General features: G+C 45.1%; 3 protein-coding genes and 1 long non-coding RNA gene across 10 annotated transcripts in view; 1 reads left to right on the forward strand and 3 right to left on the reverse strand.

Moving 5' to 3' along the window:
* Positions 1–490, reverse strand: part of LOC112850992 (vomeronasal type-1 receptor 1-like) — a 924-nt gene extending 434 nt beyond the window's left edge. The window contains exon 1 of the mRNA XM_025914500.1: positions 1–490. This exon is cut by the window's left edge and continues 434 nt beyond it. Within this exon, the coding sequence (XP_025770285.1) occupies positions 1–490 (490 nt within the window).
* An 11,183-nt stretch (positions 491–11,673) lies between these two features.
* On the forward strand, positions 11,674–15,012 carry LOC147573897 (uncharacterized). Of its 2 annotated transcripts, XR_015245112.1 has the most exons (3): positions 11,681–12,102; positions 14,201–14,353; positions 14,484–15,012. It is a non-coding gene; the product is annotated as an uncharacterized LOC147573897 (long non-coding RNA). The 2 variants fall into 2 exon arrangements; XR_015245111.1 differs by having other exon boundaries at positions 11,674–12,102; positions 14,201–15,012.
* A 1,348-nt stretch (positions 15,013–16,360) lies between these two features.
* Positions 16,361–25,535, reverse strand: ZNF550 (zinc finger protein 550). Of its 6 annotated transcripts, XM_086690851.1 has the most exons (6): positions 25,299–25,535; positions 24,253–24,330; positions 23,513–23,680; positions 23,013–23,139; positions 21,300–21,395; positions 16,361–17,722 (listed from the first exon to the last, which is right to left on the reverse strand). In XM_086690851.1, the coding sequence occupies exons 4-6, from the start codon at positions 23,044–23,046 to the stop codon at positions 16,710–16,712; spliced, it is 1,143 nt and encodes a 380-aa protein (XP_086546977.1). In that variant the 5' UTR covers positions 23,047–23,139; positions 23,513–23,680; positions 24,253–24,330; positions 25,299–25,535; the 3' UTR covers positions 16,361–16,709. The 6 variants fall into 6 exon arrangements, with proteins under 6 accessions (XP_086546977.1, XP_086546978.1, XP_086546974.1 ...); XM_086690852.1 differs by lacking the exon at positions 23,513–23,680; XM_086690848.1 differs by having other exon boundaries at positions 23,513–24,330.
* An 8,480-nt stretch (positions 25,536–34,015) lies between these two features.
* LOC112850675 (uncharacterized) lies at positions 34,016–45,231 on the reverse strand. Its single transcript, XM_025914198.2, has 3 exons — positions 44,976–45,231; positions 42,178–42,304; positions 34,016–37,570 (listed from the first exon to the last, which is right to left on the reverse strand). Exons 1-3 carry the CDS (start codon positions 45,006–45,008, stop codon positions 35,991–35,993), a joined length of 1,740 nt encoding a protein of 579 aa, XP_025769983.2. The 5' UTR covers positions 45,009–45,231; the 3' UTR covers positions 34,016–35,990.
* Positions 45,232–63,078: the final 17,847 nt, after the last annotated feature.

The following is a 63,078-nucleotide window of genomic DNA, read 5'->3' on the forward strand; positions in this document are numbered from 1 at the left end:
AGACAAATATATTTTTTAAAGTAAGGTTTTTGCTGTTCACTGGCCCAGTCATTTTCATTGGAGTGTAGATATTTAACAGGAGATGCAAGATCCAGCAGAGGAAACAGCAGAAGCCAATGCATTTTGGAGATGTTCTGAGCCCCATCACCCCAGAGATTTTAGGATGAAGCTTACTGGCCTGGTAGCCACTCAACAGGCAGGTGATGCTGAGGGCTCTGCTCACCCTGTGGACATAGAAGACAACTTTACATCCAGGGTCATCTAGGAAAGATTTCCATCCAAAAGCTGCCATGGTCTGAGGGATCCCTTTGGAGAAAAGCACCAAGTTGTTGGCTAAGACCAGTTGGTTGAGAATCAAGTCTTTGGGTTTCAACTTGTGTCCTGTGAGCAAAGTGAAGGTATAAACACCAAAGAGGAGGGAATTTCCCAGGATCCCCACTGCTGCCTGAATGAGGAAGATAATCCCCATTTCCAAGTTGGAAGAGCCCATCAATTTCAAGTGGAAATTGGTCTTAACTGGGGCAGAAGATCTGGAGGAAATCCAAAATATATGTATTACTGTCTTCATGTTTCCTGTAGGGCTTTCCATAAACCACATTTTTTCTGCATAGAGGACATTCAGAATATGTCCTTAAAAGCAACAAAAGGGACAGATAGTGGTTATTTAAAGGAGATTTTACTATGTCACTGTAGATAAGATGTTTCTCCAAGGATGCACACTAATTGACAGCAACCTTTAGGCCTTGGGTTATTGAAGGAGGAGGGAGTCGTGGCATATTTAGACATAAACATTCACATCAACTTTATAGGCAGATGGATTTGTTTAAAATGTTTAGATACAATTGTAATTTTTATAACAGCAATTAAAATTGAAGGGTAATTTTAAGAAAATGTAGTACAATATACATATGAACTTTATCAGAGAAGAATTTTAAACCAAGGGAAAGTTCCATAAATAACTTTGAAAAGAAAACATGTAATGAATTTAATTCTCCAACAAAGATGTCATTTTATGTGGAGTGAGAATTTACACAGTTTCTGTAAATCAGAGTCAACTTGGAGGAGTCTCTGACTACTTAACACCTGTGATCACCATGGGTCACTCCTATGTTTGAACTGTAGTCGTTCAAGGGCAAAAGAGACTCATTCTATTCCCTTAATCAAAAGGGAATGGACGCCATGGAGACATGGGTAGGGGCTAAATTATGTGCACTGTGCTCTCAGAGAAAGAATATTGAAATGTCCATCATTATGCTCCTTGAGTAGAACTTTATCTGCCGGAACAAACCATGCTGTTAAACGCTACACGTCTGTGAGGGGTGACCACATTAAAAATTCCTACTGATCAGGGGATCGTGAGGTCCTTGTTGGGTAGGAAGAGTTTCAGATTTGGAGGATCATTCGAATGTCACAGTAATTTTGAAATCTGGTTCCAGGTCAGGGTAACATTGAGATTCTGAGAATATTGAAGTCCCTGATGATCTCTGCTCTCTTAAATGTGGAATCTCTAGTTCTTTTTTCTTAAGAGTCCTATCTCCACATGGGAGTTGGAGGTTTATACTCTTCCACCAATCGTTAGATATTTTAGATAAATGTAATTACGAATTCCTTTTTTTTTTTTTAACAACTTTATTCATTTTTTGAAAGATAGACTGTGAGTAGGGGAGGGGCATAGAGAGAGGGAGACAGAATCTGAAGCAGGCTCCAGGCTCTGAGCTGTCAGCACAGAGCCCAACCCAGGGCTTGAACCCATGAAATGTGAGATCATGACCTGAGCCGAAGTGGGACGCTTAACCAACTGAGCCACCCAGACGCCCCAAGAATAACTCATTACTTTCAATCTCAAAGTGACTTTAAAACATGTTTGCATACCTATACAACCCTTATTATGTGAGAAGTTTATGACCAATCCATACAAATAATAACTTTTGAGAAACTAAAAAAAAATAATTGTGTCTGTTGATTTTTATCAGGGTGTATTCAAACAAAACACCAAAACTATCAGCCAAGATTGTGAACAGGTATCCAATATCGTATTTTTAGTAAAATCATCAATTTTTTTTAAATGACTGAATAAGAATATTAATGTGATCCATGTAATTGAAAGAAGTCAACATTAACCAATGTGTATTTGACTTGAAATGTATAGAGAGATAGATATAGTTTTTTTAACTGAACAGGTTCAGATATTGTGATCAACTCCCGAGCAACTACCACCTCTGTTCTCCAGATTGTGGCCTCTAAATGCAACTTCTCACAGGGGCACCTGGGTGGCTCAGTCCGTTGAGCATCCGACTTCGGCTCAGGTCGTGATCTCACAGCTCATGGGTTCGAGCCCCAAGTTGGGCTCTGTGCTGAGCTATAAAAAACTTATAAAAAGCTTATATAGGGGCGCCTGGGTGGCGCAGTCGGTTAAGCGTCCGACTTCAGCCAGGTCACGATCTCGCGGTCCGTGAGTTCGAGCCCCGCATCGGGCTCTGGGCTGATGGCTCAGAGCCTGGAGCCTGTTTCCGATTCTGTGTCTCCCTCTCTCTCTGCCCCTCCCCCGTTCATGCTCTGTCTCTCTCTGTCCCAAAAATAAAATAAACGTTGAAAAAAAAAAATTTAAAAAGCTTATATAAAAAGCTATAAAAAACTTCTTTGAATGGGAGGCGATAAGAAGGAACTGTACTACCTCTGAAGTGTTCTTCACAATAAACTGAACTAGAACTTGAGTAAGCCACTAGCAAAAATTATACCTTTAGTGTGACTGACTGGGACAGCATATGAAGCAGTATCAGTAGGATGTAATAAGTTGATAGAACATCTTAAATTATTCTAGATAAATGATCCATTTTTTTATAAGAATAAGAAAAAGAGGGGGACTTATTAATTGCCAAACTCTTAATAGAAAAACACAAATTATATGGGGGTGAGTAAGGGAAACATGAGCTCTTATTGTTATTTAATGATATTATTGAGTAGTTATTGTAGGTATTAGAAAGGTACTCAGGTCCTCCTTATGAAGGAATCCAATCTTTACATCCCATGTCATTGTGTAGGAGTACGTTCTTGATTATTTGAGAATATAATTATATATATGATTTTTTTTGTTAAATAATCTGGTGTGGATAACGTGGGTGACAGTATAGATGAAATGAAATGACTGCGTGCTGGTAATTTAACTGTTTAAGGTGGTGATAAGTCTGTGGGCCTTATGCTGTTATCTTTCACATATATTTGAAATATTCCATTATACCAGTTTTCAAAGACATTTTCTTCTGTTAATAATATTTTCTAAGTTTTGTGTCTTTAAGGCAATATTTTTCAACCTAGACAATACACATTTTATTCTTAGCATTTCATTGTTAAATTACTTTATTCTTACCGTACTTAATTTTTTTTTCTGTCTTTAGACAGGACTCTTAAAACCAAGTGACATCTGTATCCAGAGGGAACAGATAAATGAGCAGTTTGGAAACTAAAGAAGGTAAAACCCGCCTAAAATACAGATGCTTATAAGCTTGTCAGTTAATGAAATGTATCAGATTTTCCCATAATTCTAAATGTAAGGGATCTAGCTTAGTATATAAATCACCATGATACTCAAAAGAAAGGAATCACATTAGGGAAACTCTTTGGGGCAGGTATCCAAACCAGGTCTATTTTGTATGAACCTTTGTGGAAAGTCAGTGCTTTCACTGAGATAAAAAACCTTGGGGCGCCTGGGTGGCGCAGTCGGTTAAGCGTCCGACTTCAGCCAGGTCACGATCTTGCGGTCCGTGAGTTCGAGCCCCGCGTCGGGCTCTGGGCTGATGGCTCAGAGCTTGGAGCCTGTTTCCGATTCTGTGTCTCCCTCTCTCTCTGCCCCTCCCCCGTTCATGCTCTGTCTCTCTCTGTCCCAAAAATAAATAAACGTTGAAAAAAAAAATAAAAAAAAATAAATAAATAAACCTTATCAGTGATGGAAAAAGAGGCAGAGATCTGAAGTAAATTAATAGAAAATTAAATTCAACAAGATTTTAAAGGGAGACTTCCATAAGAAGAATGCTCTGTCTTTAAGAAATACTCTGTTTGGGAGCACCTGGGCGGCTCAATAGGCTAAGCATCAAACTCTTGATCTCGGCTCAGGTCATGATGTCATAGTTCTTGAGATTGAGCCCCACGTGGGGTTCTGCACTGACAGCATGGAGTCTGCTTGGGATTCTGTCTCTCCATCTCTCTTGGCCCCACCCCCCTCTCTGTGTGTCTCTCAAAATAAATAAATAAACTTAAAAGAAGAAGAAGGAGGAAGGGGAGGAGGAGAAGGAAGAGGAGAAGAAGGAGTAGGAGGAGAAGGAGGATAGGAAGGAGAAGGAGAAATAATGCTCTGTTTGGAGTGTCTGGGTGGCTCAGTCGGTTAAACATCTGTCTCTTGATTTCGGCTCAGGTCACGATCTCGTTGTGAGATCCAGCCCCAAGTCGGGCTTCATATTGAGCATGGAGCCTGCTTGGGATTCTCTCTCTCTCTCTCTCTCAAAATAAATAAATAAACTTAAAAAAAAAAGCTTAAAATCAGTAGTAAACAAATAGCAGAGATAGACTTATTTCCAAGACAGAAAGTCTAATATTGTAAATGATTTAATTAACACAGTGTCTTTTTCATGTAATTCAAGTGAAAATTTATAAATTTTTCTTTTTAACTATTATTTTAAGTAGTCTCCATGCCTAATATAGAGCTTGAACTCACAACCCTGAAATCAAGAGTCAAATGCTGTACCAAGTGAGGCAGCCAGGCACCCCTACGTTTTTCTAATACTACAAAACAAAAAATGTAAACATACCCAATTATATACTATATATTATATACATTCCATATTACATAATGTATTATATACCCTCTATAAATTTACACTTAAGTTCAATGAAGAGAACTTGCTGTGTTAGATACAAAGACCATTAACCACAACTTGTCATTGCTGAAGACGTACACAGATCAATAGCACAGATCAGAGTCAGTAAGCTAAAAACTGTGTTGGATGAAAGTAAATCATCAAATATTTGGGAAAATTATTTATTTAATACATGGTTAAACTACTTGGAGATTTATTTGAAATAGTAGAGGTAAATTTATTTTTTTAAGAGGTATATTTCTTGCTCTCATCTTAGAATTAAATTATACCCTATATCTTAACATAAAGATGTCAAATCTGCCATGTAAAAATATTAGAGTATATTTTTATAAATCTGTTTTGACACATCATTACCATGCGTAGCCCAAATCAGAGGCCATTTTTTTCATTAACATGAAAGTCGAGATAAGTAAAGATGTACCAGCAATGAATTAAACTTAAATACAAAGAAATTATTTAACTGTGTAGATTATAAAGGAGGACAAATAGCATGATCTCACTATAGATATTAATCGTTTAGATAATCTATTTTAAAAATGCTGGCACTGTGTATGAACAGGTGATACTCGGAAGTAAAAACATTGTAAAATTATGAAATGCTTGTTTCTAAAATAATAAAGTGAACTCAATTGAAAATGACATTCCATTATTTTCAGGTGTAATCGTTTTTAAGTTTATTTATTCATTTTGAGAGAGAGAGCACATGAGGAGACAGAGAACATGAGGAGGGAGGGAGAGAGAGAAAGGATCCCAAACAGGTTCCACACCGTCCGCAGATGCAGGGCTCAAACTCCTGAACCTCCAGACCATGACCGGAGCCGAAACCAAGAGCCAGGTGCTTAACCCACTGAACCATCCAGGTGCCCCCCAAAGCTGGTGTCTTTGACACAGGGTCCTTCACGGTGTCCCTCAGCTTCATATTTGTCCCACCATGAAGCTTCTCCAGAACCCTAACCTCTCCTTTTATCTTTTTTCTTCACTGGCTTGAGAATTTTTACAACCACTGCCTCGCTGTTGGTGATGTTAATGGCCTCAAATACTTCACTATGCTTTCCCGGACCACGTTTTCCAACCAGTTGGTAATCATCTTGGTGACCTAAGCTCCGGAGGCATGCCTCCTAGTCACGGTAACCGTGGCTCCTCCGGCTTTGCACTTGGCCTGGACCCGGCCCTGCTTTTCTCATCGGGTGGGGCGTGGTGGACGGGACTGGGGGCGCCGCTGGGCCCAGAGGGCAGCATCTCACGGTGGCGCAGGGCAGGAGGCCACGCCAGGCCGCGCCTACAGGGCCAGGACGGGGTGAGAGCGAGGGGTGGGCTCCCCCAGGGGCAGCGGCAGCCGGGAAAGGGGCAGAGCCAGGGAGCAAAGAAGGACTATTTTTTTCTTTTATTATAATTATTATTAAAAAAAATTTTTTAAATGTTTTGAGACAGGCAGAGCATGAGCAGGGGAGGGGCAGAGAGAGAGGGAGGGAGACACAGAATCCGAAGCAGGCTTCAGGCTCCGAGCTGTCAGCACAGAGCCCACACGGGGCTCCAACTCACAAACCACGAGATCATGACCTGAGCCGAAGTTGGACGCTTAACCGACTGAGGCACCCAGGCGCCCCGATATTTTTTCTTTTTACTAAGAGCTCTAGGGGTGCCTACATGGCTCAGTTGGTTAAGCGTCCGACTTCAGTTCAGGTCATGATCTCAGGGTTGTGGGTTCAAGTCCCGCGTGGGGCTCCGTGTTGACAGCTCAGCCTGGAGCCTGTTTCAGATTCTGTGTCTCCCTCTCTCTCTGCTCCTTCCCTGTTCGTGCTCTCTCTCTCTCTCTCTCTCTCTCAAAAATAAATAAACATAAAAGAACGAGAACAGAAACACACGAATCTTCAGATCAGTGTGATTATTAACCACTCCAGCCCGATAAAATTGTAGCAATGCACAGGGCAATAATGGCTCACAACGTCCACCTGATCATAGTGGCTTTGTGAGTCACAGGGAGAATCTCAGTTTAGTGCCCTTGCTCTCAGAGAGGGGACGGCGAGCCAGCCTGTCACTAAAGAGTCTCTGGCCAGAATTATTTTCTCTTTGAAAATAACAGCGTATAAAATGAGGTAGGTGGGTAAGTGGATGGGGTGGCCACACACTATGTATGTATTTAGATAGAAAGATAGATGATAGATGGATAAGAAAGGATCCAAAGAACAGCTGAGGTCCCTAAAGGGTAGAGAGAACGTCAGATTTGTACAAGGACAAGACTATTGAAGCACCTTTAAAATCTGGTTACCTATTGGAGTAACATTTGTGTTTTGAGACTACTACAGTCCTGAGTATTCCTCTTGTCTGTCCCCCACAAACTCTTTTTTAACGTTTATTTATTTTGAGGGAGAGAGAATGCAGGGGAGGGGCAGAGAGAGAGAGTCCCAAGCAGCCATTCTCATCACGGAGCCGGACACGGGGCTTGAACCCACAAACTGTGAGATCACCACATGAGCTGAAATCAAGAGTCCGAGGCTTAACCGACCACCCAGGCGCTCCTGTCCCCCACAAACTTGTGGCCACATTTTTCTTACCATAAGATGTTTGTTTCTATCATGAAAACAAATGAGACCTTATTTTCTGTAAATGAGATGTGAATTTTTACAAACGAGAGAAATTTGGACACGGATCATTGGGCTTTAGTCAGCACCACATGCCTTTCCCCTTTGCAAAGCAGAGCAGCACCCCCAGAAGCATTGGGGCATCCCAGCAATGGCTGCTCAGACACTCACCGTATGGGAACTCATCGTCTCTCACTGCCGATCACATGCCCCTGCTGTGACGGCTCCAGGGTGCAGCCTGTGAGTCAGGGCTGCAGACAGGTGAGAGCCCGTTTCACAGGGGGCTGGAACTGGCGGCTGGAGGGAGCACCCGGGGTGGCCCTGAAGCAGGTGCACGAGGGTGGCAAGGGCCTCTCCTTTCCTCAGCTGGTTCCGGAGCAGATGTCTCCCCACGGCTGGGTTTTGTATGTTTCTGCTTGAGAAAACCTACTGCTTCTGGGAGAACGGTTATCCCTGGCTTTCCTGAGATAAACTCCTTATAATAATGAAGAAGTTAATTGGGAAAAAAAAATAGCTACCAACCCAGTTGGAGTTTGCTGTGAGGACAGTGCTGCAGTGATGGAACCTGTGCAGGTGCGGAAAGGGGGATTTTGAACCCTGAGATAAAGGTTTTGAGGTTCTGTGATCTCATCTGCTTGCTGGGAAGTGATTATCATTTCACCTGTAATTGCACTGACAGTGTCTACTGGGGATTGAAGATTATTTGTGGAAAACATTTGTGAACTGTGCACACCCCCAAATGCTATTAAAAGTGATTAATTGAGATATGTAACAGGAGTGTCAGGACAGGATGGGGAGGGCAAAAATCCTCATGCAAATTGAACAGAAGGCACTGAAATCTAGTGAGAGAACTAAGCTGAGCACATCATATCCACTTGGTCAATCCAAAATACCATTTCTTTCCTTTCCTGAGAGATCTGAGGGTACTGAAATTGAAGGGAGAGACTGTACTGGGTGGGTAGAGTTGGAAACAACACACAATGTTGCAAATGAACAGGAATTCTGTGCAGGATATTTGTTTAGTGCTTCAGCAGACATGTACCTTATGTGGGTCAGGCACATTTCTAGGTATGTGATGTATGAGTGCACAGAACATAAACAAGGAATGTTTCCTTATGGAAACTGCATTCTCATTAAGGGACACAGACAATAAGCAATGAGTCTAAGGTGTTGAGTTACATGGTATCTTAGAAGGTAATAGGTCTGTCTTTTGGAAGTAGAAAAGAACCAGAAGGAGTGAAGAAAATTACAGGGGGTAGGGAAGCATTGCAATAGTGGATTGGATCTCCAAAGAAGGACCCAGTGCAGATGTTATTTAGGGAAAAAATTTAAGGTGGCTAGTGATAAATTCCTTATTTATTCCTTTCCAAATGTTATATATTCATTTTCTTGTTTTATTGCACTAGACAAAAACACCAATATTAATATGGAATAAAAGTGCAGAGAGTAGGCATTGTGTTTTGTTCACAATCTCAGGGGAATACTTTTTTAAATGGACAAAGAGGCATGGCATTTGCAATAGCACTTTTATAGAAGCTCTTTAGGAAGAGCCCTTCTATGTTTGATGACTCTTTTTGTCACATACACACACCAAAATAAATTTTTAAAAATTGCTCTAAAATTATTTTGAATGGAATGGGGAAAAAAAATCCCTCAATGTAAGACAATTTGTGGAAGCCTTCTAAAGCAGCTCTTCAAGGAAAGTTGATCACATTAAACACTTATAGAAAAAAAAGGTCTCAAATCAAGGACCCCAGCTTTCACCTTTAGAAACTAGAAGAGAAATGAAATCCAGAGAAAGCAGAAGAAATAATAAAGATCAAAACAAAAATGAGTGCAATAGAAAATGAGAAATTGTAGAGAAAATTAGTGAAATCCAAAGCCTTAATATCAGGATAATTGATGAACCTCTACCCAAACTGATCATAAAGAAAAGATGGGAATACATGAATTTCCAATGTCAGAAATGTTAGAAGTGACATCACTACAGATTCTATAGGCATTAAAAGGATAATGAGGGAATATTATGAGTCCCTTTATGCCAATAAATTCATACATATATTTCATACTGTTATGAATATTGACTGATATTTTCATTGACAACAACAAAAAAAGGTTTTTGTCAAACATTTGTTGGAATGTAACTCCTTCATCAGACGACATGACTCATTTGCTAAATATGGTAATCGTTTTTAAATACTGAAAGAGTATGTCCTCATTTTTTGTGCTATTTACAACATAAAGCTACAGACACATGTTTAATTCTGCATTGTTACTGTTCTTTTTCATTAAGTCTGCACAGTCAACAAAACAATAAGGCAAACCTTGAATTGTATTTAGAAATTTCGCTAATGTAAATACTCCCACCATTGCCAACTTCATGGTGAATGTTTGGACCAAGTGGAGGAAGCCAAATATACACCCCTAATAAGTCACATAAGACACCCAAATTCTATCTGGCCCTTCTCCACTTTTCCTGTGCTAACAGGCTCCAGTCCTGGGACATCTGAAGCCTTCCCATATTTTCCAGCATGAGCTTTTCCACTCCTTTGCTGCCTTGGAGTCACTCCCCAAAACAATTGATAATGAGTAACTCCCTTGCTTTACAAGGTCAGAATAAGTATCCTTCCCTTGTTCCCATCTGAGTGGTCTTTACTTCCATAGTTATCATGGAGGTTCCAATGAGATAGTCTGCATTTTTCTTGACCAGCTTTTCTGTCTGTGGAGATTGGTCAGTGGCCAGACTACCAGTGTATAACCCTGAGTTTTCTGTGGCTTTGAAGAAGTCCTACAGGAACCAAACAATGATGGCAAGTCCTGAACCAGGCTCCCCTAGACAGCCGGACCAGCCATGATGCCTGCAAAGGAATGCAATGTGGCCTTTAAAAGAAGGTGGGTAGCTTTAGGAATACAGGGTTCTTAATAAGGAAGTATGAGGTATACAATGAGGAGGTGGCTTTAGAATGTCCAAGATAAGTGAGAAAAGCAAACTGCAGGTCGGTGTACAAAAAGTAACTTTATATGAAGAAAAATGATTTGTATAGAAACATTTGAACACACACACACACACACAGTGACCCACACAATCGCGCTGCCACAATTCTAAAAGGACAATACTATATTGCAAACATTTTCTCCAGGACGTTGAATTTTTAGAGACTTTTTTTTTTTTTAATTTTTTTTTTCAACGTTTATTTATTTTTGGGACAGAGAGAGACAGAGCATGAACGGGGGAGGGGCAGAGAGAGAGAGGGAGACACAGAATCGGAAACAGGCTCCAGGCTCTGAGCCATCAGCCCAGAGCCTGACGCGGGGCTCGAACTCACAGACCGCGAGATCGTGACCTGGCTGAAGTCGGACGCTCAACCGACTGCGCCACCCAGGCGCCCCGAGACTTTTTACTTTATATTTTATGATGCATAGTGTAGTACTCCTTAAATAGGAAATTGGACATCCATTAGATTTTAAGAATTAGGAAAATGAAGGTACACAGCTTTTTTCAATTTCACTGTGAAACTGCCTCGGTTTTAGATGAGATTCCTACTACTCACAAGAGACATGTGAACCCCATGCCCAGGAATCACGGCACAAAGTCGTAATTTCTTTGCACGTGCATCGAAGTCACTCGGAAAGCTTGTTAATACACAAATTCTCGGGCTCAACTCCTGAGTGTGTAATTCAATAGGTATCTGGACTGAGAATTCGCATTTCTAACGAGTTCCCGGGTGATTCTGACGGTGCAGGGTTCAAACCCAAGAGCCAGTGTGGTAGAAAAGGCGAGTCCATGGGATGGAGATCTGTGACTCGGCCGAGCCCAGAGAGGTCTCCCCGGCATCTCTGCAGCGAGCCTTCTAGGCTGATGGGAGGCCGACTAGGTTGGGGCCCCAGGCCTCCCAGGCACCGCTGGGCGCGGGAGAAAGCCCTCAACCCACGTCCAGCAAGTGGCTACGCCGGCCGCTTCCCAGGTGGAGGAGGCCGGACCCGAAGCCCTCCGGGGTGAAGACCGCACTTGCAGCGCAGAAACGACCCCCCCCCACCCCAGGTCGAGAGGCGAACCACCCTCCCCACTCCCAGAAACACCCGTTCCTCCGCCTAATGCCCTACATCTCACCTGGCACCGCCCCTTCCTGCGGACCTTACCTCTTATTCCCGCCCCTTCCTGCCTCTGAGCCAATCGCTCTCTGCCTCTCGCACAGGCTCTGTTTCCTCCTCTACTACTGGGCACTTTCTTCCCTCAGGTCTCAGAAACTCCAACCAACGGGAGCCAGTCAGGAGCTCCGCACTCAGCCAATGGGGACTGAGCGGGAAGTAAGCAGAGCCCCGCGCTGCATTGAGGGCACTCTTCCTGGCTGGCTCCGGATTCTTGGGCCGTCAGATGAGGCAGCGGCTGGACTCCCACCCCGAACCCCCACTCCCGAGGTACCTCCCGGTGAGGTGCCGGCCCACTCCCTGCCCCAGGGCCTCCGTGGGAACAGAAAAGAGTTATGAGACCTGGAGCCTGACTGCCCCTTCCCTTCCTCCCGCCTCATTATTTCCAAGATGAGCTTGGCCCAAACACCGGTTTCCGTGGGTTCAAGACATGAGTCGTCGTCTCTTGTTATGAGCCACCTCGGGGCTGTCATGGATTCGGTCAGTGATAAAGCGCACAGGTGCGTGAGACAGATAAGGATAAGGGCAATGAGAAGTGTCAGGAAAGGGCTGTAGTCCGGGAACTGGGGGACCGGGCGAGGGGCACCAGGAGCTGTTTTATCCAGCAGCCCAACCAATGAGTACGGCTCTGGCTTCGTTATCTGAAAACAGAAATGCAGGGGGAGGCGTCCAGATGGAGGGGAGTGTCGATTCGTGACGTCAGGAGCCACCTGACTGAAGCCCCAGGCTGGGACTTGAGAAGGGAAAGATCTGCGAGAGGCCGACACTGCAGCTCACCCAGGGAGACCTCCAAAAGCTCAGGGTCCTCAGGGTGGCGCGGGCACCGCTGCGGCTTTCATGAGTTGCCGTTTAGGGATGGCTTCTGGGCCTGAGTGGTCTGAGGAAAGACGGAAGCAGCCTTATCAAGTCCAGCACAGCCTCCTATATGAACTCAAGGAGCGGGGAGAGCACTGAGCAAAGAAATCACGCTTATTTTCTCTTCCTCTGACTGCATGAGGGCACGGGAGTTTCCCCACCGATGCACTGACTCTCTTCAGTGTCTGTGTTTGGACGGCATTCTGCAGAGAGACTCCAAAGCAGATCTCCCTCCACCAGCCCCACCCAATCCAGTGGGAAATGTGTTTGGTTCTTTTTTCACGATGTAGCACGAATCAGAACACTATCACCCCCCACAGTTACCTTCCCTTTCACCTGGATTACTGCGCCGGCCTCCACAGTTAGTTCTCAACCCAGCAACTGGCTTGGGAACAATTTACTGGGGTCCTGTCTCCCTCCTGTTCAGTTATCTGTCACGGGATACACCTCATATAAGATGGAAAATCCTCACCATTGCCCTGTCTCATGCGGCCTGGGCCACATGCTGCCCTGACCTCCCTGCCCCCTCTTCCTCCCTTTCCTGCTTCCACCCTGTGAGACTCCTTGCTTTGCAAAGGCTATTTCTTGTGCCTGGAAATTATTCTCAAAAATACCCACAAGGCTCAGTATCTCACCTCCTTTGTTTGCTTAATTGCTCTTATTTAGGAAGACTATTATCGCACTTGTAACGTTACATCCCTTCCCCCGTCTTTCCAGTACCCTCATCTTTCCTTCTTTCCGTTGTGCCTGACATTATAACATTTTATGTAATTTAGGGGCACCTGGATGGCTGGCTCCGTTGGTTGAGTGTCTGACTCTTGATTTTGGCTCAGGTCATGATCCCAGGGTCGTGGGATCAAGCCTAAGTTGGGCTCTGCGTCGAGCGTAGAGCCGGCTTGACTCTCCCTCTCCCTCTTTTTCCCTCTGCCCCTCTCCCCTGCTGGTGCTCTCCCTCTCTAAAATGAAATCAAAACTTTGACATACTATATAATTTATAAATTTATGTTTTCTGTCTTCCTTGATTAAAGAATAAGGTCTATGAGGGCATAGGTCTCTGTCTCTCTCTCTTTTTAATGTTTATTCATTTTGGGGAGACAAAGAGAGACAGTGTGAGCAGGGGAGGGGCAGGGAGAGAGAGGGAGACAGAATCTGAAGCAGGCTCCAGGCTCTGAGCTGTCAGCACGGAGCCCAATGTGGGGCTTGAATCCACGAACCAAGAGATCATGACCTGAGCCAAAGTTGGATGCTTAACCAACTGAGCCACCCAGGTGCCCCGTAGGTCTTTGTCTCTTGTTTCCTGATGTCTCCTATGTACCTATGATAGTGCCTGAAATCCACTAGTTGTTCACTGAACATTTGTTGGGTTTGCAAATAAACAGGATTGCCCCAACGTTTTTCTTTTTTTAATTTTATTTCTTCCCTCCCTCCCTCCACTGTTCTGACAACTCTTTCTAAATAGCCTCTATACCAATTTCTTGGCATGGGTATTCCTTGTTGGTTTCAGAATTAAAAGGAATCACATTTTTGAGACAAAAACCTGAGGGTTGCCCAGGCCCCATCATGGCCATGTGCTCAGCTTCATTCACTGCCCAGGCTTCAGAGTTCCCAATGACCTTTGTCATAGATGTGTTTTCCCTGAGGTATCTCCATTAACTTCTCATAGTGACATAATCCTTAGTAATAGCATTCGGTAATTTCCACATTTAACAAATGGTTTTCTGACAATCTGCACTCCCCTTGCAGACACTGTCGGTGCAATTACAAGTGAAATGGTAATCACTTCTGAACACAAAGAGATCATGGAAACCCAAACCTTGTCTCGAGTTCAGATGCCTGCCTTCTGCACCTGCATAGGCTGCCCCCACACCTACTGTCCTGACAGCAGATGCCCCCTGGGTAAGTAGTTTTATTTATGTCAGAGAAGTTTAAATTACTCAAAGAAAAATACCTGAGTAAATCCAGTCATAAATGTTCTCTGTAATTTCTTTCTGGTTTTGAACACAAAAAAATATTTTTGTATATACAGGACAGGAGTTTGCTCAGAACCATAGGCATATTGCCACCCTTGTCTCCCTGTATTGGGACAGCTTAACGTCTTCCTTTCTGCTGCCCTGTCATGGCAGAGAGAGAGAGACAGAGACAGAGAGACAGACACAGAGACAGGAAAATACATCGCTCCTGCTTTGGGACAAAGTGGGGTCGGTGTCCCAGGCACGCAAAGACTGCTTTGATGAAAACCAAGATGTTTCTAGAGGACTTTCTCCAACTCTCTAAAACCCAATGCTCAGCCACAAGTACAGTCACAGCTACAGTACATACCACCCTCCAGAGAGAGGGCAGAGGAGGGTGGGGTGTTCAAAAGTCAGCTCTCCTTTCCAAAGAACAGAAAACTGTGCACGCTATCCTGAAAACAAACAAAAACTAGACGTCTTATGAAGTCATCACGAAGTGCAGTTGTACTATGCACGACAGATATGTGTGTGCTCACTGTGAAAATGTGACCTGTGTGTAGCCTTATAAAGGTGCGGAGGAAGCTCCGAGTGAGGAAATGATCATTTTATATTCTCCTGTACGTTTTTTAGCCTGTTAACATTATCGTGTGTGCCTTGAAAACTTTCGAAGTCCACAGGAAGAATTGCAAATGACCAAATCCGTTGCCAGCACCAAGGAAGTCCAAGGTGGCAACCACAAAGCCCACACAAACCCGACACCCGTATGTACACAACCAGACTGTCCTTTTAAAGTCCCTGGCCCTTTATTTTGTAGCACAACTTCACACAACCCTTTGTAAGATCAGACAGTGAGGATACTCGGGTGTTTGTTTCCTGGGCTCATCGTGAATCTGCCCCAGCAGTGTGTTTTAGGTCACTGGTTCTAACTATAATTCAAGCCCGGGACAACTGGAGGGGATGTGGGAGGGAGGGCCCAGTCCCTCGAACCACCAGGCAAGGTGGGAATTAGGACCCCCCCCCCCCCCCCGGAGAAGGCCACACCGTACTGTCAGGGGAAAAGCAAGAAAACAAAGGAGCAGAATGGAGTCAAGAAAAAGTGAGGGAGAGAGAACGTCGAGAATTTAAAAACCACACGAACAGAAGCTTTACTTCGAAGTATCAAAGCCATAAATGGTCTTGAGGGGGCATGTTTCAATGTGACACCGTGCATGGCTTCCTTCTCTCAGACAGTGTGGGTGTAAGTGGCCACGGTGTTATTTTCAGAGTTCTAACTTGAAATCCAAGTGTCTTGTGACTCAGCCTTCACATTTCTCACAAAGGACTACGTTCCTCATGGGTGGGGATGATTGTAACACAGGCTTCCAGCAAACTTCTGTAGAGTTGCCTTCACTGTCCCAACTTTCCTGACACAGGGTGGCAGTGAACACACAGAAAAACAAAGGGCGGGGGCGGGTCGGTGGGTTAAGCCTCCAGCTCTTGATTTCGGCTTAGGTCATGATCTCATGGTTCTTGAGTTCAAGCCCTGAGTAGGGCTCTGGGCTAACAGCTTGGAACCTGGAGCCTGCATGGGATTCTCTCTCTCCGTCCCTCCCTCACTCTCTCTCTAAAAATAAATACAAATAAACTTAAAAAAGGGGGGGGGGGCTAAGACCCTTCCTCTCAAATATACCCCCCCACCAAAACATTAAAACTGTTGAAAAACTGTAGTAGGTTCGGCACAGAAACGTGAAAGAGTTTGTAAAGACATCCGTTCCTTCCATTTGAAGTCTATGTTTCCACCCCTTCTTTTTATTCTTTTAAAAGTAATGCCGAGGTGGCTAAATGGCAGACCTGTGGCCGACGTCCGTGTAAGTGCACAGTACCCCCTGTCCTCTCCCTCAGCCGTTTCACGGGCACCGGAGGGCCCCCGCAGTGTCCGCTCCGCGTGACTCCACCTGACCGTAAGCGCCCACGTGTCATGGGTTTTCTCACAGCAACAACATTGACGTCTCTCGTTCGTTCTGAATTCTCCAATGGCAGGGAAGGCGCCCCTTCTGGCTAGAGGCCCCTAGGTTGTGCCAGGAACATCCTTCCGCGGTGCGTCCCCAACAGAGGCGGCCCGAGTGCCCTGCCCCCCACAGTTCGCCGCTCGAGTCCTATGGTGGGGGGCCGCCCGTACGCGGCCCATGCCCGGTGGGGCCGCTCACGCGTCTGAGGGCCAAGCAAATCTCCCCGCCGTTCTGCACGGCGAGCGGCGCTTCCCGCCGGGGACCCCTCTGGAGGGCCGGCAGAGGCGCAGGGGGAGGGCGCGAGGTGCCCCCTCAGGGGTGCACCCGCCGGTGCTGCAGCAGGTGTGAGCGGCGCTTGAAGGCCTTGCCGCACTGGGGGCAGCGGTGGGGCGCCTCCGCGGCGTGGACGACCGAGTGCTGCAGGAGGTAGGTGCTGCGGTGGAAGGCCTTCCCGCACTGGGCGCACGCGAAAGGCCTCTCCCCGGTGTGCACGCGCCGGTGCTGCAGGAGCTCTGCGCCGCAGCGGAAGGCCTTGCCGCACTCGGCGCACTCGTACGGCTTCTGCCCCGTGTGCACCACGTAGTGCTGGATCAGGTGCGCTCGGTTGCCGAACGACCGCTCGCAGGCCCTGCACTCGAAGGGCTTCTCTCCCGTGTGGGTGCGGCTGTGCCGGACGAAAGTGGAGCGGTGGGCGAAGGCCTTCCGACACTGGGCGCACTCGTAGGGCTTCTCCCCGGTGTGGACCGGCCGGTGCTGCAGGAGGTAGGACCTACGTTTGAAGGCCTTTCCGCACTCCGGGCACGTGTATGGTTTCTCCCCGGTGTGGATGAGGTAGTGCCGGATCAGGGTCGAGCTCTGGCTGAAGGCTTTGCCGCACGCGTTGCATTCGTAGGGCTTTGTGCCGGTGTGGACCCGCTGATGCCGCGCGAGGTACCACTTGCGGTTAAAACCTTTCCCACACTGCTTGCATTTGTAGAGGTCGCTCCCCGCACGAAGCGCGCAGCCTCTGTCCGGTCCCTGTGGGTCCCGCTCACGGAGCACCTCTCCCGGAGAGACTCTCTTTTGCAACACCTGGAGGTGCAGATCGTCCTCTGTCCCCAAACCGTCATCTTCAAGGTTCATCCTCTCAAGGTGGGTCTTGTGAGCGTCCCTCCCAGGCGTCAGTCGACCTTTCTGCGTTTCCAGATGCCCTTCCCAATCCCTGGCCTGCACCAACCTGGAGGCCCTTGAAGGTCCCTGGGCCGGGCTTCCCCGGAGCCAGGCTCCCGCAGACAAAACCGGCTGACAAGCGCTTGGGTCTCTGGTCCGAAGTCTGGTGCTGTCACCTGAAGAGAATCCGACACACAGAGGGGGACTTTTAGTGACACAGTGTAGGAGAGACGAAATCAACGCTGCAGGGGGCAAGCGAGGCTGATCTAGCACCACTGACAATGGCTGCGTTTTACATCTCTAGAACCTGGGTTTCCAAGGACCATTCTGGTGCTTGTACCCTTTACACCGTTAAAGGGAAAATCCGGAGGGCAGGCGGAAGGAGGAGACAGAGGGTCTGGAGTGGACACCCCTCCTCACGGTCCAGAGGATAGGATGGGGGACAGTTTTGATCACTCGCTCCAACAACAGATGTCCCTTGGTGCTAGGAGCACATGGAAACAGCGCTGAACAGGACGGGGAGGCAAAAGAGGAGGTGTCCCATGAGCTAGGTCCTAATGGAGAAGCCAGAGACTTCAGAGAGAGGAAGGGGGGGGGCACTGGATTGAAACGGAAGGAGCACGTGTGGGCAGAGTCACTCCTGGAAGAGTGCTGAACAGTTAAAGGAAGAAAGGGCCCCGGAGGCCTGGTGAGGCCAGGCCACCACCGAAGGGGATCACAGTCAAAGGAAGAGAATCAAGACTGAAGAAGAGGAGGGATGGAGGAACATTCGGGGTCCAACAGTGTAAAAGACAAGCTTCTGCTCTGCTGGGAGGCATCACGTGGTGGTTAAGGGGGCTCTGGAGCCAGAAGCCATTCGTCAGTCCCGCCTCCACCAAGTGAGTGATCCTGGTAGATGGGCTACCTTCTTCTTCAAGGCAAGGTTTCCATCTGAGAGACCAGGAGGTCTGTTGTGAGGGTTCAATAAGAAAAGCGCTCGGCACGGTTCTTGACGCAGTGTGTTTACTCCACTGGGTCATTATCTTGATTACCTGTGACGGTTACCTTTATACATCAGCTCGGCTAGGTCTGGTCCAACAGTTCTGGCTGAGGTACTTTTTAGATGTGATTAACATTTAAACCAGCAGACTTTGAGAAAAGATCATCATCCACAATCTTTCAAAGAGAGTGGGCCTCTTTGACGGCGGGCCTCAGTCAGTCAACTGAAGAGAAAAGACTGAGCTCCCCTGGGAGGGCAGGAATCCCGCCTGCAGACACCTTCAGACTCAGGCCATGACATCACCTCTCCCGCTTCCTGGCCTGATTCTGCCTCCTCCTGGTTGCAATTCTCTGGAGAACCCGACTAATATGCTGTCATTCTCACTGCCGCACCGGGCAGTTAGGATGGCAGCAAAGACACCAGCGAACACAAGCAAAGCTTGCCCCACAAGCCCAAGAAAGGGGCACCAGCAGAAGCCGACTGCATGGATACCACAGTGTCGGACTCCTAGCTTCCAGAACTGTGAGAAAATAAGTTTCTGTTGTTCAAGGCACAAAAAGGGGGGAGGGTGGGAAAGCCCCCGATAAAACCCATCCACAGTGACAGCATGGAGACAGTGGTTTCCACTGTAGTATCATGAGGATGGGGCACTAGGGACCTGCTAGTGTGCTGGAAATATTCCAAGTCTGGACTGGGGTGAGGAATACCTCAGTACACACGCAAACACATAAGCCTGACCCTTAAGATTTGTGCACGTCACCATACACTTCTGATGTTAAGGGAAGAAGACCAAGCAGAGTTTAAGCAAAAGGTAAGGAAGTCAAGTGTAGACGTTTTTCCTAACAAATAAGACAGCTCCTTCGAGAAGCTTGGCTTTATAAGGAGAGTCGACACTGGTTGCGGGCTAGTCCAGATATGCAAACACTTGTGTTTGCTCTATGTGTAGACAACCGGAGCACATGTGTATGTGGAGCAGACAGATGATGACGATGCAGCCAGGCCTGAAAGGAAGCGAGGCAGCAAGCTTCCTGGGAAGGCAAAGGTACGGCCAAGGCCGTGGTATTGGAATGGGCCGTGACCAGAGGCACAGCATCTGCCACAGAGGATGAGAAGGCCACGGGTGCGAGACAGGCATGGACGAGTCGCTCCGGATTGAGGAGCAAGCGGCAGAAGTCCACAGCCTTTATTCCCAACGTGATGCTGAGTGTGTGCCAAGACTCCAGTGGCGGCGGAAGTGCTGAAGCCCTGGAAGGTGTCCGGGTGGCTACGGGAGCCAGTGCGGGAGAAAGGGCTGCCCGGAGGCAGGCAGCAGATGCGGGGGGACCTGCTAGGAGGCTCGGCATCATCCGAGCAAGAGACGATGGAAACCCGGACTAGATGCTGGAGATAGAGCCAGGGAAGGCGGTGGGGGTGATGGATTCGGGGGACATGGGTAATGTCGACCAGGCAGGACCAGGCAGGACCAGGCATGGGTCAATGGGCTGGACGGAGACTGAGATGCTGAGGTGCTGTCTGAGGTATTTCCAACTTGTCACCTGCCTGGAATAGCAGGACACTCTGACCCGGGATGGGGGAGAGTGGGCAGGACGGTGAGCGGCTAAGGCATGACGGGCCCGAGGTGCCTCTGAGACACGTAAGTGAAGGTGTGGATCAAGGAGCTGGGAGAGCGGCCAGAGACAGGCTGGCCGAGAAGCCTGAAGGACCGCCAGAGAGGAGGCCACGCCTCACTGTGATGGCCCCAGCGATTCCACAGCACAGATGTGGGGCTGAAAAGGCCCATTGTCGCTGTGTTTTTCAGGGCAAGAGAGGAAGGAGGATCCAGCCAGTGCAAGGGGCTGCTTCTGATGGATAAATGGGGCTGTATGAATGGATGGAGAGGGTGGGAGACAGTGGGATATGGAACAAAGTGAAATTTACAGAGTAGAGACAGTGCTTTCAAGGGCAAGAAAGGCCCCTTGAGTCAGAAAGAAATGAGTGACATCACTATCACCCACTAGGACTACAATTATTACATGGATACACTAAGAGCTGACTTCTGGGGGGCACCTGGGTGGCTCAGTTGGTTAAGTGTCTGACTTTGGCTCAGGTCATGATCTCATGGTTTGTGAGTTTGAGCCCCATGTAGGGCTCTGTGCTGATAGCTCAGAGCCTTAAATGTAATAAAAAATAAACAAACAAACAAACAAATCAACCAACCAATCAACCAAAAAACAAAAAACCTGACTTCTGTTGGCCCTTCCACAGGCCGGGCAGGGTACTAAGCAGTTTGGTGTGCTGGGTCATCACAACCTCAAACAACGTAATCACAGAAACTGTCGTCACTCTGATTTTCCAAGTAGGCTGAACACAGGCAACTGAAAGGACATAAACCAAGCGTGCTGGCTCTTTTCCTCGGGCACATGCAGCTCAACACTCCCCAGGCCTGAGCACCCAGGTGTGGCCAGGTGCCTATCTCTCCTCCAGGGAACACGGGTGGAAGTGATGTCGGGGTGCCCGTGGGTGTGCCTTCTCCCCGTCCCCCCGCATTGCCCTTCCACCAGCTGGATTAGGCCAGAGAGCGCACCTAAGGCTACACGCTGACACTCACAGGCACCAGGTGTGCAACGCTGCCCTTCCGAGCCGGCCTGCAGATGCAGTGCTACACCTGGTGGAGAAACCACCGGAACCCCCAGGAGGTCACAAAGAGTCTCACACAGGTTCAGAGGCACTGGTCCCTTGCATGCTGGAGGCTGCCAGGGCCCCCCCCGCCCCCCCGCGCAGCTCCCTGCTCCTACCTGGGCAGGTGCTCCACAAGAGGCCTCCCTTTCCAGTCCACAGCTCCCGCCCATGTTCCAGCAGGTGCGTCAACTCTGCTTCGGGGACTTCGTGCCCTGTTGACAGAGAAAGAAACAAGTCCTGGTGTATGAGAAGAAAGCAACGTCTCCATCCCGTCTGGGACTTAATGGCAGAGACAAGACCCGAGTGAAGCTGCTATTGACGTGAAGGACGTGCTGACCTGTGCACAGGTCCCTTTCTTGGGCTGCAACTACTATAGAGGGTGGTGCTGTCTCTGCACAATGCCAGTGTCCTTGAACTTTATCGGTGGAAGCCAACCCTACTTGGGGGCACAGCGCTTTCACACACAGCCGTGGGACCCTGGGAAAGTGAGCCCCTCCTTCCAGAAGGGATTCTGTAATTAATCTAAGTTGCTGGTTCTCAAACACCCTGTGCTTTGGAACCACCTAGGGGTGCTCAATTTCGACCTCAAGCCAAAAGGAACACAATTTCTTCCGGTGAGGCCTAGCGACCACTATATCTGAGCTCTCCCCAGGGGTTCTGGTGCCCAGAATGCACTGAAAACTGAGGGGGAAGAAGTCGGTGAATGGCATCCCTGAGCACCGGTAATCTGAGGCAGACAGGAACCTGAGCTGAATGCTCGTTCTGAGGACGAAACCTGTATTCGCGAGGCGAGGCTGCAGCACCCCATAGGCCCACAAGGGGGAGAGCCTGAGGAACAGGGAGATGTCTGGTCCAGGGAGAGGAGCAGAGAGAATCTTCTCATCCCTGAAGATGGAACTGTGTGGCCGCATCCTCCAGACCAGGCCAGCCCCACCCTGGGGCTTCTCAGTAGGTGAGGGGGGAAACTTCCTCCAGGGGAAGCCAGTTTAAGCTGCTCTTCTGTTACGTGCAGCCAGATACATCTCCACAGAGACAGGCGGGTTCTGCATAGAAGCCCAGTGACTGAGGTATCAGGACCCACTGAAGTTTCAGCTGTCAGATTCTGATCGTGAGCCCAGGATTCATTTGGACGGGTTTCGGTAATGGTCACTGTTGTGTGCTATGTGCAGGCGCCGAGCTCATGGAGGGGCGGGAGAAAAGGTGAACCAGATGTTCCTTTGGCTCGCCTCTTTCTCTCACCTCAGGGCCTTTTCTTGTACTGGTTCCTCCACCCAGAACCTCTCCTTCACCTCCCCTCCAAGCTTCGAGTCTCAGTTTCAGTTACTTTCCGAGATGCCTTTATTATTATTATTATTATTTAGAAGTTAGAGTTTATTTTGTGTTTTGTTTTTTTATTTAAGACAATTTTTTTAATGTTTTTTATTTTTGAGAGAGAGAGAGAGAGAGATCAAGTGGGGGAGGAGCAGACCGAGAGGGGGACACAGAATCTAAAGCAGGCTCCAGGCTCTGAGCTGTAGGCACAGAGCCTGTTGTGGGGCTTGAACTCACGGACTGTGAGATCCTCAGCCAAAGTCAGACGTTTAACCGCCTGAGCCACCCAGGCACCTCTATTTTGTGTCTTTTTGTTTGTTTGTTCATGTTTATTTTTGAGAAAGAGTGAGCACATGAGCAGGAGAAGGGCCAAGAGAGAGGGAGACACAGAATCCGAAGCAGGCTCCAGGCTCTGAGCTGTCAGCACAGAGCCCGACGTGGGGCTTGAACTCACACAATGAGATCATGACCTGAGCCAAAGTCGGGGTGCCCCATAGGGGTGAGAGGTGAGCCCTTACCCAGTGAGACCAAAAGCCCACAGGTCTCCAGCATCACCTCCTGGTACAGGGCCCTCTGGTCCAGTTCCAGCTGTCCCCACTCTTCCTGGGTGAAGGTCACAGCCACGTCCTTAAAGGTAACCAAAACCTGGAAAGTCAAACAGAGGTAGTGGCCTTGGCCTTGTGCTGTTGGATGGGGTCAGACCCTGTTACTCAGCTGCTGGTGAAGGTGCAGAGAGACCCAGGTCTCCTGAGGGCAGGGCTCTGTGCTGGGCTCAAGGGGGAGGTAGAGGCAGCCTTTGTACATAGTGCAATTAGGGCTCAGAGAAAGGCCTCCCCTGGGGTAGCCGCTGGAGACGACAGAAGGTGGTGTTCCTATGAGGACAGTGGGGGCAGTAAGTGATCTGGACATGAGAGGAATGGGGAAAAGGATCATGATGATAACTCCCAACAATGAGAACCGCAGCAGTCGTAGCCGAGGTCCTCCCCGTGTGCCCGCCCCCAGCAGAGAGCTGCTTTACCACTGAGGTAAAGTGACTAAAAGTCCCTTGTTCTGGAGCCAGATTCCCAGAGACTGAATCCAACACTTGCTAGCTGTGACCGTGGGGAGGACATCACATCATTTTTCTAAGCCTTGGTTTCCACATCGATACCATAATCATTCCCACTTCACCAGGCAGTTCTGAGAACTAAAACGAAAAGGTTTACATGTGGACACTCGAGTGCCCAGGGTCGAATGTGTTCAAAGTTTTTTGTGACTTTTCCTAATCCTCCCCCAGCCCATAACGTAAATGCCACTATCACGTCCATGTCACAGCCCGCAGCCTGGGGCTTAGGCAGCTCTAGAAAGCCCGCAATCTCACATTAGAGACAGGATCAGAACATCTGGCAAAAGATGACACTGTCTCCAGAAAACAGGCAGGTGGGGACCAGGGGCACCTTCACCAGAATTAAAACAACCAGGAAAAGGCTCTTGTAGTAGGTGACACTGATGCACAGGAGAGACAGCCCTGCAGAGGCCTGTCGGATGAAGGGAAGTGCAAGGAGGAAGGCTGCAAAATAGGAAAGACTTTGCAAGTTCAGCACCACCCAGCCCGGTGCGCTGAGCAGGAGAAGGGAAGGGAAGGAGCCAGGAGGTGTATCCCCAGCGGATCCAGCACAGCCCTGAAGGCCACGGTGGGGTTTGTGTGCATTTAGTACAAGTATGATGGGAGCCCCTAAGCGGGAGACCCATTCACTCATTCAACCATTTATTGAGTACCTTTTACAAGCCCAGGCCGTTCTAGGTCTTGGCACAGAGCAGCAACAGGCGCTCACGATCCGGGGCTGGAAACAGATCCTGAACAAGCAACTAAAATCAGCAAGACCATGTCAGAGGGCCCTAAAGATTCCAAAGACAAAACAATGGAGCAAGAAGACTGAAGAGATGATAGTGAACTTCGCACGGGGCAACAGGGTGGGTCTGAAATAAAAGTGAGGGGCGGCGCCCTGCGGATGGGAGGAAGACATGTGCTGACAACGGTCTAGGCCATGAAGGGGGGGCTTGGGGCGACTGCTAGCGCGTCCCCGGAGCTCCCTGTGCATGTGCGTGCAAGGGGACATCCCACGCCCGCACACGATTGGCACTGACCGTGTGGATGGACTCCCTGGTCAAAGCTAACTGAATGTCTTCGATAAGAAAACAGGTCCGCTACTGTCAGGGAAAGCCGGTTCCGTGTGCTGTGAACGGAAACTCCTTGGCCGCCCTGGCTCTCAGCCAGGAGAGGCTTCCACCTCTCCGCCCAAGCACAGCGGCAATTCCAGAAACTGCGTCCCCATCCTCCACCCCCGCCCTAGCCTGGTAGAGGCTAGAGGCCGGCAAGGCGCAAGAGTCGGACTCCCGCCGGGTCGCGCCTCCGCAATCAACACAGGCTCAGGAGGCGTCTCCGTGGAAAGAGGCCCCAGAGCCCTGCGGGACACCGGGAGACACACGTCACCCACGTAGGCTTTACAGGGCCCTCAACCCGGACGAGGAACCGTTAATACTACTTCACCTCCGGGGACACATGGGCCCAGCGGCGCAGGGGACTCGGTCAAGGTCACGGCCTCGGGAAGGGTCGCGGCCGCAACCCGCTGTGAGGTCTCGGGAGTGCCGGTCGTTCTCCGCACCCGGCGAGGACGGAGGGGGAATTCCAGAAACCTCACCTGTCCCTTCCACACAGCGTTCCGCTGGATGCCAGAAACGAGCGCTTCCCCACGTGGCCCCGGCCGCCTTTCGGGGCCGGGAAACTGAGGCACAGCACGCCGCCGCTCCCCACGTCCACTCACCTGGGCCGGGTCCACGCGCGCCGCCATCGGGCCGCTGGGGACCGCAGGGCCGCGCGTAGGCGCCGAGGGTCCCCGCGGGCTCAGCCGATCCCTCCCTGGGTCCCACAGAGGCGAAGGAGGGGCCCCTCGCCGGCGTTCCCCCTATCGTCCAGACGAGATGCGGGGAGCTCACCATCAGCGGGCACCGACCCGCCACATCACAAACCTACGCCTACACGCGACACCGGAAGCCCCGCCCCTGCTATTGCGGGCCAGTAACACCCCCTTCCTGTGGCACAGCCTTCTGGGTAATGTAGTTCTTGTCCTGCCTCCGCCACTTCTAGCAATGCTCCTCTCTTTCTAGGGCCCAGACGCCTGGCAGGATATGGGCGCCCGGAAAGGGCTTGCGAGAAAGGGTTCCCGGAGGCTCCGATGAAGAAGGGGCGGCATCGGATACTCCTAAAGGGGATGCACCCAAATTTACACAATTTCCCAAATTGTGTTTACAGCATCTTTTTTTTTTTTTTAATTTTTTAAATTTATTTTTAAAATTTACATCCACGTTGGTTAGCATATAGTGCAACAATGATTTCAGGAGTAGATTCCTTAATGCCCCTTACGCATTTAGCCCATTCCTCTCCCACAACCCCAACAGTAACCCTCTGTTTGTTCTACATATTTAAGAGTCTCTTATGTTTTGTCCCCCTCCCTGTTTTTATATTATTTTTGCTTCCCTTCCCTTATGTTCATGTTTTGTATCTTAAAGCCCTCATATAAGTGAAGTCATATGATATTTGTCTTTCTCTGACTAATTTCGCTTAGCATAATACCCTCTAGTTCCATCCATGTAGTTGCAAATGGCAAGATTTCATTCTTTTTGATTGTTGAGTAATACTCCATTGTGTATGTGTATATATATATATATATATATATATATATATATATATATATATATATATATACACACACACATACCTATACCACATCTACATTATCCATTCATCCATTGATGGACAGGGCTCTTTCCATACTTTGGTTAGTGTTGATAGTGCTGCTATAAACATGGGGGTGCATGTGTCCCTTCGAAACAGCATACCTGTATCCCTTGGGTAAATACCTAGTAGTGCAATTGCTGGGTCATAGGGTAGTTCGATTTTTAATTTTTTGAGGAACCTCCATACTGTTTTCCACAGTGTCTGCACCAGTTTGCATTCCCTTGTAAGAGATCCTCTTTCTCTGCATCCTTGCCAACATCTGTTGTTGCCTGAGTTGTTAATGTTAGCCATTCTGACAAGTGTGATGTGGTATCTCATGGTTTTGCTTTGTATTTCCCTGATGATGAGTGATATTGAGCATTTTTTCATGTGTCAGTTGGTCATCTGGATGTCTTCTTTGGAGAAGTGTCTATTCATGTCTTTTGCCCATTTCATCACTGGATTATTTGTTTTTTGGGTGTTGAGTTTGAGAAGTTCTTTATTATAGATTTTGGTTACTACCCCTTTATCTGATGGCACTTGCAAATATCTCCTCCCATTCCGTCGGTTGCCTTTTAGTTCTGCTGATTGTTCCCTTCGCTGTGCAGAAGCTTTTTATTTTGATGAGGTCCCAATAGTTCATTTTTGCTCTTGTTTCCCTTGCCTCTGGAGACATGTTGAGTAAGAAGTTGCTGTGGCCAAGATCAAAGAGGTTTTTGCCTGCTTTCTCCTTGAGGATTTTGATGGCTTCCTGTCTTCCATTTAGGTCTTTCATCCATTTTGAGTTTATTTTTGTGTATGGTGTAAGAAATTCATTTTTCTGCCTGATTCATTTTTCTGCATGTTGCTGTCAGTTTTCCCAGCACCACTTTGCTGAAGAGACTGTCTTTATTCCATTGGATATTCTTTCCTGCTTTGTCAAAGATGAGTTGGCCGTATGTCTGTGGGTCCATTTCTGGGTTCTCTATTCTGTTCCATTGATCTGTTTTTGTGCCAGTACCATACTGTCTTGATGATGACAGCTTTGCAATATAGCTTGAAGTCTGGGATTGTGATGCCTCCAGCTTTGTTTTTTTTTTTTTTTTCAAGATTGCTTTGTCTATTCGGGGTCTTTTCTGGTTCCATACAAATTTTAGGATTGTTTGTTCTAGCTCTGTGAAGAATGCCTGCATATTTTAATTTTAGAAGCTCCTAAAGGGGCATGTGGCCACACTGTGTTGTAAATTTTTAAAATCACATTTTCCTGCTGCCTCAGCATCCTACAAACAGGCTGTCAGCACCCCACCCACGTGAGCAGGTACACCAGTGTGATGATAAGGCTAGCCCCTATCCAAGCCCCTTTTCTTTCCTCCCCTGTGATGTAGCAACATTCCTGCGGATTAATAAATTCCCTTTTGTTATTTGTCTGCGTACTCCCCACTGACTCGCAATAATGAGACTTGCCCAAGGGTCCCCCTCCCCCCTCGGCTCCTCACCTGTTTGACTGAGCCAGTTCTTTTGCTCCATGTGGCCTCCCATCTGGACCCCTGTTTGAGGCGTGGTGCCTCCTTCTTCTAGGAGCTTTGAATGTTATAGATCCTTTAATTTCAGATACTCTTGAGAGTATAATTTACATAGCTTTGTAGTGTTGCTTAAAGACTCCACAAGGGGGACATGCTCTCCCATTCACCGTATGGGAGAGTAATACAAGAAAGATACCATAATGTTATAATGCTACTTAGGTATAAAGTACCTTCCTCATAACTTCTAAGTAATAAACATCATGTTGTTGCTCTTCAGATACACTCGGACTGAAGCTTTAGCGTCAACTTTGTGAGTCTCAGTATGTTGACTCAAGGTCTAGAGAGAAAAGACTTCACACAGGGCCATTACTGGGACATTGGAGAGGAAAACGTGTGTTCCTGATATGGAGGAATAGTGAAAAATTTGTTTCTATACATTCTAAAATAAATTTATGGATTCCTTCAAATTTTATGTGGAACATATAGAGGAGATTGAATTTACCTAACATGAGGTTTGACATAAAGTCGAATTTTAAGCTTATTATCCAAGTATTTATATATTTATTATACCCCTTCTATTTTTAAAAAATGTATTCCCTAAAAGTAAGACAAGATATTATAGATTCCATTCAGCAGAACAGAAACCCAAAGCAACACTCGAATGCACACACTGCAATGTCAGTCATGAAGCGCATGCTTTCAATATTTGGGCAACCCACAAATATTCTCACTCTCCAATTATATGCTGATCAAAGAAAGCTTCATAGTCAATTTTTTAGGGTTTGGCAAACCCTAAGCCTTGTCAAGGGACAAGGAAGAAGAGAGTTCAGCTAGGGTCATCACAAGGAAACGGATAAGGAGTGTTACAAGGAAGCAGACGATGTGGCCTTTTGCCGAAATTCTTCCCTGCGTGGGTGTGTCTTGGTATTCTAACCCCAGCGATCCCACCTGTTTTTCCTCTCGTAAGTTTCTAACTGAATTTCCTGACACAGATACTGCTATGGTCTGAGTGTTTGTGTCCCCTTCAACTCCTAAGTTGAAAACCTAATGCTTAAGGTGATGGTATTAGGAGATGGGACCTTTGGGAAATGATTAGGTCATGAGGGCTCTGTCCTAATGAATGGAATTAGTACCTTTATAAAAGAGACCCCAGAAATTTCCCCTGCCCCTTCCACCATGTGAGGTCACAGCAAGAAGGCTGTCTGTGAACTGGGAAGCGAGCTCTCGCTAGACACCAAATCTGCCAGCACCTTGATCTTGGCCTTCCAGCCTCCAGACCTGTGAAATAAATTTCTGTTGTTTATAAGCCACTCAGTCTGTGGTTTCCTTATAGCATCCCTAACAGGCTAAGACAGATACAACTCATTTAAAATCTTAGACTTACCTGAAGAAAAGAGCCCCTTGCCAAATGTTTCTTCCTGCTGTGATAGCGGCCACTACGATTACAGCCTGAGCACGTGAGCAGAGGGGGTGTCTTGTCTCTGAGATAAACGTTTGGCTATTGTTTGAGGATGATGTTAGTGATCCAAATAGTTATTCTGAAAATAACTAAATAGAGCAAAGGTATCAAGCTATTTCTTCCCTTTACTGCACAAAACAGTTATTTTGAGGTAACTGAATATTGTGGCAAAATCCTTATTCTTCTTTAGAATTTCTAGCTAATGAATGCAGAAATAGCAACAGATGTAGGGTACAAATGTCTCAACTGTGTGCAATCAACTACCCAATGGTTATCGTTGAATGCTGACCTGGTAGAAGATACACGGAGAATTGGTATTGGATAGAAAACACTGATAGATAATATTAGGACTCATCACAGAAGAGAGACACCCAGACATCAGAGCAGACTTACTTGAGGCAGTCATAACGTGTCAGCACTGTGTGTGGAGCATTGTGGCCAGAGGCCGAATCTGGATTTCAAACTTGTTTGTACGTTAAGACTATTAACTGAAGTTGGGGATGTTGGGATATGAGCTCAAGGTGCATTTGAGACATTCAAGCAGAGACATTGGGATTGAGGATATAGGAGTACATTTGGAACAGATTCAGGAACTTAGTTGTGGTTGGATATGGGCGCTTACTGGCTGGCTGGGCAGCCTGAAGGATGAATAGAGGGGAGATACCACAACGTGGCAGTGAAGCAATCCGTTCAGATGGCTCCAGCTGCCTCTGCAGTCAGATGTGAAATAGACAAGGCTAGATATCATATTGTGTTTTGAGGACACAAAAGCCAAGGAGACACAGTGCAAAGGAATTCCTTTGAGAGTCTGGTGAGCAAAGAGGAGGATAAATAAATGAATGGAGAATGTGAGAAAGGGTGGGGTGCAGAGTATAGTAAGACAGTAATTTCAAGAAGAAATATCTTTTTTTCCTAAGTTGGGAAAACAGTCTATAAGAGAATGTATATTGTTATGGTTAATAATATTGCGTTTATAATTCTAAAGTCTATTTTGTCTGATACCAGTATTGTTAACCCAGCTTTCTTTTTGCTTCCATTTGCATGTCAAATGCCTTTTCACCCCTTTGCTTTTTTTTTTTTTAAAGATTTTTGTTTTACATTTCTTTATTTTTGAGAGACAGGGAGAGACAAAGCACAAGGGGAGTGGCAGAGAGAGAGGGAGACACAGAATCTGAAGTAGGCTCCAAGCTCCAAGCTGTCAGCACAGAGCCCGATGTGGGGCTCGAACTCACAAACCGTGAGATCATGACCTGAGCTGAAATCGGACGCTCAACTGATCGAGCCCCCCCCTTCACTTTCAATCTGCAGGTGTCTTTAGGTCTGACATGAGTCTCTTGTAGGCAGCATATAGGTGGGTCTTGCTTTTTGTATCTGTTCTGTCACCCTGCTTTTGATTGGAACATTTAGTCCATTTACCTTCAAATTAATTATCGATAGGTATGTACTTACTATTTTGATACTTGTTTTATGGTTGTTTTTTTTCTGTTCCCTTCTTCTCTTGTTCTCCTCTCATGGTTTGCTGGCTTTCTCTAGTGATATAATTAGGTCCCCTTCTCTTTATTTTTTGCGTATCTACTACCAGTTTTTGATTTGTGGTTACATTAGGCTTGTATATAATATCTTATGCATATAGCAGTCTAAATTAAATTGATGGTCACTTAAGTTTGGACCCATTTAAAAGCACTAGTTTTTACTCCTCTCCCCACTAACAATTTAGGTATATGGTGTCATACTTTACATCCTTTTGTTTTGTGAATCCCTTGACTGGTTTTTATAGATATACTTCATTTTACTACTTTTGTGCTTCCTATTTTTACTCTTGCTTTCTTCCTTTCCACTCTAAGAATTCCCTTTAATATTTCTTGTTAAGGCTGGTTTAGTGGTGATGAGTGCCTGTAACTTTTGTCTGGGAAAATCTTCTCTCTCCTTCCATTCTGAATGGTAGCCTTGTTGGGCAGACTACTCTTGATGCAGGTTTTTTCTTTCAGCACTTTTGAATGTATCACTCCACTCCCTTCTGGCCTGCTAAATTTCTGCTGAAAAATCAGCTGATGGCCGTATGGGTTTCTCTTATACGTAACTCTTTTCTCTTGCTGCTTTAAAATTTTTCTCTTTACCACCACTTTTTGCCATTCTAGTTACTCTGTGTTCTGGTGTGGACCTCCTTGGGTTGATTTTGATGGGGGCTCTCTGTGCCTCCTGGGTCTGGATTTCTGTTTCCTCTCCCAGGTTCAGGAAGTCCCTGACAAAAAATTGACTGAGAAACTTCAACAAACATATAGTCTAAGAATTAGACAATGAAGTGGTTCTTATAAGTTAGTAGGGACCAGAGACATCTAGTAAAAGCCATATAGACCCATTTTGGATCTGAATGCCTTAAAGAACATTTTAGGAAAATTGAGAAAATAGAGCACTAACAATATATTTTGTGATACTTCAAATATTTTGTTTGAAAAAGAGTTATTAGGATTATAAATGAGTCCTTACATTTTGGAAATGCACTCTGAAGAGATTAGGCACTGAATGAGAAGATGTTTGGATTATAAGGAAAACAACCCAGTAATGTGAGTGGGGATAGAGGAAACAAAACACCCAAGAATTTATCAATGATGAAAGACTAGGCTTCGGATCACGGAGCTCATGACACATATTCTTTTATGTATATATTTGAAAATATCCATTGCAAAGGGTAAAATATGTCTATCATTTTTATGTTAGGAAGGATGCGTTAAAAAGAGCAGAGGAGGGGCGCCTGGGTGGCTCAGTCGGTTAAGCGTCTGACTTTGGCTCAGGTCATGATCTCACAGTCCGTGAGTTTTAGCCCCGCATCAGGCTCTGTGCTGACAGCTCAGAGCCTGGAGCTTGCTTCAGATTCTGTGTCTCCCTCTCTCTCTGACCCTCCCTCGTTCATGCTCTGTCTCTCTCTGTCTCAAAAATAAATAAACATTAAAAAAAATTTTTTTAAAGAGCAGAGGAAACCTCTGATTTCAGAGGGTAAGCCAGCATGTATCAAAACACCAATTGTACACTTTAATTTTTTTTTAATGTTTATTTATTTTTAAGAGAGACAGAGCACGAGCAGGGGAGGGGGCGAGGGAGGGAGACACAGAACCCAAAGCAGGCTCCAGGCTCTGAGCCCTCAGCAGTGCCCGACATGGGGCCTGAACCCACGAACCATGAGATCATGACCTGAGCTGAAGCTGGACGCTTAACCAACTGAGCCACCCAGGTGCCCCTAAAACAACTTTATTTAACTTTTCTTTATAGCAAAGTAGGAACACTTCAGATATGAATATTAACACCCTTTTAGGTTACATATTAAGCTGATGTTCAAGTTTGTCTAAAATTTCTTGAAATATTTTGCTGTATAATGTTAACACAATTTAAAGACTGAAGTCCACAGCTGAATTTGAATTTAGATTCTGAAGCTTAACTGTTAGTCTTTGGGCTAGTAAAAAGAGCTTTGGTTTCCTAGTTTATAAAATGGATATGGTAATAACCTAGTTTTGGAGGTCATTTTGAGGATTAAGTGAATTAATGTGTATCAATTGCTTATTCAGGGATTTATATGTATTTAATAAGTTATAACTATTATAATATTCTAAGGGATGAGGTAGGAAAGAAGTGTTTAAATACACTATTTATTACTACTTGGACATTTAATAGCAAAATTTTAATGTGTTAAATGACATAGTTCATTAAGGAAAAGCTTCATTTAATTTCTGTCAAGCCATGTTATACATGAGTGGTTATTCACATCATAAATTCTTCAGGGTAGATGACAGGATAATAAAATTAATGGGAAAATTATGCTGTGTTTGAATGTTTTCCATTCTTTTTGATCTCTGTCACTCTAATAGTTTAAAAACCTTTACTCCTCATTTTAATTTGTACTGTTTTGATTACTTGCGAAATTCTAAATTTACCAAAATATATCTGTTTATAAAAGCAGAAGGGACGGCTCTTCCTTATAGTAAAATTCCAATTAATAAATGTGGGCGGACTGATAGAACTAGAAAGTTTAAAAATAAGCAAATGGTGTTAACAGTCATTTCATTAAAGAAGTTACACAGTGGCAAACACACATGAAAATCCTCAACATCATGAAACATCAGAGAACTGCAATTAAAACCATAGTGAGTTGCTATTACACTCCTGTTAAAACAGCTAAAACTTAACGTTTATTTATTTTTGGGACAGAGAGAGACAGAGCATGAACGGGGGAGGGGCAGAGAGAGAGGGAGACACAGAATCCGAAGCAGGCTCCAGGCTCCGAGCCGTCAGCCCAGAGCCCGACGCAGGGCTCGAACTCGCGGACCGCGAGATTGTGACCTGAGCTGAAGTTGGACGATTAACCGACTGAGCCACCCAGGCGCCCCTAAAACAGCTAAAATTTAAAAAGACCTGTGGGGCACCTGGGTGGCTCAGTCAGTTAAGCATCTGACTTTGGCTCAGGTCATGATCTCACGGTTGGTGGGTTCAAGTCCCCACGTTGGGCTCTGTGCTGACGGCTCACAGCATGAAGCCTGCTGTGGTTTCTCCTTTCTCTCCCCTCCCTGTCTTGCACTGTCTCTCTCTCTCTCGAAAATAAATAAGCATTAAAAAAAATAAATTTAAAAAGACTGACAATACCAAGCATTGGCAAAATGTGGAGGAACGGGAGCTTATGTACTATTGGTGGAACACAGACGGGTATAACCAGCTTAGATCACAGTTTGGCAGTTTCTTAAATATTGAAACATTCATATTCTCTGACCTACTGGCCTAAGAGAAACAAAACACACATTCATATAAAGAATCATATGCCTATATTCACTGAAGCTTTATTTCTAACAGCACTAAACTGGAAACAATCCAACCGTCCCTTAACAGATGAATGGATAAAACAAACAGTGACAAATCCATAAAGTAGAATACTATTCAACAATAAAAAAATAAACATTCATATAAGCAACACTGAGGAGTCTCAAAATAATTCTGCACTGTGGAAAATATCAGAAAAGAGTAGACATTTTATGATTCTATTCATGTAAATTCTAGACAATGCAAACTAATATGTTAAAGACAGTACATCCCTGGATCCCTGTAGGTCTGGTAAGAACAAGGAGAAATTATAAAAGGGCATGAGGTACATCACGGTTGTTCATTGTCATGATTATGGTGGTTTCATGGGTTTATACGTATGACAAGAAATTTCAAATTGTACACCTGAAATATGTATAGATTATTGGATGTCAATTATGCCTCAAAATTTCTAAAAAAGTAGTTCAGGGGTGTCTGGGGGGCTCAGTTGGTTAAGCGCCTGACTCTTGATCTCAGGTCAGGTCTTGCTATCAGGGTCATGAGTTCAAGCCCTGCTTTGGGCTCCATGCTGAATGTGAAGCCTTCTTAATAAATTGTTCAAAATAAAAAATCTGAATTGCCCACTTTTTGGAAACCAGCAGGTTTACCAACCTAATACTCCAATGGACAATCTCCATTCTTTCATTTCTCTGCCTTTAGAACAATGGACGGCCCTTGAGGGCAACAGCTCAGGAAGACAATGAGAATTCACAAACTCTGGATTATTTGCTCTAACAATGACTTCAGCTGCAGAAGACACACAGCTGTGGTGGTCCTGGAATTCCTCACAAGCATAGTCACTGGAACATGCAAGGATGCACTTTTAGAAGAGGCATACACCATCTGGTTTGCTGCAGGCCCCTCCCCTGCCTGTTAATCACATCAAGAATATTAGTACCAGTTATGGTTGAAGCCTGGCTCCTGTTGTCTGACAGTGATGCCAGTCTTCAGAATTATAAACATCAGGACACTGACTCCTTTGTAGAACCTGGTGAAAAACTTCCTCTCAATAGCACCCTCCAGGAGCAAGAGAATAGATTCACACCATTCCTAAAGGCACCGGAGCTTGGCAAAACAAGGGACCCCTCTTTAGAGTGTCCTATGGTCTCAGCAAGTATGGAGTCCACAAATTAGGACTATGAAGCGCTGCACTGGTTCCTAGGTCTTGTGCAGCAATGCACAGTAGGCTAAAACTGGAATGAGAGCTACTCTCGGTCTTTACGTCGTCCCTGCTGAGGTGCACAAAGCTGGGGCCCCCACAAAAGCACATCCACAGAGCACAATTCTGTTTTCCACCCACGCCAAACAGTGAACAACCCCCCCCCCCCAAGATTAAAGGTACATTAAACAACAAGGCCTTTATTACTGCACAAACCAGAGCAATGAGGTAGATAGTTACTGGTTGATGACCTGAAGACTAGAAAAATCAATTACAAGTGTCATGTGAAATCAACAATTTCCATGAAGTAGGTAAGCCTTCCCTGCAAGCTTCCAACAGAGCCCACTCTTGACCCAAACTGAGTCATATTCATACTTAACCAGAAAAGGGAAATCACTGTAAGGGCAAAGACTACTAAAGATTTCCTCCAGGGAATGGGAGAGGCCATAGACATTTGCCTTGCCTTAGGCACACTGGGGTGACCGATGAAGTAGTGTACAAGGTAGTAAAGTGGGATGGCTTCCACTGGAAAAACTGGCAGTGGTGGCATTCGGGTAAGGGCCCTGGGTAGTCTGGACCAGGCAGTGCAGCCCCTGTAAGCCTCACGCATGCCTATAAACTGAGGGGATATTTCGCCCCCCTGGATGCTTGGCGGTATGAGGTTCAACTTCAGGCATGTGGCTCTCTCACACAACTATTTAGGGCCATTAGAGTGAACAGGGAGACGGCATGTTTCCTTCAAATCTAAGCCCATTTTCAAACGTGGACTTTCTGGTGTTAAACAACATTGGAGGTTGGAATGAAGGATTTCCCGTATTTCCCACATTCACGGGCCCTCTCCATGCTGTGAAATTTCTGGTGGAGATTGAGGCTAGAGCGTTGGCTAAAGGATTTGCCACACTTGCTGCATTCGTAAGGCCTTTCTCTAGTGTGAATTATCTGGTGTTGAATGAGAACAGACTTTTGCCTGAAGGATTTTCCACATCGGCCACACTCATAAGGCCTTGCTCCTGTGTGAATGTTGCAGTGTTGAGTAAGGCTGGTGCTTCGACTAAAGGATTTCCCACATTCATGACACATATAAGGCCTTTCTCCAGTGTGAATTCTTTGGTGTTTGGTGAAAATAGCTCTTCTGCTAAAGCGTTTCCCACACTGGCCACACTCAAAAGGCCTTGCTCTGCTATGAATTCGCTGGTGTTCAACAAGGCTGTAGCTTTGTGTAAAAGATTTCCCACATTCAGCACATTCATAAGGCCTTTCGCCAGTGTGACTTCGGTTGTGCCGATAAAGTTTGGATTTGGATCCAAAGGCTTTCCCACATTCTCCACACTCGTAAAGCCTTTTACTGGTGTGAATTCTCTGGTGTCTAATGAGAGCAGCTCTTTGGCTAAAGGATTTCCCACACTGGTCACACACATAAGGGCTTGCTGTGGTGTGAATTCTCTGGTGTCGAACAAGGGTGAAGCTTTGTCTGAAGGATTTCCCACATTCACTGCACTCATAAGGCTTTTCTCCAGTGCGTGTTCTCTGGTGCCTCACAAGATTGGATTTGCACGCGAAGGCTTTCCTGCATTCCTCACACTCAAAAGGCCTTTCTCCACTGTGGATTCTGCAGTGTTCAATAAGGTTGGAACACTGACTAAAGGATTTCCCACATTCACCACACTTATACGGCTTTTCTCCAGTGTGAACTCTCTGGTGTATAACGAGGGTGGCCCTTAGCCTAAAAGATTTTCCACATTCGCTGCACTCATAAGGCCTTTCTCCGGTGCGGGATCTCTGGAGCTGAACAAGTGAGTACTTGCAGTGAAAAGCCTTCCCATATTTGCTAGACTCGTAAACCCTTTTTCTAGTAGAGACTCTTGGGTGGTGAACAAGGCTGTGTTTGTGGCTGGAGGCTTTCCCACATTCACATGATTTGTAATGACTTTCTCCACAAGGAAAGGCCTCCCCACACTTGGTGATTTTGTTTGGCTTCTTACTGTTGAGAATGACCTGGTGCTGGAGAAAGCCCAATGTGTCCGGGAACTCCTTTCCAACTTTCCTCCAGGTGAAGGGATTCCCTGACACATGGAATATGCAGCTCTTTATAAATGAAGCCCTGCCCACATCCCTCTTCTCTGCACTGTGATGCTCTTGAGGCTGGTATAGGTCTGCACATGCTCCATCTACATACACTTTCTGCCCAGGTAGATGGGCCAAGTGCAAAATGTCTTTCAGGATTGGGACACATTTCTCACAGGGGTGAGTCTTCTGGATGGAGGCACCTGCCTTTGGAATCCTGACCTGTGACAAAACTTCTATGGAAACACTCTGTTCAAAAGGTGTCCCTTCATCCTCCATTCCATGCCAACAAACTGAAAAAGGAGAAATACTGATGAGTCATGCTGCCGATGGTGGGAAAGTATTAATCATGTTTGTTTTTTTTATTTATTAAAAAAAAATTTTTTTTTTCAACGTTTATTTATTTTGGGGACAGAGAGAGACAGAGCATGAACGGGGGAGGGGCAGAGAGAGAGGGAGACACAGAATCGGAAACAGGCTCCAGGCTCTGAGCCATCAGCCCAGAGCCCGATGGCGGGGCTCGAACTCACGGACCGCGAAATCGTGACCTGGCTGAAGTCGGACGCTTAACCGACTGCGCCACCCAGGCGCCCCTATTTTTTTAAACTTTATGTATAACATGACGTTTTCTCATTTTACAAAACATTGATGGTAGAAAAGGTAGTGGACCTGAACAACACTACAGACCAAATGGAGCTAACAGACATATGCAGAACATTCCAATGAACGGCAGAATACACATTCTACTCAAGAGTGCAGGGAACATTCTCTAGGATAGATTATATGATAGGTTAAAAAAAAGTCTTAACAAATCTAAGAAAACTGAAATCATATCAAGTATCTTTCCTGGTAGAAATTAGTAACAGGAGGATAACTGGGAAATTCACAAATATGTGGAAATTAAAGAACATACTCTTGCACAACCAGTGATTCAAAGATTAAATCAAAAGGGAAATCAAAAAATATCTTTGGGCTCCTGGGTGGCTCTGTCGGTTGGGCATTCGGCTTTGGCTCAGGTCATGATCTCGCAGTTTGTGAGTTCGAGCCCTGTGTCAGGCTCTGTGCTAACAGCTCAGAACCTGGGGCCTGCTTTGGATTCTGTGTCTCCCTCTCTCTCTGCCCCTCCCCTGCTTGTGCTCTCTTTCTCTCTCTCAGAAATAAACATTAAACATTTTTTTTTAATAAAAAAAAAATATCTTGAGACAAATGAAAATACAAACAATATACCAAAATTTATGGGATCCAGTGAAAAAAGTTCCAGAGGGAAGGCTATAGCAGATACATATCTATATTAAGAAAAAAATGAAAGATCTTAAGTAAACATTCTACCTTTGCATCTCAAAGAACTAGAAAAGAACTAAGCCTGATGTTAGCAGAAGGATGGAAATTAAAAAGGTCAAAGTGGAAATAAATAAAATAGAGACTAGAAGGACAATAGGAAAGATCAAAGCTAAGAATTTTTTTTCCAAGAGATAAAATTGACAAACTTTTAGTTAGACTAAGGAAAAAAAAGAGAAGACTCAAACAAAACTAGAAATGAAAGAGAGGACATTACAATTGATACCACAGAAATACAAGGATCATAAGAGATGACTATTAACCACTATACATCAACAAACTGGATAACCTAGAAGAAATGGATAATTCCTAGAAACATACAACTACTAAGACTTAATCATGAAGAAATAGGAAATCTAGACAGACCGATAATGAATAAAGACATTGAGTCCGTAATCAAAAACTTCCCCTTTAAAAAACAAAACAAATCAAAACCAAAACCTTCACCCAAAAGAGAAGTGCAGGATTTGATGGGTTCACTGATGAATTCTATGAAACATTTAATGTCATTCCTCATCAAACTCTTCCAAAAAACTGAAGGGAGGGAATACAACCAAATTCATTTTACAAGGCCAGCATTACCCTCAGACCAAAGCCAGATAAGGATACTACAACACAAGAAAATTACAGACCAACAACCCTGATGTACCTAGATGCAAAAATCCTCAACAAAACATTAATAAACCAAATTCAACAGCACATTAAAAGGATCATACGCCACATCCAAGTGAGATTTACCTCTGGGGTGCAAAGATGGTTCAACAAACACAAATCCATAAATGTGATATACTACATTAACAAAATAAAGGATAAAGATCATATCATCATCTCAAAAGATAGAAAAGCATGTAACAAAATTCAGCATCCTTTCATAAACAAAAAACTCTCAACAAATCAGGTATGGAAGGAATGAATGTACCTCAACATGATAAAGATCACATATGACAGGCCCACAGCCAACATCATACTCAATGGTGAAAAGCTGAAAGACTTTTGGTGAAGATCGGGAACAAGACAAGGATGACCACTCTCACCACTTCTATTCAACATGCTACTGTTGAATGCTACTAGCATTCAACAGTATGCTACTAGCCAATCAAATGCTACTAGCCAGAGTGATTGGGCAAGAAAAATAAAAACTTGTTAAAATAAATTAATTCAGTAAATTACGTTGCAGGATACAAAATCAACACACAAAAATCACTTGCATTTTATACGCTAACAAGGAACTGTGCAAAAAAGAAATTAAACAATCCCTTTTACAAGAGCCTCAAAAATAATAAAATACTTAGGAAGAGATTTAATCAAGGAGGTGAAAGATCTATACGCTGAGAACTATAAAACACTAATGAAAGAAATTAAAGATACAAATAAATGGAAAAATATCCCTTGTTCATAAATTGAAAGAATTCACATTCTCAAAATGTCCATGCAACCCAAGGCAATCTACAGATTCAATGCAATCCTTTTCAAAATACCAAGGGCATTTTTCACAGAAGTAGAAAAACAAGCAAAATTAGGGTGGAACCACAAAAGACCCTGAATAGCCAAGGCACTCCTGAGCATGAAGAACAAAGCTGAAAGCATCACACTTCCTGATTTCAAATTATATTACAAAGCTATAGTAATCAAAACAGTATGGTACTGGCATAAAAACAGACACATAAGCCAACAGAACAGAATAGAGAGCACAGAAATAAACCCCTAAATATATGACCAACTAATCTTGACAAGGGGGCCTTGGGGAAAGAGGAAATGGAGGAGTGATGGTACAAAATTTCAATTATTAACATGAGTAAGTTCTGGAGACCTACTATACAGCAGTTTATAGCTAACAGTACTGTAATGTGCAATAGTTCTCCCTTTTCTTTGAGGGATACACATTCCAAGATCCCTAGTTGAGACGTGAAGCTGCGGATAGTACTGAACTCTGTCTACATTACACTTTTTCGTATACATGCACACCTATGATAAAGTTTAATGTATAAGTTAGGCCGAGTAAGAAATTAACAATAGCTAATAAGAAAGTAGAACAATTACAATAATATACTATAATAATAAGAAAGTAGAACAACTATAATAATATACTATAATAAAAGTTATGTTAATGTGGTCTCTCTCAAAATTTCTTACTCTACCATACCTTCTTGTTGTAAAGATGTGAGATGATAAAATGCCTATGTGATAGGATAGATGAATGACACAAGCACTGTGACTTAGCGTGAAGCTACTACTGACCTGAAGATACATCAGAAGGAGGATCATCTACTTCCAGACTGCAGTGGACTGTGGGTAACTAAAACCATGGAAAGAGAAACCATGGGTAAGGGGGGACTACTGTATATTTAAAATTTGCTAACACACTCACACACACATTCACACACAAATGATCAAGATAATAATAAAGGGTTGGGAGGAAATTTAGGGAGGGATGGATATGTTTATGGCTTTGCTGATGGTAACGTATTTACAGGTATATACTTATCCCCAAACCCATCAAATTGTATCCATAAAATATATACAGTTTTTAGACATGTCAATAATTCCTCAGTAAAGTGGTTTAAACATCATTTACTAAAAGGCACCAAAGCCAAAACCTCATCAACCTAATCATTACTGGGGCTCAAATTGTTATCTGGGGAATCCCACTACTTTTACACACTGTACTCCTATACTCAGGAAAGTAACCAGATATAAAACAGAAACAGATATGCCTCATTTGAACACTAGCCTTTCCTAAATTTCCCAGTGTCTTAAGACCCAGAAATATCCCATATTGGGCACAGATGCTCTAACATGATGAATACACTTAAATTAATGTAAGTCTCTGACAGAGATGGGCTCAATAAAATGAGATCCCATAGCCCCCCACCTCCAACCCAGGTAAAATGTTAATATGGCCCAATGTAAGTTAAAACAGGGCCTCCAGGGATTAAAACTTGTTATATAAAATCTAATAAATAAAAGAGAGTATCCTCACTACTCCTCTGTCCTACAACTCGATTGTACCTGTTCTTAAATCTAGAAAAATTAAAGGGTACCTCATGGTGAGCTACTGTAACCTAAATGTTGTTCTATCCACCAGGACCCCATATCCAACATCAATATCATTTGCCCTTTGTGTTTCACATTTTATAGGCATTGACAAAGGAATGATTACTAACTAAAGTCCACAGTTTACATTAGGGGTTATCCTTTGTGTTTTACATTTTACCAACATCAGTATTATTAAAACCACTGACTCTATCCGTAATTAAGCACTTGGAACACAAGGTGCCATGGACACAGTCATCTTGCCAGGGAGAGAGCAAACAAGGTTACGGTGCATTAGGCTGACAGCAAGACTCCTGAATCCCAGACCCTTCCCTGAATGCCTGGAGCAATGGGACTTAGGTCTTCTCAGGGCAGTGCACACAACTATGGTCCGCCACGTGACACGTGTGCCAAGAAAATGGCGAAGCGAGCAGGACCCATGGTTTGGCTGCAGAAAGGGCAGAGCTGCCCGGGAGGTAAAAGACAATGGACAAAAACCAGGATACTGGGGTGCGTGTGAAGGCCTTACCCAGCGAAGCTGTAAGTGCCAAGTTCTCCAGCATCGCATCGTGGTACAGGCGTCTCTGAGCCTCATCAAGGAGCCCCCACTCCTCCTGGGAGAAGTCAATGGCCACGTCCTCAAAAGTCACACAGCCCTGCCGTGATGGGGACAGATCATTCCTTCATCAGCTTTTTTACGACTCTGAGTTTCTTCACCCCGACATTCATTCCATGCTCCCTCTCCTTCCAGCAGTCCCCACTATGGAAGACATATCAGGTCCTGGAGCCAGAGAGACCTGCTCTTTTCTCACAGTATCATGATCATTGTCACTGCCCACAGCAACAACTGGCATGTGGGCAGGGAGGTGCCATCTAAATACTGAGCCTGGCATGAGGACATACGTCCTCTTGTCTGGGGTCTCCCAGATTGTGCCTCCGAGACACAACCAAACACGGGCTCACTCTCCACCCTTACGTCCTCAAAGTCACAGCCCTAGGTCCTTCAGTTCATGCTCTCTCTCCATGAAACTACTTCCGCCACACCTCTCTCATAGTCTTGCTCTGGAAACCACTTCTCCCCTCCTACCCAGAAGCATCACCCTGGTAATGGCAAGCATTACCTGCTTATGACATCCAGGTGGTGTTTGGCAAATTCCAAAAGGACCCAGCACTACCCCAGACTTCCACTGATCCCTGCTACCGGAGGGGACAAAACCCACTTGCAGGCCTCTCCACCCGGTTCTGCTCCTTGCTTCAACCCCAGCCACCAAGAACCACCTGCAGACCTCAGGACCCCAGGGCTCCCTTCCACTCGTGGTGCATGTGATGTCCCCTCATCAGTCACTGCCTTCCTATCCATCAAACCAGCAGTCAAAGCCCAGCCCTGGAGGTCTCTTACCCCAGCCCCAGCGATGCTCCTAGATGATACTTCTGCCCCGGTGCTAATTTGCCAGCCTGACTGAAACAGCTAGGATACACCAAGAGACACAATAAATTCCTGGTAAGTCCGCAGTACGAATAAACACTAGTGTGGGCCTCAGTGTCATCTTGCCTCAGTTACTCTTGTGCGCCCGCATTCCCCTTATGTCCACGCTTCCTGTGGAAGCCCTGGCCACCTGACAGGTTGTCCTCTCCCACAACCTTCCCACAGCCATTTCTCCCTCTCAGCTGTGTTTATGAGGCCCAGCACCCCACCCAGATGCCCAGGCATGACACTCAGTCACAGCTCCCCTTGCTGGGCAGCCAATACCTTTATCATGATGACAAGGATCCCCCTCCTAATTGGGACCCAAGCTACCCCCCGGTGCAGACACCACCACCTTCTGGATGTCTCCCTATTGAACCCCTTCTCAGAGTTCCAGACCTTTGTGGCCATCTACTAATTGTTCTCCACACGTGTTTCTCTGAAACATCTCCGAGTCTTAAGATAGCCAAAAACAAAACTCATCTCCCCAGTGAGAATTAATCTTTCTACCAACTTTAATATCTTGGTTAAGGGAGTTTCCACCCTTCCAGCTGCTGAGCCCTACAACTCTTTTTACCTTTTTCTCTCTCTTTCTCAAAATCTGAAATTCTGGCCAGGCCTAATTTAAAAACTGATCCAGAATCCAACCAGCTCTCCCACTTCAACAGCCAGCACCCTGGTACAACCACCAGCACTCACCTCAAGGACTGCAAGTTGCCTGTTTTTCCCATCATCCCTGGCCCCCCAAGAGTACCTGCTCTCGCTCTTCCAGGCTGCAGCCTCAGGGGTCCTGATGAGACCGAGGTCACATCACCTCCCTCTGCTCCAAACCTCCTATTTTCCCCATCACCTCCAGAAGAGACACCCAACTTTTCATGGAGCCATTCCAGGCCCGACCCCTTCCCATCTGCTCTGTTCTCTCTTCTCTCTCGTGAGAAGAAGAGGAACTGCAGTTCCTTGAACAAACACACCTTCACCTCCTAGCATGAACATATTCCAATACCTCTGTCTGGAACAATCTTTTACCTCACTGTATTGGTTGCCAGCAATAGGGACCTCTCCATATAACTTCCAGCCTGGATGCATGACCCTGGGTCTCCAGGCCCAAGAAGAGTGGAAGAGTGGCAGGCAAAGAGACTCAGGACACAATTCCAGAGACCAAGATGGGGGCTCAGGACCATTGAGGGCCTGGGATATCCTTCACTCACCTTCATACAGTCCGTAAGTGCTTCTCTGGTCTTGGTAATCTGTGCAAGGAGGAGGGTCACCAGAGGGATGTAACCATGGCAGGGCTCCATGGGCTCCCCTGCACCCCTGCCCGGCCCTGGAGCCAGGTGACCTGGGATGACTGCATTCTCTCTCAGCCTCAGTCCCCAGTGCTGACTCTTACAACTGCGTGACCTTGGCCAAGGACTCAAACTCCCTGTGCCTCGGAATTATCATCTTCTTTCCGGTCTGTTCTAACTCTGAATAACTTTGAAAACTTTGAGAAGCCTAATCAGATCTTGTGCCTCTTCTATTCACAACCCTCCATGGCTCCCGGCATCCTGAGAATTAAGTTGAAACTCTTCATCTAGGCACTACAGGAGCATTTGCTCCTGGATCAATTGCCCCTGCAAACCAGTCTCTCTGCCTGTAACACTCTCACATCTCATCAACGGTGGCTTTCAGAAACGGGGACGAAGAGGAGAGACGAGAAGAGAAGAGAGAAAAGAGAAAGAAATGGGGACATCACATATTATCTCCCCACTGACCCGGACCCCTGGGCCTGGGCCGTAGGGACGCGAGCAGGCACCTCGTGTTCGGGCCTTTAGGGCCTGGGTGGAGGAAGGGCGGGGAGGACCTGGAGGCCGCACATTTACCTGAGTCGGGTCCCGGGGCGCGGCCGCCGCCATCCGACTCTGTAGGTACAAGAGGGGTCCTAAGAGGTCGGCGACAGAGACGGGACTCGTGCACAGTTGTCAACCACCGCATCCGTCCCTCAGACCAGCTGCTGTGCAGTGGGGACAACCCCACCCCTACCGCCTTCTGGCTCTGACCACCGCGGACCCGACTGCACGCTCCTAAAGGTCCCAGATCCAGCCTGCGCGCGAAAGCAAAGCGACTGCAGCCTCAGGGGTGCCGGAAGTCCCGCCCCGAAGCTCTGGTCCACACGCGGAAACTCCCCTATTTCTGCGCGTTCATTGGCTGCACGCTCTGGGCACGCGGCACTGGCAATTATGGGTAATGTAGTCCCCACGGTGGCGCTCGGCACGAGGTTCGCGGAGCCCCGAGGCCACGTTTGCTCGCGGAGTACAGACACCGTCTAGGAAGGTGTGAGGCGAGGCCCCGGGACGGTCCCCTCGCGGAAGCTCGACCCGCACCCGGGCGCCCCTCGGCTGAGCGGGGTGGTAGTGGGCGACGTGGGAGGTCTCCCCCGAGGAAGCGCCCAGTGCTGGACGTGCCTACCCCCTCCCCAGTCCCGGAGCCGCTCCCCACGCGCCCCGGCCCCGCGTCTCAGAACGAGTTAAAGACCCGGATCAGGCCCGGCGGCACTGTGTGCGCTTCCCGCGGGTCGCCCACAAAGGCCGGGATTTGGCCTCGGCGGGCACAGGTGCGCACTCTTCCCCCCGGAGCCGCGCGGACGCGTCGCTGGCGGCTCAGGTCTGCGGCCCGAGGCGGGGGCGTTTTGCCCCCGGGATCCGCGGCGGAAATCCGGCGCCTGGAGCCTGAGGGCCCCGGGGGAGCCCTGTCGGGAGGAGCCCGATACCCAGGAACGTCAGCGCGCGCCCGCAACTTCCCGCTGTCCTTTGGGGGGCCCTCGGCGGCAGCTCGCGGCCCTCACCGCTCCCGGGACCCGGGCGGGCGCCCCCTGGAAGCCCCTTGGGTGGAAAGGGGGAACTCAGACTCGGGGGCCTCTGAGGAGGTGCCCACGCCCTCTAGGTGTGTCCCCGGACCCCCGCGCTGCTCGGCCCTCCACCCGAGCTTCCATGGGGCCCACCGGCACCTTGGGGTCTGAAGTTCCATCTCCGCTGTGCCCAGCCCACGCTGTCCCCGGTCAGGTGCGACCTCAGATCACACCTGGCCCGCTGACCTGATGAGCATGTCTGTCTGCGGAGGGAAAGAATTAACCAGGTTCCCTCAGGGAAACAGGTGCACTGAGAGCCCCCAAGCGGAACCTACCCTCAGCGTGGGCTCCTGCTGCCTCCAAGACCCACCTGCCCCTGAGCCTAAGTCCATGCAAGCAAGGCCCCACCCGGGACAAGTCCCCGCCCCCCGTGCGGCTTCCCGCAGGGGTGTCTGGAAAGCAACCCAAAGCAATGGTGAATGCTTTTAAAACAGAAACTTGAAAAATACTTGATAAGTCAAAGGGTGAGAACCGCTTGTGGGGTAGTAGAATGGGGTGGCAACCTGAGTGTAAACAGCAGGGGGGTCATTGTTGCCTTTGTTCCCTGCAGGGTTCTAATAGCACCCTCACTGTGTGGCCTGTGCCATCTGCAGCGGTTCCCAGCCCCAGCAGTAGTAGTTCTTTGCCCAGCCTTGTGAAGTCTCATCCAGCACCTGCACAGGTTAGTTTTTTTTTTTTTTTTTTTCTTCCAGACACCTTGGCGACCCCATGCAGATTACTGAGGTTTCTTCAGTGCCCATACCCCGTTCTCTGTTGGGCTTACGTAGGGATTCCAGACTCCTCCTCACCCTGAGCTCTGAGTACATGGAAATCCACAGAGTACAGCATGAAACTTCTAACCTATTTAAGGGCTGGAAGAAATCTTACTTGAAGTAGGAGCCGCTTCTAGAAGTCTTACTTGAGTTAGGAAGGTTATCTTTTGAGTTGAATAAAGGAGGAAGAAAATCCCAAAGTAACCGGCTCAAGCCATATATTACCTTTATTTCTAACAGGATGTGTCTGTTTCCTGTTGGATATATATTTTGCTATGTGTAGTTTACTCACACTGGAAGAAAGATGGGTTTCCTTGGCTTCATTGGGGAATGGAAAAGAGAGTGGAGGAGGGAATTTAATGTGTGGGCTGCAAGGTTGATTGGGATGGGCAGTGGGGAAGATGATTCTGGGTCATCAGAAATGAAATAGAGCATTAAGGAGGTGATAGAAGCGAGGACGTTTTCCTTCTAGGTGTTAGTCCCTATTTATATACTGATGGAAGGTCAGTAGATAAGGGAAAATAGGTGAGGAAAGGGATCATGGAAAACAGCAGGTGTGAATTACTTAAAATGTTAACAGAATGGTTCATTAGGGAAATTTTATCCAAAACCGTGATGAGGTATCACTCCACATCTACCAGGATGGCCGTGGGGCAGAAATGGTATTGACAAAGCCTTAGAAAAATTGGAGAAATTGGAGCCCTCATCTGTTGCTGATGGGAATGTAAAATAGTGCAGTGTGAGATAGAACAATGTGAAAACCAGTTTAGCTGCTCCTCAAAAACTTGAATGTGGAAATACCATTGGGCCTAGCATTTAACACTCCTGGTATCCAACCCAAAGAATGGAAAGCAGGACTCAAACAAACACTTGTACACCAATGGTCATAGCAGCACTCTTCACGATATCCAAAAGGTGGAAACAATCCAAGTATCTGTTAACACAGGAAAGGATTTTTAAAATGTGGTATTTTAGGGGCGCCTGGGTGGCGCAGTTGGTTGGGCGTCCGACTTCGGCCAGGTCACGATCTCGCGGTCCGTGGGTTCGGGCCCCGCGTCGGGCTCTGTGCTGATGGCTCAGAGCCTGGAGCCTGTTTCCGATTCTGTGTCTCCCTCTCTCTCTGCCCCTCCCCTGTTCATGCTCTGTCTCTCTCTGTCCCCCAAAAAATGAATAAACGTTGAAAAAAAAATTAAAAAAAAAATAAAATGTGGTATTTTATACAATGGAATACTATTCAGCCACAAAAAGGAATGAAGTTCTGATACATACAACAAGATGGGTGAAACTTGAAAACATTATGCTAAGTGATTAAAGCCAGACCCAAAAAGATAAATATTATGATTCCATTCATAGGAAATACCCAGAATAGTCAAGCTCATAGAGACTGAACATAGGTTAGAGGTTAGCAGGGCCTAGGTAGAGAGGGAAATAGGAAATTATTGGTCAGTGGGTACATATTTTCTGTTTGGTTTGATTTTTTGTTAAGTTTCACGTGTCCAGCTATAAAATAAATAAGCCACAGGGACAAAGATACAGCATAGGGAACAGAGTCGATAATATTGTAATAACCCTGCATGGTGATAGATGGTGGCTGCACTTACGGTGAGCGTTGTGTAATGTATAGAGTTGTCAAATCACTATGTTGTGTACTTGAAATTAACACAACTTTATATGTTGTATTATTTTCGTATATAAATTGTATTTTGACACATATATGTGAACTAGAAACAGATAGTGGTAATGGTAGTAGACACAGAACACTGCAGATTTACTTAATGCCACTGAATTGTATACTTGAAAATAATTAAAATGGAAAACTTTATATTACATATAATTTACTGCTATATATACACCAAAACACCTGCAAAGTGAGAGATTTTGTCTAAATCCCCAAACTCACAATTTTTCCTCTGTTCTACTATTTCAAAATTTCATGGATTTTTCTATGGATGAAGCTAAAACAATTTGAGTAATGTTTGTGTAAACAACTTACATAATATTCACGTGCTCCTATTATAGGGTTCATGAGTTCTAGGACCTAATTGTTTCAGTCTACACAGCATAATACTTTCTTATCAAAAATATGAAAATTATTGATCCCTAAGTATTAGCAGATGATGGAAAGAATGATTGAATTTCCCGTAGAGAACAGAGTCTTATGGTCTCAGCCAAATTAGCAAAAGCTGTTTACCTCGCCTAGCCAATAAAACAAAACCGGTTTTGCAGTTTACCAGTGACACGAGTATCACTGAAAATGAGCACAAAGGGACTGAATGTTGAGAAACATAAAGACAAAAATATAGAGGCATCCACCAGCCACTGTCCTGGAATAACAAATAGAATCATCCAAACAGACAAAAGAGAAGACAGTGAGTAAAAAGAGAGAAAGCAGCTCACAAGGATCAAAATGGTGCACGTAGCTCTGGCCTCGGGAGAAGGTCTAGGAGAATGGCTGTTGCTGTGAATATATTGGACCTGTTGCCTGTGCCTGTGTAGGAAAATAACCATGGAGCCACTAGCCCAGACCATGAAGGCCAAACATGCGAGGTCAATTGTAGAAAATAGGGCTGTCACTATAAACTTTAAAAATCGGTCCGGATTTAATGGGGAGCAGTATCCATAATTTATCTTCACACTAAGGTTTTTACTGTGCGTTGGACCAGCCATTTTAATAGGAACAAAGATGCTTACCAAGAGATGCAGGATCCAGCAAAGGCAACAGCACAAGTAAATGCACTTTGAGGATCTCCTTCTGAGCTCCATCGAACTAGAGACATTGAGGCGAAGCCTAACGGCTTGGAAGACACTGAGGAGGGAGGTGGTAGTGAGGCAGACCCCCCTGGCTACTCTGTGGAAGTAGAAGAAAAACTTACATCCAGCCTCATTCAGGAAATATGTTGCTCCAAAAGCTGCTGTTATATGAGGGATCCCTCTGGAGAAAAGCACCAAGGAGTTGGCTAAGACCAGTTGATTGAGAATCACGTCTGTGGGTCTCACCTCGTGTCCAGTGAGCAGAGTGAAGTTATAAAGACAAAGAAGGGAGAAGTTTCCAAGGATTCCCACTCCCAGCTGAGTGACTAAGGTAATCCCGATGTGCCACTTGACAGAAGCCATCACGTCATCTATGGAACATTGGTTTTAGTTGCAGCCAGAGGAATGCAGTTTGACAAACAAAAAGAAATATTTACCACCAAACCCAGTGGCCTCCAGCGCTAAGCTTAGCACATTCTTTCTAAATTTAAATAAACACTATAGGGGCGCCTGGGTGGCTCAGTCGGTGAAGCGTCCAACTTCAGCTCAGGTCATGATCTCACGGTTCATGAGTTCGAGCCCAGCGTCTGGCTCTGTGATGACAGCTCGGAACCGGGGGCCTGCTTCAGATTCTGTGTCTCCCTCTCTGGCCCTCTCCTGCTTGCGTTTTGCCTCTCTTTCTCTCTCAAAAATAAACAAACATTAAAATTTTTTTTAAAAGAAAAAAAATCAACATTATATATGTATGCTTATGGGTACAGAGTCTGTTCCTGAAGGTTCCACTTGGAAACAAATGTCTGTTCACTGGAACATGGTGAGTGATTTATGGCCCATCTGCACAACAGAGTTTTCCACACCTGTGAATTGAGTGAGGAGGATCTCTAGACTCTGATCTGCAGTTATGAACTGTGTGTATTCTGAACTGAGAAGCAAGGTACAAAACTGTGTGTAACATGCTAAGGTTTCCCCAGGTGTGTGGAGGAGTGACAATATGGACACAGAACATATATAGGATGGGGCTAATTTTAAAGCTAGACTCGTAAGGAAGAAATGTTGTCATAGTGCCTTATATGTACAAATGTACATATTTCACATAATTATTAAATAATGTTAAATTAATTGTTTTAAAAGCACTAAATTCAAATGTTACAAAATTTGATTGGCTATCCACGTGGCTGTCCCTGTATGTAAAGGAAATATGAATAGGGAAATACATTTCAAGTGAATTGAAAATTAGAATTTTGAGTGTATATCCTGAACGGGGATAAATGGAGGCAAAACTATCTGCCCAAATCTTAACTTTTGTCTACATATTTTACTATAATGTATTTGTATGGTATTTTGGGAACAAACATATTCGTATAAATGGGAAATAAATCTTTCCCTGTAAGACAAAACAAATGCACGTATGAAACCAAAGACTCTGAGTAAAAGTCTAAAGCCTACATTTGACAGAAATAATATCAACTCCTATAGTATTGGTTTTAACTTGCATGTATTTCATTTTTCTTTTCATTGAAAAAAATCTAGAAATTATAGACAACTTCACGACAGTGCCTAATTCTAGCGCCCAGTTTATGGACACCTAATACAGTTTTTCCATATAAGAAGCAGTGTGGTTTAGGAAAAAAGAAAAAACTGACATATTCCAGATCTAGGGCAGGAACCTCCAAAGATCATCCCAAAACTCCTTGCTTGGCAAGGGAATAGAGGAAACCATCAGTGCTGAGGGTTACTTTGGGAGGTGGCAAGGTCTGTCCTGAAGAAGCTGTCACTGCCCCAGTTTGGTGCAACGGTAACTTGAAAGGATTGACATAGATAAACCAAAGGCATATATAGACAAGTAATGCAAAGGTTAATGCCGGAAGATGTTAGGGAAACAACTAATTATTCTGAAAACTGGTAAAGGGTGACTAATAACCATTACCCCTGCATTAGCTGAACAGCCTTCGTTTTGCATTAAGAAATGTCTGTGGAGGCACACAAAAAAATGGCCTGTTTGGATAAGACTTGTGGATGTCAGATAAAAATATTTCATCATGGGAAAAGATTCAGAGATACGAAATTAAATAGTAAAAAATAAATTCAACGACATTTGAGGAGAGACTTCCTCATGAGGACAATCCCTTCTTCCAGAGTCACTGATGTTTCAGTCTTGGTTGATGAAGTATGAAGACTTCTTCAGATTGCGAAGACACAAAGCCAGCATGCTGGACAGCAATTTACGGAGTCACGGTCTTCCTGGCATGGATTAAGGAGCGATAGCTGTAAGATAGGTTTCAAGTTCCATGATTGAAAACTGAGATGGTTATACACTTGAGAAACATCGGAATTGTTATTAGGATAAATCACATAATTTAGAATAGTCCCAAATCGAGACAGTTTAAATTTTCCTTTTTAGGCAATAGCCTTTTCCAAGGTGTCAGTGGATAGTGAAAGACTAGTGGAATTTTGGAACACAACATTAAAATAAACTAATATGAGGGGAACATTGATTCAAAACCAGAAACTGTACTTAAGTCATACGATTCATTTTGAATAACAACAAAGAAAACCATCATCCTAGATGGAAATTTTTGGAATGTTAACAATAAAATTCACACTAAGAAGTATGTTACTGAATAAAATTCCAATGAAAATGTTAACATTTCTCTTTTTTTAATATTTATTTATTTTTGAGAGAGAGAGAGAGACGGGAGGGGCAGAGAGAGAGAGAGAGAGAGAGAGGGAGACACAGAATCCAAAGTAGGCTCCAGGCTCTTGCTGTCAGCACAGAGCCCAATATGGAACTTGAACCCATGAACCATGAGATCATGACCTGAGCTGAAGCTGAATGTTTAACTGACTGAGCCTCCCAGGTGCCCCCAAAATGTTAACATTTCAAAATTTTCTCTATTAACATCAAACGTATGCAAAATTTTAAATGTTTAATGAAAAGAAATTTCCTTACTGTATATAAAGTAAATAATAACTATGGGTTACTAATGGCAAAAACCAAATATGGAATAGAATAAGGAGATTACAAATTATCTATGTTTGCAGGTATTTATGAGATAAATTTATAGAAGTTTATGATAAAAGTTAATGCTGAATTATTTTGGAGAAATGAGTTTTTTAATATATGGTAGTAAAATATTTGGAGACTTAGTTAAGACATCACAGGTATATTTTTTGAGCTTTAATCTTAAGAAAAATAAATAAATACTGGATCTAAACCTAAGAAATGTCTAATCTCTTAGCTAAAAATATGTTCTCTTTTTGAATTTATTTATTTATTTTTTAAAATATTTTTTGGGCGCCTGGGTGGCGCAGTCGGTTAAGCGTCCGACTTCAGCCAGGTCACGATCTCACGGTCCGTGAGTTCGAGCCCCGCGTCGGGCTCTGGGCTGATGGCTCAGAGCCTGGAGCCTGTTTCCGATTCTGTGTCTCCCTCTCTCTCTGCCCCTCCCCCATTCATGCTCTGTCTCTCTCTGTCCCAAAAATAAATAAACGTTAAAAAAAAAAAAAAATTTAAAAAAAAATATTTTTTAAAGAGAGGGAGTGTGTGAGTGGGGGAGACAGGCAGAGGGGGGAGAGAGAGAGAGAGAAAGAGAGAGAGAGAGAGAGAAAGAATATGAATCTTAAGCAGGCTCCACGATCAGAGCAGAGTCTGGCTCAGGGCTCAATCCCACGACCCTGGGATCATGACCTGAGCCGATATCAAGAGTTGGGCACTCAGCCGACTGAGCCACCCAGATGCCCTGGTAGTAGTATATTTTCATAATTTTGGCTGAGCCAAGTATTACTAAGCGTGCACCAAAACTGAGGATTTAAAACATTTGTAGCACATTTGTATTTATGTATAGTTAAGGGGCTCCTGGGTGGCTCAGTTGGTTGAATGTCCAACTCTCAATTTCAGCTCAGGTCATGATCCCAGGGTCGTGGGATTGAGCCCTGCATCCGGCTCCTTGCTGAGTGTGGAGCCTGCTTAAGATTCTCTCTCTCTCTCCCTCCGTGCCTCTCCCCTGCACGCTGTCTCTAAAATAAAAAAAGATAATAATTAAAAGTGTTTTCATGCTTATACTGTTTTTTTACTGAAAGACCCCTCAAACAAATAGAAAAGTGAAACTCAGAGAAAGCATTTGAATATGTAGAAGCAGCAATTATAATAATCTCGGTGTTTCTTTGGCAATGTAAATGAACAGGCAACTCTTAGAAAAGAAAGCATACATTATAAAATGTGTTTTTCTCATAAACATCAGAAAAAAACAAATTACACCAAAAATGACATTGTACTTTTTAAATGCACACATACTCTTGCTGAAATTTCATTAGGGTAAGTTTCCTCTAGAAAAATTGCATCATTTTTATTGCATATCAGAAAAGACACACAATTTGGAGTTTTCTTATTGGCCTGCTGTGTTACACATTTTAAAATGTGTAACTGACTGTGACCTCGGGATATTCAGATGCGCCAGTGGAATCCCCTTTCACTGTCTCCCGTGTACTCCACCCTGACCCTCAATAAAGGCGCTTGCCTAGAGGTCCTCCTCCATTTCCTCTTCCATCCTCCACCTTCTCCACCTGCTTGGTTGAGTCAACCCCCTTGGCTCTTCCACCAATGACCCCCTGGTGGTGTGCCCGGACTCTGTCTCTGTAGGACCCGTGACTATAATAAACTGTTTTTCTGGCCCTCTCTTGTGTCTGGCTGAACCTGACACACCATGTCATGACAGATACAGAACAGCTGCAAATTTAAAATGTTTTGAAAATCATTTAGAATACTGAATACATAAAATTTTACCTGATATAGGTTTTTCTCTTGTTTTCTGGAATGATTGTGCAATTTGAGATTAAAGTAAATGCTGTGTAAAATACATTTCAATTCTATTTTAGTAACTGAAATAGAGCAGTTTGTATTTAAGTGTGGGGGAGACACCTCACGCTTGGTAAACAACCTAATGGACTAGTGATAAGAGAGTCCGTGGGGTGAATAGAAGGAAAACACCTCACTAGTAAGTATCAATCATATTCCTTGGACATTGATTAATATGTTTCATAAAAGAATGCAGAAGGTGAATTCACTCAGCCGTAAATCAGCAGATGTGACTTAAGAGAGATCTTAGTGACTGAATATAAATTGGTCTAGAAGGATCCTCCACAAGTGAAGCAGGGTTAACGGTCTGGGCTGGGAAGGAGGAAAGGGGCAGGGGAGGGGGTGTCAGAGTGGAAATCCACCTGAAATTTATGCATGAATTGATTTCCTAAAAATTTCATGGTGAAATTCGTAGTTTTTAAATTTAAAATTTTATAATTAAAAAAAGTTTGTTTATTTTGAGAGAGAGAGAGAGAGAGAGAGAGAGAGAGAACAAGGCAAGGGAGAGAGAGAATTCCAAGCAGGCTTGGTGCTGTTAGTGCAGAGCCTGACATGGGGCTCGATCTCATGAACCATGAGCTCATGACCTGAGCCCAAATCAAGACTTGGGGGCGAGGGAGGGGGGATGCCTGGGCGGCTCAGTCTGTTAAGCATCCAACTCTTGATGTTCCCTCTCTCTCTCTCTCTCAAAATAAATAAACATTTTTTTAAAAGCCCACATGAGAGTCCTAAAATCTGAAATTGCCGTGGTTACTGATCATTCCAGCCCTTAAAGACTTCAGAAGTACAAAGGCAATAAAGGATCATGACATTCCCATAATCACAGGGTGTTGGGCAACAAAGGGAGGATCCAAATTAAGTGACTCCTGCTCTTAGCTAGGGGGCGTGAACTTCCCCGTCAAACAAGTTCTCCAGCCAGAATTTTATTTTGTTGTTTTATTCTTATCTTTTTAGTTTGATAAACACACATCTTGGAGGGTAGAGAGAGCAATAGGTTAACAGCAGAAGAAGACTAGCAAGGCATTTTTACCATCCGCTGGATTACACAGCAGGGTAACACTACTATTGGAAGACTACTGAAGTCTCTGATTATTCCTCCCTCCCTGCTCCAGCCCCAAATCCTACAACCATTAGGCACAGTGTTCTTCAAATAATAATCTCTCTTAACTGGGGGATGAGATTGGTCTTTTGATTCTGTAAACAGAAGATAAATATTAACATTCTTCTGATGACAAAGTTTCAACCTTTGTCATCACAGCTTCATTTAGTACAACAGGCTCACCAGAAAATCTAACAAGTAAATTCGTGTTCTAGCACCTGTCACGCAGACCCCAGGCAACTACTCAGAGGCTGGAGTTCATTGTCATTATCTAACTGTTGGGCACATATCTACTGTGTGAAGTCTTTGGAGCATGTCCTATGATGTACAGCATCTTCAGAGAGAAATGAAAGATTTCATAGACGCTGTAACTCTGAGGAGAGAGGAGAAATGCCAGGTAGCCGTAAAGAAGGTGGGTAAAGGCGGGACGCCTGGGTGGCTCAGTCAGTTAAGCATCTGACTCTTGATTTTGGTTCAGGTCATGATCTCATGGTTCATGGGTTTGAGCCCCTAGTGGGACTGTGTGCTCACATTGCAGAGCCTGTTTGGGATTCTCTCTCTCTCCCTCTTTCTCTGCCCCTTCCCTTCCCTGCCTCCTCTCTCTCTCCCCCCCTTCCTCTCTCCCTTTCTGAAAATAAATAAATAAACATTAAAACAAAAAAGAATGTGGGCAAGGGGGTGGTAGGTGTCAGATGTTCTCAGGAAACGTCATTTTTCACTAGACACAGAAATATGTTTGTGTTTCAACCCATAAAACATAGAGCAAGAGAGAGGATGTGTGCACTTTATATCTGTGTTTTTTACTGGATTTTTTGTGATATAACTCTCCTATGAATCTCACACTTATCTAAAAAAAACAAAAACAAAAACTAGACACTTACCCCAAATAACATTTGGAATCAGGACAGTAGGTGTTCGGGAAGCATCTGTGCAGAGGTGGAAAGGAGCATCCGAACCCAGGATAAAGGTTTGGGACTCCATGATCTCATCTCCATGGTGTAAAGTAATTATCCTGTCACCAGTAATTTTGGTGACAATACCTGCACAGGGACTTGAGATTTTCAATGAAAAACATTTGCAGGTTGTACAAATTACTGAAAGCAATTAGTGTTGAATTACAAAGTTTTCTATCAAAAGTTTCAGGGATAACTAAGGAACAACTTAATTGTGAAACATTTAAAAAATAAATCTCAAGGAACACTAAGGAGACCAGACAACATTGGGATCTCTTAAGTTGGAGAATGAAACCAAACGCTTCATTATGCAGGATTATTAATCATTTTGGAAGTTTGTCTGAAAATATGATTCCTTTCCATTCCTGAGCTCACTGTGGGTACTGACTGAAATGAGTAGAGATTAAAAAAAAAAATAGCTGGGTGGTTCAAACAAACAGAAATCTGTGATGTTACATTCATTAAGTGTTTTCCAAGATGTTTATCAGAGTTCTTATGTTGGTTGGGCACTTTGGTGGCTACACTGGACCATCATTGTACAAAACACAGAAACTAACTTCTTTAAAAAGTGTTTTTAATTCATTTATTTTGAGAGAGATAGCACGAGTGGGGGGAGGGGCAGAGAGAGGGAGAGAGAGAATCTCAAGCAGGCTTTGCACTGTCAGCACGGAATGGAACCCCACACGTGACTTGAACTCACGGACCATGAGATCATGACCTGAGCCAAAACCAAGAGTCAGATGCTTAACCGACCGAGCCACCCAGGCACCCCAGAAACTAATTTCTTTTAGAGAAACAACATTAAGCCAAGCTTTTAAATTCTTTTTTTTTTAATTTTTTAATCTTTATTTATTTTTGAGAGAGAGACAACATACAACTGGGCGAGGGGCAGTGAGAGTGAGTGGGAGACATAGAATCCGAAGCAGGCTTCAGGCTCTGAGCCATCAGCACAGAGCCCCACACAGGGCTTGAACCCGCGAACCATGAGATCATGACCTGAGCCAAAGTCAGATGCTTAACTGACTGAGCTATCCAGGCGCCCCTAAATTCTTTAATTTATTATAGGTCATTGTGTTCTATGGAAAATGGAAAAGAGCAGAGCATGGGTGATGAAAAGTTCAGTGGTCAAGGAAGGGTAGCAACATTAAGTAGGATATTCATAGTAAGACTCTTAGGGAAGAAAATATTTTTTTTTATTTATATATGAAATTTATTGTCAAATTGGTTTCCATACAACACCCAGTGCTCATCCCAAAAGGTGCCCTCCTCAATACCCATCACCCACCCTCTCCTCCCTCCCACCCCCCATCAACCCTTAGTTTGTTCTCAGTTCTCAACAGTCTCTTATGCTTTGGCTCTCTCCCACTCTAACCTCTTTTTTTTTTTTTTTTCCTTCCCCTCCCCCATGGGTTCCTGTTAAGTTTCTCAGGATCCACATAAGAGTGAAACCATATGGTATCTGTCTTTCTCTGTATGGCTTATTTCACTTAGCATCACACTCTCCAGTTCCATCCACGTTGCTACAAAAGGCCATATTTCATTTTTTCTCATTGCCACGTAGTATTCCATTGTGTATATAAACCACAATTTCTTTATCCATTCATCAGTTGATGGACATTTAGGCTCTTTCCATAATTTGGCTATTGTTGAGAGTGCTGCTATGAACATTGGGGTACAAGTGCCCCTATGCATCAGTACTCCTGTGTCCCTTGGATAAATTCCTAGCAGTGCTATTGCTGGGTCATAGGGTAGGTCTATTTTTAATTTTCTGAGCAACCTCCACACTGCTTTCCAGAGCGGCTGCACCAATTTGCATTCCCACCAACAGTGCAAGAGGGTTCCCGTTTCTCCACATCCTCTCCAGCATCTATAGTCTCCTGATTTGTTCATTTTGGCCACTCTGACTGGCGTGAGGTGATACCTGAGTGTGGTTTTGATTTGTATTTCCCTGATAAGGAGCGACGCTGAACATCTTTTCACATGCCTGTTGGCCATCTGGATGTCTTCTTTAGAGAAGTGTCTATTCATGTTTTCTGCCCATTTCTTCACTGGGTTATTTGCTTTTCGGGTGTGGAGTTTGGTGAGCTCTTTATAGATTTTGGATACTAGCCCTTTGTCCGATATGTCATTTGCAAATATCTTTTCCCATTCCGTTGGTTGCCTTTTAGTTTTGTTGGTTGTTTCCTTTGCTGTGCAGAAGCTTTTTATCTTCATAAGGTCCCAGTAATTCACTTTTGCTTTTAATTCCCTTGCCTTTGGGGATGTGTCGAGTAAGAGATTGCTACGGCTGAGGTCAGAGAGGTCTTTTCCTGCTTTCTCCTCTAAGGTTTTGATGGTTTCCTGTCTCACATTCAGGTCCTTTATCCATTTTGAGTTTATTTTTGTGAATGGTGTGAGAAAGTGGTCTAGTTTCAACCTTCTGCATGTTGCTGTCCAGTTCTCCCAGCACCATTTGTTAAAGAGACTGTCTTTTTTCCATTGGATGTTCTTTCCTGCTTTGTCAAAGATGAGTTGGCCATACGTTTGTGGGTCTAGTTCTGGGGTTTCTATTCTATTCCATTGGTCTATGTGTCTGTTTTTGTGCCAAGAGAAGAAAATATTTTAAAGAGGTAAGGGGGCAGGTTTGATTCTTCCTTTTAAATCTTTCAGTGCAATGTTTTCCCTTGCATTAGTGTGGCCACCCAGGTGCTCCTCCAGCTATTTTCTTAAATCTTTTTTTTCAACGTTTTTATTTATTTTTGGGACAGAGAGAGACAGAGAATGAACGGGGGAGGGGCAGAGAGAGAGGGAGACACAGAATCAGAAACAGGCTCCAGGCTCCGAGCCATCAGCCCAGAGCCTGACGCGGGGCTCGAACTCACGGACCGCGAGATCGTGACCTGGCTGAAGTCGGACGCTTAACCGACTGCGCCACCCAGGCGCCCCTATTTTCTTTATGGTGAGGTCAGTTATGTTAAATTATATTTAAACCTCTATTGAACTTTTGTGTGCTACTTCTCTTTCTTGCTGAAAAGACCATTTGCATGGATTGGCATTTCTAACTTTTAATTTTGATGCAATTTGAAACGTACAGAAAAGATGCGGGCAAGGGAAAGAGAAAGTTTCTGTGCTCTTTAAGAAGATTCATACTGTACCTAGGGGCGCCTGGGTGGCTCAGTCAGTTGAACACCGACTTTGGCTCAGGTCATGATCTCACATCCGTAGGTTGGCTCTGTGCTGACAGCTCAGAGCCTGGAGCCTGCTTCAGATTCTGTCTCTCCCTCTTTCTCCCTGCCCCTCCCCTGCTTGTGCTCTGTCTCTGTCTCTCAGAAAATAAAAATAAAATGTTAAAAAAAAAAAAAAAAAAGATTCACATCCTGGGGTACCTGGATGGCTCAGTTGGTTGAGCATCTGACTCTTGATTTCGGCCCAGGTCATGGTCTCATGTTTTGTAAAATTGACCCCCACATTGGGCTTCAGGCCAGCAGCACGGAGCCTGCTTTGGATTCTGTCTCCTCCATTCTCTGCCCCTCCCCTGTTCATGTTCTCTCTCTCAAAATACATAAATAAATAAATATTAAAAAAAAAAAAAGACTCACACCCTCCTACTCCCACACTTCTCTCTTACTTCCCTTCATATTTTTCCAGCTTTATTGAGATTTAATTGACATATAACATGTAATTTTAAAGCGTACAATGTGATGATTTGATACATTATATATTGCAACATGATGAACAAAATAGCATTAGTTAACACCTCCATTACCTCACATAATTACCTTTTTTTTGGGTGTATGTGTGGTGAGAACATTTAAGGTCTACTCTCTTAACAACATTCAGGTATGTAATATAGTATTGTTAACTAAAGTCACCATACTGTACATGGGGTCCCCAGAACTCATTCACCTTAAAACTGGAAGTTTGTACTCTGATCAACACCCGCCCCCTTCCCTCATCTCTGAGTTTGTGGCAACCACCATTCTATTGTTTCTGTGAGTTCAGCTCTGTTAGGTTACACGTGTAAGTGAGATCATGAGGCATTTGTCTTTCTATGTCTGACTTATTTTACCTAACATAATGCCCTCAAGTTTCATCCATGTTATTGCAAAATTTTCTCACAGCTGGTTTTCCACTATATATATCTCTTTGAGATTCTGGTTTCACTTTGAATATATACCCAGAAGTAGCATTGCTGAATCACGTATTTTAAATTTTTTGAGGAACCTCCATACTGGTTTCCATGGTACCAATATCCATCCCCACCAACAGTGCACAAGTATCTCTTTTTCTTTCTTCTGCTTTATCCATTCTGTTGATGGTCTCTAGAGCATATTCATTTCATTCATTGTATTCTTCAGCTTTAGAGTTTCTTTTTGGTTCTTTTTTTAGGATTTCCATCTTGTTAAACTCCTCATTTTATTCATATATTGTTTTCCTGATTTCATCGAATTGTTTTTTCTGTGCCATCATATACATCATTGAACTTCCTTAAAACACCTGTTTTGGATTCTTTATCAGGTAAATCACAGATCTCCATGTCTTTGGGGTCAGTTATTGGAAAATTACTGTGTTCTTTTGGGAATGTTATGTTTCCTTGATTTTTCATGTTCCTTGAAGTCCTGCATTGTTATCTTCTCATTTGAAATAGGAGTTACCTCTTCCGGTCTTTACTTGCTACTTCAGGAAATAAATACCTTCTGTCAGCCCTGCTAAGGATTCTGAGGTTTTCTCAGAACTTCTATAGGTACAACTCCCAACTCCTCCACACTTCTTGCCTCCTCTTGTAGGAGAATACTTAAACTTGTATGCCACCTCTCCAGCCTCCGTAGCCAGGCCGAGGTGCTCACAGCCTCCCTTTCGTTTTTGTTTTTCCAAGAGTTGTGCTAAATGCTCAAGGTTGTGGTCTCTCCTAGACCCACAGATTCACTGGCTTTCTGCTTGCATTCACTAGCGGTCTGCAAAAGCTCACTCTTTCGGTTGTTGAGAGTGTGGCTCTCAGGGATGTGGCTTCAGGGTGGAGGTGTGCGAGTGAGACATGTGGATTGCTGGGGGTGGCTGTGGGTCAGTTGAAGGGCTCTTCAGACAACGCATCCCCAGCAGCTCATGGGAGGGCCTATTAATGAAGTCCAGGCTCAGTAAGGTCCCTGTCCCTCTTATACATTCTGTCCTGACCCCGTGACCACTCTTCTCCCAACCTCTCACCACCCTCCAGTAGTGTGACTCATAGCTCAGTCCTCTGGATGGGGTGAGAGACAGATGGGCCTCTTTGGCAGCATTCTGCACAGCTGTGGAAGCCAGGCACTCACACATGTGCTCTCACTTCCCCCCATGGGAGAAATAAGGACCAAGAAGGGCTCTCTTGGCACTCAGCTGTGCCACCTGTGGGGAGGAGTGACACAGATTCAGTCAGTGTTCCTCTTACCCTATCCAGTGACTCCAATGCCAGATTTTCTTTTTTTTTTTTTTGGCTCCAATAGTGTGCTAGAACTTCTTCACTGGACCCCTGGACTTTTACAAAAGCTATCTCCTCCACATGTGGTTGTATAAATCAGTGTTCTCCAGGGGTTCCCAGACCATAGCCAAGAGGGAATGAAGCCAGTTCATGGGCTACTTCAGGGTCCACAGTGAGACTGAGGTCTGTAAGCCCAGTGCACCAGTGGGCGAGACTGTGGTTCCCTTGGTGTATAGTGCTGGTGATGGAATCAAAGCTGAACAGGGCTGTAGCTGCATCTCCAAAGCTACAAAGCTGTTTCTGGGTCTGTCTCCAGGACCATTGTTGGTAAGTCAATTGCCCATGTGGGGCTGTCTCCTCTAAATGGCTCTCCTCATTCCTGGACTGGACTGGATTTCTCAGTCTCCTGTCTGAATCCTACAGTTCCCACAAAGACACTTTTTTCCATGGATGACCACGAAATTGTTGTTGAGGGGGCAGATATGAGGTGGGGATGTCTCATTCTGCCATCTTGCTGACGTCACTTGCTCTCTTACATTTATTTGACATTCTCATCCATGAGAAGCTAAGAGAATGCTGGCTTGGGGCGCCTGCATGGCTCAGTTGGTTAAGCATCCAACTTCGTCTCGGGTCATGATCTCGCAGTTCGTGAGTTCAAGCCCTACATCAGGCTCTGCACTGGTGTTGCAGACCCTGTTTGGGATTCTCTCTCTCTGCCCCTTCCCCACTTGAGCTCTCTCTGTCTCTCTCAAAATAAATAAATAAAATTTAAAAAAGAATGTTGGCTTATTGTTTCATTAAGCTTTATATTTTAGAGCAGGTTTAGATTTACAGCAAAATTGACAAGAAGGTACAGACGTGTCCATTATACAGCCCCCCCCCACATCTGCACAGACCCCCCACAGTCAAAATCCTGTCCCAGAATGGTACTTTTGTTACAACAGATAAACCTACATTGACAAATCATTACTAACAAAATCCAACAGCTTACATTAGGGTTCTTTTTCTTCCTGGATGCCTTTCAGCATTGACTTCTGACAACTTCATTATAGTGTGTTTTGGAGACGTTCTTTTTGCGTTGAGATGGTGAAGTGATCTATTACCTTTGTGAATGTGTCTATCTAGTTCTTTCCTGAGGTTTGGGAAGTTCTCAGCTATTATTTCTTTAAATAACCTCTCTGTCCCCTGTTCCTTCTGTTCTCCTTCTGGTATACTCATTATTTTTATGTTGGCTCTC

This window comes from Puma concolor, chromosome E2 (genome assembly GCF_028749965.1).
Source record: "Puma concolor isolate L17-30 chromosome E2, mPumCon1.1.hap2, whole genome shotgun sequence".
Classification (NCBI taxonomy): domain Eukaryota; kingdom Metazoa; phylum Chordata; class Mammalia; order Carnivora; family Felidae; genus Puma; species Puma concolor.

What these genes read in the sequence shown, in the direction of transcription:
- ZNF550 (XM_086690846.1), bottom strand. Translation starts at nt 25,325, where the DNA reads ATGGCGGCGCGCGTGGACCCGGCCCAG. An exon ending in CGCGCGTGGACCCGGCCCAG is followed by an intron (nt 23,140 to 25,298) that starts GTGAGTGGACGT and finishes TTGACTTTCCAG; the next exon opens with GTTTTGGTTACCTTTAAGGA. An exon ending in TGGGCTTTTGGTCTCACTGG is followed by an intron (nt 21,396 to 23,012) that starts GTAAGGGCTCAC and finishes CTCTGTCAACAG; the next exon opens with GGCACGAAGTCCCCGAAGCA.
- LOC112850675 (XM_025914198.2), bottom strand. Translation starts at nt 45,008, where the DNA reads ATGGCGGCGGCCGCGCCCCGGGACCCGACTCAG. An exon ending in CGCCCCGGGACCCGACTCAG is followed by an intron (nt 42,305 to 44,975) that starts GTAAATGTGCGG and finishes CCATCACGGCAG; the next exon opens with GGCTGTGTGACTTTTGAGGA. An exon ending in GGCACTTACAGCTTCGCTGG is followed by an intron (nt 37,571 to 42,177) that starts GTAAGGCCTTCA and finishes CTCCTTTTTCAG; the next exon opens with TTTGTTGGCATGGAATGGAG.